A 72,089-nucleotide genomic window follows, 5' to 3' on the forward strand; every position below is an offset into this window, starting at 1 on the left:
TGCGAAAGGTAGTTTTTACTATGAAAACAACCATTCAAACATGAAACGTCTAAAACCTTTTTAAATGGGGATGCTCTTGATCTACTAAATTGGCCCACCTAATTAAATTCCTATCCTCTCATTTCATTTTAGACATTATCATCGTCATTATCATCACCAAAGTTTTATTCTAAAGATTTGGGGTCAACTAAATGAATCCATCCATGTCATCTGTTATTAAAAGTTTATCATATCTACTTTCACCATCTCTTGTGTTGATCATACATGCACCTCAAAAGAAAATTTTCAAACAAACGGTTGGAATGGGAAGATAAAGACATTTTTCAGCATTTTGTGAAAATTCAATGTCCAACATCGTTGGCCAATAAATTTTGTGTCAAATCCTGGAAACAACATGTTTAGTTTAACAAACTGTAATTAAATGCTATTAAATTGTTTGCTTTTATTGGACAAATTCAATAGAGGAAACAAATTGAGAAATAATCGAGCTAGGATTAGGGCTATGTAATCATTTCGATTAAATGATGCACCCATATTATATCATCAAATTTCATATTAAATTATAATAATAAATCACCCAAATCCATAGTGATATCATCCATACATATATTTTGTTTATGAATGTTTTCTTTTCATTTTACATATGTTGGTGTGATTATTACGTATGGTTTTATGTATGATGATACATGTTTTATTATATAATAGTTGTCATGTTTTTACATAGATATTATTTTTCATATGTCCAATATTTAGGGGAGGTTTTGTCTTTTTTTTTTTTAAGATAAGAATAAGTATATTTTGAGTTTAAAATTATGTTATAATGTTTTTATTTAATGAAAACAGTAATTGTTATCTTTTTTTAGTATAAGTTGTTGAGTTATAATGTTAAAAACACTAATTATTACATATAAGGGCATTCTGGTCATTTTAACAGAATCTAGAATAGTTTCAAAACACAAAACTCTGTGAGAAGTACTTCTGGCAGTATTTCTCAGATCCTGCATCCAAACGTACAACAAGTATCCAGCTATTTCAGACAGTACTTCAAAAAATACTTCTGAGAGTACTTATGTTTTAAGTACTTTTGACTCTTGTATCCACACGGGCCCTATATTATCATGATCTGCTTCATCTAAGTTACTTGTGTCGTAAAACGAGTTTTCTTAATAATTGTCCAACTGAATAACTTCATTGTTTGTTGTCATAATTTCTTCTTCAGAATCATCATTACTAATTACAATTGGAGATTTTATATCAAACATCGACGATAATGAGGCTTTCATCAACAACAAGACAAAATTGAGACGTGAGGTTTAGGTTTAAATTGAAAGGATTGTATTCCAAAGATTTATATACACCAATTAATATGAATGTAACCATTCAATGATGTTTAGACTGTGAATTATCATGTCATGAAACAACTAAAGTAGATATGACCATTGAATGGTATTTGAAGTACAATTGATTCAATGAAGCAATTGAAATAATCAAAGTGAATTGTCATGTCATGAAATAATTAAAGTAGATGTACAAAATCAACCAACCTTGCTTACAGGTGGAAAAAAATTAAATTGTCGAGGTTGACTCTACACAATAAAAAATAGTGCCGAACTCGACTCTACATTTAGTAAAAATTTGTCGATGTCAACAATTTATTTTTGAGTTTGACAATTTTATCTTCTATCAAAACCTTGACATAAACATGAATTTTGTGTTATTATCGAGGTCCACAATTTAATTCAATTATTGTCAAACTCAAAAATTTTATACAAAATTATAGAGGTCACCATTTTTATGTATATATTATTGTCGTGGTCACATTTTTTATATAAAATTATTAGTGATGTCGTGCTGTAAATCCAAAATGAATTTTTTTTCTTCGATTTTTTCACAAAAAACATGAAAAACAATTCATAAAAACATGATAAAACAACATTATTTGATGATTTTGAACAAAATAAACTTAATTTGAAGAATTTTCATCTAAAAACAAAGTGAAAAATTGAAAAATCCCTACCTAGAACATAACTTGTTAAAATACTTGAACCCACCCTAGAAAAATCAACTTTTTCTTCCTTCTTTCATGTTTTAGGTAGGAATGGAAGCTCCAAATTACATATTTGGGGCTGAAATGAAGGGATTTTTACGTATTTATTTATTTATTGTGGTAAAATGGCGAGGTTGAACGACTAGGGTAGTTTCAATAGTTTCCCTTAAAATTTTAACTAAAAGGGGTTTGAGGAACTGATTGTAAAATATGGATTTTGTAAATGTACAATTTAGCTTACATTGAAAAGTCAGGGACTAATAAAAAAGAAAGGTTAGTGACAAGGACCTTTAAAAGAGATGAAATTACTTAAAAGTCCCTATTGTAGTGATGTCTTTCTAAGCCTGAATTTTTGGGAATCTTGTAACAAAATATATATTTTTAATTGCCTCCCTATGGACTAAGCCAGTGAGATTGAATATGTTAAAAATAGGGTAAATTTGTATTACCCCATACAAAATAGGCGAAATTAGAGTCACCCCCTCCCCTGAAATGCAATATGTGGTCTACCCTTGGACTTCTGTTGACCCAATCAAGATGTTATCTAAATCGTTTCTCCATTAACAAAGATTGTTAAAAGTCCAAAAATACCCTCAAATATATGAAATGATAAAAATACTCCTACTTAAGGGTTCGATTAATTGGCTATCTCATTCATCTTCTTCCTTACTATTCTTTATTGTTGAAATGAACGGGTTACAAAACCCTAACTCCATTGATGTTTTTCTCTTTGGTATCAACTATAAATAGGTGGATTCTAAACATGTTTTCATCTTTTTCAATTCAAGAGTAGCCCAATGCTTGGATCTCCACATGCAAAACACTTAAGTTGTTTCTTAAACTAAGAAGAAATAGAAATCAGTAAAACTCTCCTTCTACAAATATATTTGTTAGTATTATCCCCCCCTGGTAGAACAACTATGTTATTTTCATCATTTTTTCAAACAAAATGAAGCTAATGGGTTAAAAAAATTGAAATAACTCATTTGAGCCTTCTCACCTTCACCCATTGTATCAAAAGTCATGTATTAAAGAAGATCAAATGAAAATATGATTCGTTAATGGTAACCCCTCTTCTTAAATGGTGGAACTTCCAAACAAAAATGGAAAACTCTATTTTCAATATCAAACTCATTTAATCATTAGATTAAGTAGGGTCAGATGATGGTAAACCCTAATTCATCTTCATTTTCTTAAAGAAGATGAACTTAGTGTTTTGGGTTTAATCCAATGGTTTATAAATGTTTAATTCAACAAAAAAAAATTCATTTTTTTAAAAGGAAAAGTGTAATGAATGACATTTTTGTAAAATCACAACTACAAGGTTATTTTTGGTATTTAAAAAAAATATGATTTCATTAAAATAAACGTTGTTAATGGACATAATGGGTCAACGAAAATCTAGAGTATACCTAATCTTGTATTTCACGGGGGTTGGGTAGCCCTAATTTGGCTTATTTTGTGGGAGGGTCTTACTAAAATACCCTTAAAATAAGAGTCGTGACTTGTGAAACAAGGTTAACGTGGCAAGTGCACAAAATCATAGATCTTTTTCTTCAGGATACACATGAAAAAAATCTACAGTTTTGTGCACTTATCACGTCAATCACATACAAACCTCATTCGTTTTAGTGCATTATTTTATCATTAGTCTCAAATAAATTACTAAAAAGATTTAAAAACTTGAAATCGGCAAGTCCTTAGGATAAGAACTGAGAGTTTTTTTGCTAGTATGAAGATGAGGATATTTAAGACATTTTACATTGCTTATAAAAGAAGTCCAAAGTCAAAAGGGCACATCATCGGTTTGGGAACATAAAGTTATCTCAAATATTCCCCAAAACGTGAAAATATATGTTTAAATCACCATTTTTCTAATACTAGTAAAATGTACGTGATTAGCATTATACTTTCAGAATAATAACATAAATTTATATAAGAATTAAAACTATAACAAATTTATAAATATTCTTTCTCACAATTATTGGATATGCTAGTTATGGATCTATATACAAGATTGATACTTATAAATAATATCTTATCAATGAATACCTTGGTTGGAATCATCCCAAAGGCAAAATCAGTTTGTGAACATTTAAACCTAAGAAACCATTAGAACTATGTAATAAGCTATCTAGAGATAAAAAAAAATGATATCAACTCATGATTTCATGTATCACAAATGCCAACTTCTTGTGATATTAACTCAAGATTCTATGTAACAAATTGCCTAGGTTCCCCAATTTGGTCTAAGATCATGTCTAAACGTAGTTCAAACCTACCCTCCCTTGGGTTGGTTGGTATGGTTTAGAAAGAAATGGCTGACTTTTCATGCGAGCTATGAGAACTAATAGTTGATAAATTTTGAAAATTGTCGTATTGAAAAAATAAACCGATAGAAGAAAGGCCTCCTTAGATGAGATATCGCTTAATCTGGTTGGGGTTGATTGATTGCTTTGCCTAGTAAGATCTCTTTGATGATAAACGATGTCATGCCCTAACCCACAACAGTGCCAATATTTTTTCTGAATTAACTGTCCTATGGGCTCAGGGTTTTGTTCTTGGACGTTTACCCTCCAAAGACTTTGATACTATGTAGGATCGGTTTGCTCTTTATGAATACTTCAAGCATTGCACTCTTGGGCGATGTAAGACTAAACCTCTCACCCCGTATCATACTACCTCCAAGGGCAAGTTATCACATTCACCCCCTAGCAAGGCACACGCCCATGTATGCACGAGGCGATTCTCCCACCACCCAGGCATCAGGCTCTAATACCATTTATCACACCCCGACCCACAACAATACCAATATGGTCCCTAAATTAACCATCCCATGAGCTCAGAATTTTGTTCTTGGGCTTTTACCCTCAAAAGGCTTCAGTACTATATATGATCGATTTGTCCCTTATGAATACTTCAAGCACCGCACTCCTGGGTGATGTAAGACTAAACCTTTCATCCCGTGTCATGCTACCTCCTGGGTTAAGTTACCACAAAAGATCTGTCCCAATTGGGTTCAAACTTTCCCTGATGGAACTCTACTTTCTTGGCAACTTCATCTCTTTGTGTAAACTCATGATTTTACTCTCACAATCGAGTGTTTGAGTTGGCTTTCACTGAAAGTATTGATCTTCACTTCTGATTCTTAGAAAGTTTTCTTCTAAATTTTTTTGCTCCATGTCATATATTTACATTTTCTCTTCTTAATGTCCATGTTGTGGTATTTCCTTTATTGATGTCTACGATGAGAGATCTCAAACAATGTGACTTGCATTTAAGATGAAGATTTTAAACATCGTACCCTACTAGAATGAATTTCCACATCTCGAAGTACTTGATGGTACAACTCTAGTGCTTGAACTCATTAGTGTCATTTTTTTTTATGTTTCATCCTTCTTAGTATAGTTGATACATTCTGATTTTTTGTCATTTGTTCATGGTCCAATCGAGGTCATTTGTCATGGATAAGGTGATTACTTTACTAAAAGCGCATCGACAACTATTTTATAAGAAAAAACTATAATTGAATTGAAAATTTTATGGGAATTGGGAGTCACCACCTAATTTAGGTCTAGGAACTAAATATAACTTCAAAATAGATCTAAGTAGTCCACGAATAAAAAATTAGGACAAGGGGTCAAGTTACGGATTTCAAAAAGTATTATGCACTAAACGCGCCTAATCGAGACAATCGATCTCTACTGCATTATAAGACTATCCTATGGCCGATGGGTAAAGATTAATGTCAAACTAAGGTCAAGATCATCCTATGGTCAAAGGTCTAAGGTCAATCATCATTATCACTTTATGTCAAATCGGCTAAACTAGTTTTCCCAAAATGAAATTCTAAAATTCTCCAAAAGTTGCACATGAAAATTTTAAATCAACATCATAAATTTTACGTGACAAAAATAAATGAATCAACTTAGAGTTTATTCCCATGAAACAAAATTGGCTAGTCAACTCATGTACCATTATAAAGTGAAAAACATTTTTAAATCTCATGCTAGTAAATAATCATTGAACCAACTCGAGTATATTTTTTATTATTATTTTTATACAAAATTATTTTTAATACCCCAAAATTCAGTGAGTTAGCTCAAAAATTTTTGTAAAAATCTTTTCATAAACTTAATTTCAAAATACTTAAGGTCAGTGAGTTGACTCGGCCAATTTGAAAAAGAACAATTCGAGTTTTTTTTTAACATTGTTAAATTGAAATTTTCTTTTGTTGCTCTAACTTTTTCTAAACCGTCCTTTTAGATTTTCAATCTAGCGAGCACACTCTAATTTTGTCCTAAATTACATCTAGAGAGTTTTTTTTTCTATACTTGTTCTAATTTTTGCCTAGAACATCTTTTTAGATTTTCAATCTATTCAAGTTTGCCCTAACTTTTGCCTAGGCCTCCCTTTTGGGTTTTTAACCAAGTAGGCATTTCTTTTTCTTCTTCGTATTTTCAGAGTTTTTGTCTGATTATGCTTTGCTTTTTTTTTTTTTACCTTTTCACAAGGTACTTAGGAGGACTTTCATAGGCGGGTTTAAGATGAGGCTTTAAAAGAAAAGGGAATTTGAGACTCAAAATTCCGAATAGCCCTTATGTGGTATTTATTTAAAAAAAAATTTTATTTTGATGCGGCATTTCTTTGCATTGTCTTCCCTAATTTCATATTTTCTTCTTTTATTATTTCTTTTTCATTTTGATGGGAAGAAATATATATTTTTTACTTTCTTTTTTATGTGATCGAACCTGAAGTAACATTTTATGTTGCTAACGTACCACAAATTTTTGAGATTAGACAAAAAAGTAGTTCAAGTACATTCCCTCCCCTAGGTTGGGTAGTTGGGCTAAAAAGAAAAAGGATAATATATTTTTTTATCTCTTTTTTAAAGGTTGTTAAGGATTAATGACGAAAATGTTGATTTTGGTAAAAGAAAATTAGCTCGATCGAAGATGGTCTCCTAAAATGTAGTACTACTTGATTTGGACAAGGTTAATCGATTATAACATTTAGACGCCATCATGTCTTGAAGACTGACAACTTTTCTAGGCTTTATTATCTTGATGATAAAATAGCTCCCCAATTGGGTTTGAACTTCCCTCTAGGGTTGATGATAGGTGCTCAATTTTCTTTGAAGGCTAACTCTTCAACTTTCATGTCCCGCACCTTAACTTTCTTACCAAAAGTAAGAGGGATTTTTTTTTTATAAACTTGTATATGGTAGATAGTTCTAAGTCGCTTTTCTTTTAGGGAACTGAGCCTTTTGTAACAACGACAAACTAAATCTATTTTTGATGATTAACTTTCCATTAATACTCTAAGAAACGAAATTTCTATTTCAACCGATAAAATTATTTCCATGCCACACACCAAAGAGTACTGAGTAGCTCCCGTAAAGGATTAAATCGAAGATTGACATGTCAATAGTTAAAAATATAATTTCTCAAACCAATATTGATGTGACTGTCACATCTTCATGATAACGGTTTCGAGATTCTTGTTAATTTCTTTAATTACTTTATTGGTGTGAGAATAGTAATCTATTGTGGGTGTTCTACAATTTTGAGAAGTTTGACATAGATGTGCTTCGTAATCTCTTCTCTAATCTTTTGATTTTATCTTGATTTCACACATCGATATTTTCACTTTATCAGGTGAGTATTTATACATTAGTTTATGATATCCAAACTTGCACCCAACATATTCTCATAGGATCACTTTAACAAGTTCTTTGAACTTTTTGAGTAAGTTCATCATATATTTGTGTTCTTCTAGGGATAGGCTATTTCCAATCTTGCTAGTAAGTTATACTCCTTTCTCATAATTTTACATGATCTATTTTCAAGATGTTACGGTTAGGTTTTCTTCCATCAAATACTAAGTACAATAAATTGGGTTTAATTTCTGGATACCTTTAATTTCATATGTTATTTTGAAACTTTTTTTTCTATAAAATATTTAAAGTAATTTGATCCCTATTTGATCAATTAAGTAATTTTTATTTAAGAAGGACCACTTAGCTTAGTGGCAAGACTTTATAGAGGTTGTTCCCAAGGTTTTATGTTTCTTATGTTGGTTTGGTCTGCCTTAACCCTGTCGACCTTTCAAAAAAAAAAGTTAAATTTTTCTTTTCAGGTTTCTATTTCCTAGATTTAGGATTTGCACAAGCTTAGGAATCTTGAGCTTGACTACTGACTTTACTAGTTATTTGTGTAAAAATTAGGATTATTGTATTAATAGCTAATCTTCGTATCTTGCTTCACAAATTTTCTTATTTTTAATAAGGAATTGTGTTGAAGTAAATGCCTGAAAGTCATTCCTAGGTTTGTATTTGGGAATCAAGTAAGATGGTTCCCTTTTTTTTATTTTTATAAGTAATAGTCAAATATATTTTCTCATTGGTGTTAGTCTATATAGTTCTAACTAAATCCCTTGACCACTTTTTTATTATTGACTTTTACTTACATGTTTTGTCTTGAAAATGTCCACAAAATATTTTGGTAACTAAATTAAGATGGTTTCTAGTGATTCAATACTAGACAAATGCAGCCAAAACAAGGTTCAAGTAGACATTTTGTGTAAGATATATATAGTTAAGCAAGTTTGTACAAATTTGAGAACCTCAAATGAATTTTTCTTGTACATTTTATAATCATGTGTTCTATTTTTTTTAATACGATTCTAAGTGTGGATATCCAAATTTCATTTGATATGATATTTAGCTTTGCTGCAATTCTAAATGTTAACATGCTACGTTAATGAATTTCTATTATTCCACTATGCTATCTTACTTGTGAAGAAAGTTTAGTAGATGTTTTAATTTGAAGCAAATAGAAAAGTTACTTTATCTCTCTTATAGGTTTTTTTATATTATTCACATAAAAAAATGAATAATGATAGGATTTTTGAACAAATAGAAAGAAATGATGGAAATGAGAAGTCTTATTTTTTAAATAAGAAAAATGACTTATGTGATGATTCTACTATTAATAAAAATGTTTAGAAAATGGATGTACCATATGTGGGAAATTTTTTTGATTTGATAGAGGAAGCAAAACAATGCTATGAAGAGTATGGTCGACAACAAGGTTACGCAATCTAAATTTGGTCTTCAAACAAAACTCGACATAATATAAATGATGTGACAAGAATTAAATTTGTATGCTCACGTGAAGCGCATCATAAGAAAAAGATTGGAAAAGATGTGATGGGAGAAACAAGAAGTTGTTCAACACATACGAATGGGTGTATGGCATGTATGAGTATTCTACGGTTTAAAGATAACAATAAGTGGAGAGTAACAGTTTTTTCAAATGATCACAATCACAAATTAGTTTCTCCCAATAAGAGGATGCGTACGAAGTCTAATAGACAAATGTTTAATGCACCTAAGGATTTGGTAGAAGCTTTTAATAGAGAGAATTTACAAGTGGGAAACGTTTCTTCAATATTTAGTGGGAGTAACATAAGATTTGATAATAGAGATTGTTGGAATCACTTGGTTTAATCAGATATAGAGACCTAGAAGTAGGAGATGCACAATCAGTACTAAATTTTTTTTAGAAGAGATAAATAGAGAATCTTCAATTTTTTTATGCCATCCAATTTGATGAAGATGGAACGATCACGTATGGAGTATCACCAATTTGGGGATGTTGTCACCTTTGATACTACATATAAGACCAATATATACAGAATGTCATTTGCCCCTTTTGCAAGGGTGAATCATCATTATCAAACTATACAATATGGATGTGCATTTTTACCAGATGAAATAGAGGTTACGTTTTTTTGGTTGTTTAATATATGGCTTGAGGTCATGGGAGGAAGGCATCCAGTATCTATCATAATTGATCAAGACATAGCTATAAGAGCAGCAAAAAATAAAAAAGGTTTTTCCTGCTACATAGTCATCGTTTATGCCTTTAGCATATAGAAAATAAATTTGGGGAGAAATTGTCACACATATATAAGTCTGATTTTAAGATTGACATGAGTCAATGCATTCATAATACATATAAAATTGAAGATTTTGAAGATAAATAGAATGTTATGATAGTGAAGTACGACTTGAAAAAAAATGAATGGCTTGAACATCTTTATAAGAATCGTGATTCTTAGGTACTGGTGTATAATCAAACTACTTGATTTGTCAGGATGAATACAACGGGCCGTAGTGAGGGTGTCAATGCCTTTTTTAATGACTTTGTCTCTTCTATAACAAACTTGAAGGAATTAGTGATGAAGTATGAGCATGCCTTAAAAAAGATAACTGATAAAGAAAATGAGCAGGATTATATATCAGAACATAAAGATCAAATTATTAGGGGTAATACTTTTCTTTCGAAGCATGCGGCTAAAATCTATACAAGAAAGATTTTTGAAAAGTTTCGTTGTGAATGGAAAAAAGTAATCTAATATAGAGTAAAAAGAACAAGAAAGCAATGGTTGATATTGTACTTACCTAGTTACGACTAAGGTTGGTATTTTAGAAAAATTCCTTGTGAAGTTAAAGTTAAAAACATATGAAGGTTATTGTGAATGTCAGTATTTCGAATTTACTGAAATGCTTTGTAAGTATTTATTAAAGATTTTTGCACGTCTTGATGTGGACGAGATTCCAAATCATTTTATTTTGAAAAGGTGAATGAAGGAAGTAAACAAGTTTAGAGTAATTGATACAAGTAATGAGTTAGTTACACAAGATAATCATGAATGTCAAAAAACATTGAGACTCTCCCATATTTATCGAAGAGGAATCCAAATGGTATGCATTGCTTCAACATCAAAACATTTATATAAAATTACAATAGAAGGCATTAAAGAGTTATTTACAAAGATTTTGGAAAAGCAAAGTAAAATGATTTCACATCATGATATCAATAATGGTCTAATAGATGGTTCAAGAAATGAAGAACAGATTGGTACCCGTACATCATGTGAAGTATTGCTTCAAGATCCACATATGTCACAAACAAAGGGAAGGCTGAAAGATGATAAAAGAAAAGAGAACTGTAAGGGAAATACTAGTAGTATAGGTAGGTTGAGAAGTTTTGTTGAGATGGCAATAGAAAAAAATGAAGATGTGCTTTATGCAAAATTCATGGCCATGACAAGCGAAATAATTTACAAAACTCGAAGAAACAAAAGATAGATTTGAGTGAATTGTGTAAGCAAACAAACCTTATATATTTATTGTGTTTCAAAATTTTATTATATTTTATTCAATTAAGGAAAATAACATTCTTAATAACATATACTATTTTTCATAGTTTTTGACAATGAGGCAACATGCTTAGAACGTGATGAGTCTGATGAGTACAAAGGATGAGGACAAGGAAATGCTTAACATTAATTTAGTAAAAAAAATTATTAAATTTCTTAACTATGACTTTTTATTCGAATTTTACATGAAAGATAAAATATGACAACACACTTAATCTGTATAAAAACTCGTGTTATTATTGAACATGCCCATATTTATATTATCGATTCATTAACATTGTAACTTTTAACATACTTTGTTTTTGTGCTTTGTAGATGATGCTAATAATGGAAAGCATTGTGATGAAGGTGTGCGAGGAGAAATCCCTGCATAGAGGGCCCAATTTTCTTGAGGGTGAAAGACTAATTGATCGAGAGTTTGAGTGTGTGAAAATAATAAGAGATCCATGCTTTTGTTCACCATTTATCAATAATTTTTTTTTTTTTTTTTTTACTATTTATATTTAGTTTATGACATTTAATTTCAAGTATGGTATTTTCTATATAGTTTAAGACATTGATTTAAAAGGATGTGAATAGTTGATATGAATATTAGAATTATCTCAGAGATCAATTGAATCTCGAGCTTGGCACTTTTCAAACACAATATGTTATTTTTATGTATTTGATCAAGAACATAAACACAATTTTCTTATGGAGAAAAATGTATGGTTTCATCTACTAGTTTGATTTAAATCGTTTAGTTGACAAACTATTTTTATTATTTTTTAGTTAAGTGACTAACACATTACAACTTCAAACTAATTTGATTTTCAGTTAATCTTTACACGACGAACACTTATATTAAATAATAATAGAAAAAACATTCAACTATGACTAACCTGACAATGTCCGTTGCATAACTATCGGCCTTACAACATGACTTACATGACATCGCTATTGAAGTACATTCAATATAAGTCCCCTCAACACATATACATTCAATGAGAACTTCGTTCTCACTATCAACTAATAAATCATATTTGAATAGTGTTCCTCACACTATCGATCATGTGAAATATCAAATTAGTTTAAACAATAAATCAAAAGGAGTGACAAGATAATTAATAATAGTTTTCGTACATTAAATTAGTTAGGTAATTATATAAATCTTAATTAACCCTAGAATATGCTTGATTAGCTTAAGATGTTATGTAATCAGTCATACTAGAATATAATTAAGTCTTTGTTTAGAAAACTTTTTTTAAAATACAAAATCTCAAAAAATTGTCATGTCTATTGATGGTCAAAATCCTTAAACTTTAAAAATAAAAATTTTAGCTAATAATTTTACAAGTAAGAAATTTGAGAAAATAAGGGAGTTATTCAAGTATTGCAACAATGTCCACTTGAAATGGACAGAAATGCCCCTCCAACTTGATCGATCTTGTTTTCTCCTATCTCTATTTCTCTATGAAAAGTTGAGATTATGTTGCTTTTATGGTCCCCTAAAATATATGTGTAAAAGTAACTAAAGAGTAAAGAGTCATTAAGAATGTCTTAAGAATACGTTCCTTTGTCAGTTGCCTTACTTGAAAAGGAAGAAGGAAAGAACTCTAAAATTTTGTTAGATAAAATTATCTTTGCTCAATGGGAAGTGTATGCGCCCTTTTTCCTGCTACAACTGAACCTTGATTTTTCTCCGGGATTAGTTTGGCGTTAGTGATGTCATCCATGCGGCGTTGCTCTTTTCGTTTGGCTTTTCCTGAAAAAGAAAAACCTTCGATGCCAAAGTTTGGATATATCAAAAGAACCTTTTATTTTTTCTCTTGCTTTTTGTGGATAGGATTTTCTTACCTCTAGTACGTGTGGTTTTTTCCTTTTTATAGAGCATTCTCCCTTATTTCTTTCCTCATATCTCTCTACTAACTTTCCTTCTTTGAAAAGTTCAATGATCAATCCCTTAAGACTAAGGATATCTCGGATATCTCGTACTTAAATCCCATGATCCCAGGGATCATCACGCCTTGTTCTCCGAAGTTGCCTATTATCCTTTTCTATATTTGATTCGACTTATAGTGGCTCGGGAATGGGGATAACCGAACCACAAGTATTCACATTCTTTCTCTATTAAGTATTTTTCTCCTCCACAATGCCCCCTCTCGGAAGATCATGAGTATCATGAATTTCCGAGACTCTCCTTCCATTGTTTGTGATTTCTCGGTGTTTGACTGTTGTTTTGCGAATTCAATTAATGTCGCGCGGAAGTCTTGTTTTTAAATGAAGCATGTGGACGAGCGTCATTGCATTAAATAGGTTTTATGGTTCCTAGACGATCATTTATTACCTTCCCTTCGCGTCATTTATTGACTGGGTTACAAATCTGCGCCGCCATCATGCTGTATTTATCATTTAATGCGCTCGTTTGATATCACTGGCAATTAGCTGACTTCTACGTGGCATTGATTTATAGGTTGGGCGCGGGCCGCACAACAATCGGTCGCCTCGTTTTTGGGGTACCAAGATGGCCACTACAGCTCATAATGAGTTTTTTTTTATCTAGGTGACCCTAGCCTTAGGATTGAGTGTGGATCTCGAGAATACCTCAGCTATAAAAAGTTTCCTTTTCTTCTTCATTTCTATTTTCTTATGATTTTTTCTATAGAGGTGTTGTTGGCTTCCCTTCGCTTTGATTTTATCAGTTCACACTCTTCTCTTTGTTTTTCTTTTTTGCTTAAGGTATTCCTCTTGCCGTCTTGCGGTTCTCTTCATTTCTCTTTTCCTTTTCTTGTTTCTGTATCTAGATCGCACAACCTTCCATGGGTAAAAAACCTTACATTCCTGCTAGACCTTCTATTGAGGACTTCCTGTGCTACATACTCCATTCCCGAGTTCGTAGCTACGGAGTGGTGTGAGCCCCCTGACCCCAATGAAACCTGGGAGAAGGACACAACCCTCGTTCTCTGGGGTTAGTTTAAGGCTGGTCTTAGGGTGCTTCTGTCCCCACTGACCAGATAAATTTTAAATTTCTACCTCAAAGCTCCTGGTCAGATGACTGGAACTTTTTTCGCTTGATCTTTATGATCGAGTTGATGAACTCTACATTTCCCGAAGGACAGAAACTTGATCTTATTGACATCCGAGCCCAGTATAAACTGTCGAATGCCCCCAACGACCCGGATTCTTTTACTTAATGAAGAGAAAAGGAAGGGAAGTTCTGTTCCAACTTCCCAAAATCGACAAAGAATGGTTCTTGTACCCAGTCAGACTGACAAGCTCCTGGGAATATGCCGAGGGATAGTCCACCCCTATCTTAAATAACCATTATTTCAACTGGGCAGGTAGGACCTTCATATGTACATTATTTTGCTAGCTATTAGTCTTCTTATTCTTCGGCTAACTGACTTCTCTTTTGTAGGCGTTAAGGACAGGCACCCTCTTTCAACACCCATTCTTGAAGCTATACTTGTCGACCAGGAGTTCAGAGAGAAATTGACCTCTCTTTCACCAACCCTTCCACTCACAACTATTCGTAAGCAGGAGAGGGAACATCTCGCCCCCTAACCCAGACAACTATTCTTTCGTCAACTACTTCATCTTCTTTTTCCCTTGGGATTCTGATCAAGGGTCAGAAGAAGAAGAAATTTCTTCCCAACTGATTACTTGAAAACCGTCGGCTGACAAACGCCTTGTACACGAAGTTCTGTCCACACCGATTTCTATTGCCCCACCTTTTGACCCTTCTCCCATTCTTCCTGAACTCCAAACAGAAACATTACCGGAAGCTACTGTTCCCATCAATCCCGTGGAGCATCCTTCCTCAGAGTAACGGGGTAAAAAATAAAAGAAAACTCCTCATGCCCCTAGTCAGGGGGCCCCTGTCGAGGGATCACATGTTCCAGATGCTCCTTCTAAGGAGAAAGTTTTAATGATCAAGGTTCCGCTCAATGCATCAGCTCTTTGTGATGCCAAGGTTGCTCGAGGGCTTGTTGAAGGGAGTCTTCTTCCTTCTGACAAGAAGGTAACCATTGATTTTTTGGACAGGGATCCGATTGGCTTCCTAGACGACCTTTGCAGCCATATAACTAAGGTAACTAATTTCTGCGTTCTTTTGTTTTATAATCGTGTTTTCATATATTTGACCAAATTACTTTCCCAGACCCAGCATGGCTTATTCACTCTTGCTAGGAGCAAGGTGGATGCGTAAAGAGTGCTCATTCTTCTCAGCATTCAATCGATCTCAAAGATAAAGAAATTCAAAGTCTGAAAGGTCAGATCCGAGATCTTAATGGTCAGGTTCAGAATCTCCAAGAAACGCTCGCAATTCTTCAAGAGAAGATGGCGGAGAGTTCTCTCTCTTTTGAAGGTCGTCTCGATCTCATGAAGAAGGAGGCTGAAGAGGAAAAAATCAAGGCTCTCGAGGAGCAAAGATCTGACCTTCAGAAGCAGTTGGACGAAAATGTGAAAGAATGGGAGGATGCGCTGGACGAGGAAATGAGGTTGACTTCAAAAGTAGAGGCCGACCTTGCTGAATTCCGTTCATCGTCCCGCACCTCAAGTGTTCCTCCTATCCATCCATCAACCTCTGCAGATCCTACCGTTTCCCCAAGCAACGTTGATCCTGTTGATTCTTAACTTTATTTTACTAGTGCTCTAGCATTTTTGATAGCCCTTTTGTATAAACTCATGTTATGTATCTTTTGTTGTTTAATGAAAGTTTCAATTTCCCTTATATATTTGTTTTAAAACGATTTCGTTTGGTTTTTGTGACACTCACGTCACATGGATCCATAGATGGATCCAATCCTCCTATCCTTAGTGTCTCTCACATTATAGAGTGACACACGGGTCCAAAGATGGACCTAACCTTCTCATGCTTTGTGTCATTCATCTTATAGAGTGACACATGGGTCCATGGATGGATCTGACCCTCTTACGCTTTGTGTCACTCACCTTATAGAATGACACACGGGTCCAAAGATCGATCCGACCTTCTTATACTTTGTGTTATTCACCTCATAGAGTGACACACGGGTCCAAGGATGGATCCGACCTTCTTATGCTTCATTTCATTCACCTCATAGAGTGACACACGTGGCTATTTTGTCGAGGAACAATATAAATGATCTACACACTTTTATTTAAGAAATAAAGAGATGGTCGGTCACATCTACTATAGAAAATATTTTTTAAGATTGAATGTGTTCCATGGTGAATTAGTTGAGTCTCCAGCCATCGTTTTTAAGTAGTACGCCCCTGCTTGCCCAGTCTTTTCAATTTGGTACGGGCCTTCCTAGCTTTCTCCGAGTTTCCCACTGTTGGTTGAGTGAGTATTCTGAAAGACTTTTCTTAGCACGAGATCTCCTAGTTCGAATGTTCTTTGTTGCAACTTTCGATCATATGACCTCTTTAGCTCCTGATGATATCTCCCGAGTATTTCTAATACCATCTCTCGTGTCTCGTCCATCCAGTCTAGGTTTCGAATCAGCAATTCCTCATTCACAAGGTTATTTACAATATGGGTCCGACTTGTTGGTACTTGGATTTTGGTGGGAATCACTGCTTCTGTGCCATAGGTCAGCGTAAATGGTGAAATCCATGTCCCTCTTCGTGTGGTAGTTCGATACGCCCAAAGCACGCTATGTAACTCGTTTGCCCACAAGCTCTTCTTCTCATCTAGCCTCTTCTTCAGGTTTTGTAATATAACTTTATTAGAGGCTTCTGCTTGGCCATTTCCTTGTGGATACCTTGGAGAAAAATTTAATCCACAAATCCCATATTCCTGGTAATAGGCGAGGACTCGCTTGCCCTTAAACTGTTTGCCATTATCTGTTACAATGGCGTAAGGAATCCCGAACCTAGTGATTATATGTTCCCAAAGGAATTTTATCACTTCTACTTCTCGGACTCTTACTAACGGGACAACTTCTATCCATTTTGTAAAGTAATCAGTTCCGACCAATAAGAATTCTCTCCTTCCTGAAGAACGGGGGAATGGCCCCATTATATCCAACCCCCACATGGCGAAAGGCCATGAGCTGCTGATCGGGTGGAGTTCTTCCGAGGCTCGTTGTATCATGAAGGCATGTTTCTGGCACTTGTCACACCTCTGCGCATATTTTTTCACATCTTCTTCCATGTAAGGCCAGTAGTATCCCTAGTTTAACCCTTTATGTGCTAGTGATCTTCCTCCTGAGTGGTTTCCACATGTCCCTTCATGTAATTCTACCAGGATCAGATGTGCTTCTTCTTGGTTTAGGCATCTCAGGTGCGATCCTCCATATGACATCCGGTAAAGCTCTCCTCTTATGAGCACAAATCATCCTGCATTCATTTTTAACTTCCAAGCTGATTTTTTTTTCTGTGGGTACTTCCCCTGTCTTTAGGAAATTCACAATCTCATCCATCCAACTTGGGTGTGAATTAATTTCCATACAATATTTTTCTTCTTTCGGATCGATACTTGCTCTTGCCTGGAATTCTATGGGAATTGTTCGGGCTTCCGAATCTTGGAGCATAGATGCAATGTACGCCAAGGAATCGACATGATGATTGTCATCCCTGAATATCCTGAAAATTTTTATCTTCTTGAATCCAGCTATTTCTCTTTTGACTAGTGCTACGTACTTTGCCATCCTATCGTCTTTCACTTGGAATGTTCCTCTGCATTGCTCAACTACGAGTTGGGAGTCTGAGTAGACCTGCAGCTCCTCAATATTTAGGTTCCGAGCCATCCTTAACCCGCCGAGAACTACCTCGTATTCTGCTTCGTTATTTGATGCTCTGAACCCTAGCTTTACTATTTTCTCCAGTCGATCATTACTGGGGGTTATCAGTACCATACCTACTCCTGACCCATGAAAATTTGCCGACCCATCCGTGAATAGCCTCTACCCCGTTTCTTTACTCATTGGGTCAGGTATATATTCTTTTGATGGATCCGCCTCTTCTTCTTCTTCCCAATACGGATCTTCCACGAGAAAATCTACAAGAAGATCAGCAACTACATGTCCCTTCTGTGCACTTCGTGGCTCGAAGATAAAGTCGAATTCTCCTAAAGTGACGGCCCACTTGGCTATCCTTATGGATTTTTCGGTCCTATGCAATACTTTTTTCGTATTGAGTAATCTGTGATGATTCTGACCTTATGAGCCTAGAAATATGGTCTGAGCTTCTATGCTGAGTATACTAATGCGAGGCCAATCTTCTTTGTTCGGCTATACTTTTCTTCTGAGGATCCTAGTGTCTTGCTCACAAAATATATCAGTAATTCTTTTTTGCCTTCCGTTCTGAAAAGTATGGAGCTTATTGCCGTTGGCGTCGCGACTAAATACATCCCCAAGATCTCGTCATCTTCTAGTTTGCTCAGAACAGGTGGCGATCCGAAGTATTCCTTTAAATTTTGGAATGCCTTCTCGCACTCCTCCAACCACACGAACCCTGCTCCCTTCTTAAGTAGTAAGAACAGAGGTTTACACTTATCTGAAGATCTTGACACAAATCTACTGAGTGCAGTTATCCTTCCTGCCAGTTTCTGTACCTGCTTTACGTTAGTTGGCGAGGCCATCTCCGTCAGCGCCTTTATCTGATCTGGGTTAGCTTCAATCCCCCTTCTGGTAACCATGTATCCTAAAAAATTCTCGGAAGATACTCCGAAAGTGCATTTCTTTGGGTTAAGGCGCATTTTATACTTTCTTAATCGGGCAAATGTGTCCTCTAGATAATACATATGATCCTCCGCTCGTTTGCTCTTCACTAGCATATCATCAATATAGACTTCTATAGTGTCCCCAAGTTTATCCTCAAACATCTGTGTGACCAGTCTTTGATATGTAGCCCCGGCATTTTTTAGTCCAAATGGCATTACTGTGTAACAGAACAAACCTTGCTCAGTGATGAAAGACGTTTTCTCTTGATCTTTAGAAGCTAATGAGATTTGATTATACCCAGAATATCCGTCCATAAATAAAAGTTTCTCATGTCCTGCTATTGCGTCTACCAATCGGTCGATCCTTGGGAGAGGAAATCCATCCTTCGGGCATGCTTGATTCAGTTTAGTAAAGTCAATGCATACTCTAACCTGGCCATCTTTCTCTGGAATCGCCACTATGTTCGCGATCCATAATGGAAATTGTACTTTCCTTATGAATCCGGCCTTCAGAAGCTTGGTTATCTCTTCGTTCACAGCTTGTCTCAGCTTTGGCGCCAATCTTCGTGGCTTTTGCTGTATAGGTCGGGCATTCGGGTTTACATGTAATTGGTGGCACGCTACCCGTAGATCCACCCCGGGCATATCTTCTAACGACCAGGCAAATACATCTTTATTTTTCCTCGAGAACTCAATCAGGTTATCTGCTTCCCCTTTCTTCATTTCCGTCCCTATGTAAGTCAAATGCGCCCCCTCTTCCTCCAAGTCGACCTCCGCTACTCGCTCTACTATGGATACCCGACTCGCAAGTAGTGGTTTCTATAATTGCTATTGTTCTTCAGGGTTGGTTGGACCGTTTTTTTACTTCTTCGATCTTCTTATGATGTTCCTTTCTCCTCCCGTCTCTTATTACGGAGGTAAAACACTGTCGAGCTGCTGTCTAATCTCCGCGTATCTCCATGGGCCCATGCGGGGTTGGGAAACGCAAGACTTGGTGGAATGTGGATGGTACAGCTTGCATTGAATGAATCCATTTCCATCCTAGGATGGCGTTATATGCCGAGTCAGAATTGACTACCACGAACCTGGTAATGATGACTTTTGGTCTGGCAGACACAGGCAAGGTAATCTCCCCTGCGGATTTCACGGGGCTTCCATTAAATCCGTAGATGTTGATTTCTGATCGCTCTATTCCTCCGAACACGTCCATACGTTCTGCAGTCGATAAGAATAAAATGTCGACTGCGTTTCCTGCATCTATAAGTATCCTCCTTAAGTCTAGTGATCCAACTTCTAGGGTAATAACCAGTGCATCATTGTGAGGATTCGACACCCCCTCCAAATCTTCGGAAGTGAACACCGTTGCCTTATCCCCCCATATCGACTCTGGTACCCGAGCTACCCTAGTTCCTTCTGCTACCTGGTATACTTCTTGGTCATGCTGTGCTTTCCTAATTTTTGAACGCGTCTGAACTCTCGACGATCTATCTATCGTCAATTCCACCACTATCATACTTACTGCCCTTCGAATTTTCTTATCTTGATTTTGGAGTTTTCGCGGGGGAGGGGGTGGAAAGCCTTGCTTCCTCAGTTCTTCTTCTGCCACATATCTCCTAAGCTTTCCTTGATCTATCATGTCTTGAATGACATGTTTTAGTTTCCAGCAACTATTGGTCGGATGATCTTCTACTTTGTGATACTTGTAATAGGGCATCCCCGGTCGTCCCCGGTAATTCTTAGGAGTTGGTTTAAAGCTCGGGTCTTCTCGAATATGCCTCAGTATCTCCGAGGGCCTTACCGTCAAACAGGTCAAGACTTGTTTTGAGTTCCACGTACTTCAACTTGAATGTTCCCGTATTTTCTTCTTTTCGGGTCCCATGTTCTCCTCGTTTCTTCTTCTCCCTTGACCTATACTTGTTGGTGATGCCATATTTGACAGTACCAGAGCCTCCCTGGACCTGGTTTTCAGAGTTTCCTCCAAGGTAATGAATTTCTAGGGTGTTTGTCACCAATTCTTCATGCAGCCTGGTCCCCAGTACGATTGCGTTCACATACACTTGAACAACCATTCCATCATCTAAGTTCTCCACCAAAAGAAGCTGACTCCTAAACCGAGCTATGAAATCACGAACACTTTCCTTCTCTTCCTGTCGCAAATAAAACAAGACGTTGACTTTGACTTTCCTTCTCCTATTATGGATATACTATGCCACAAACATTTCCTCTAGTTGCTGGAAATTTCCGATAGTACCGGACGGGAGGCCATAAAACCAGGAAAGTGCTTCCGATCTAAGTGTCGACGAGAATAATTTGCATATCAAAGCGTTGTCTCCTTCATGTAAGACCATCATATTCTTGTAGTGCATGACATGTTCACTATATCCTTCATCCCATCAAATGAATTGAATTTCGGCATGTGAAACTTCCTTGGTGGTACAACGTTCCTAATCATAACAGAGAAAGGGGAAGTCCTTAGATTTTTTACGATCGACTGGGCAAGTTTTCCAACCTGTCCTCTCTTCGCGGCATCTTCCTCTCTATGCTTGAGCATATTTTCTACTTCCTTTATGGTGAGTGGGTTTGGAAGTGCGTCTGGTTTTGTGAATGTATGATTCCTTTCGCTTCTTGCCTCATGATTGTAGTTGTGGTCCCCTGAGTACTGACCTCCTTCTCTGTTCAATCCTTCATGATTTCCTGATTCTTCTTCCCTTGGCTGCCTCAAGCGCTCATTCTCCCTTTTTAGCTCTCGTATCTCCTCAACTTGACGATCCAGATTTCGTTGTAAATCTCCTCTGATCTGCGCCAGCAACTGCTGGACATCTGGTGCTGGCAGGTTATCCTGACCTTCTTTCCCATGCCCCCTCTTCCGCTGCTCCTAACGCTGTGGTTTGCTCAGCATCCCCTACAACTCTTACAACGTTCTCTCTGGTCTACATTCTCTTTCCGGTATTCCTAGTGTTAGCCATGTGTTTGTTGTGTTTTCACTTCCGTATCCCACAGACGACGCCAATTGTATGCGCCCTTTTTCCTGCTACTGCCGAACCTTGATTTTTCTCCGGGATTAGTTTGGCGTTAGTGATGTCATCCACGCGGCGTTGTTTTTTTCGCTTGGCTTTTCCTGAAAAAGAAAAACCTCTGATGCCAAAGTTAGGATATATCGAAAGAACCTTTTATTTTTTCTCTTGCTTTTTGTGGATAGGATTTTCTTACCTCTAGTGCGTGTGGTTTTTCCCTTTTTATAGAGCATTCTCCCTTATTTCTTTCCTCATATCTCTCTACTAACTTTCCTTCTTTGAAAAGTTCAATGATCAATCTCTTAAGACTAGGGATATCTCAAATATCTCACACTTAAATCCCATGATCCCAGGGATCATCACACCTTGTTCTCCGGAGTTGCCTATTAGCCTTTTCTATATTTGATTCGACTTATAGTGGCTCGGCAATGGGATAACCGAACCACAAGTATTCGCATTCTCTCTATTAAGTATTTTTCTCCTCCACAAGAAGCATCAATAGAAATGGAAGAAGTTAAACTCTCGTACTGAATCATAGGTTCTAACTATTAGCTACAAATATTTGCAGGCTCACTTTATTTGTTGTACGTGGTTTGAAATTTTGAATTATGTTTAGTTCTTCATATGGGTGTTACGGTCCACAAGCTTCTAATGGGTGTTTGGTATGGAGTGGGTTAATTGAATTCCTAATGCTGAATATGTTTTTATTCTGGGGCCAAGCATAGTCACAAAGTTGGGGCTCAGGAACCAATTAGTTTAAGAGATTGAAATTTTTTTTTTCTAGAAATGTATATTTAATTTTACTTAGGCAGTGTTTGTTTGTGCTATTTTTCAGTGCTTATTGCTGAAAAAAAATTAAATTCAACACTTTTGTCAAAATAGCGCGTTTGTTTACTTTATATTTTCAGCGCTTATTGCTGAAAATAAGTGAAAAAAATTCAGCACTATTTTGATGCTGAAAAAAAGTGCTGAAGCGGTAAGCACTTCGTTTTTTTCAACACGGACAAATATGCCCTTTGTTTTTTTTTAGCATGGACAAGTATGCCCTTATTCTTAAAAAGATATTACCTCTTATATCCCATGGATAAGTATATAAACACCCCACAAATTAATAAACTCACACCATGACTAAATTATTTTGTCTTATATGGGTTAAAAGTTATGGTGTCAAATTTGAATTTGACTATCTAAACCTAATGGAGAAGTTCAAATTCAACCAATATCCTATTCCACCAACTGAAGAACATTTCATGACTCTTACCCTCCCCAAAGTATTTGTTCATCTTCAATATGGAGCCGTCAAACTCGCTTTAGTTTTTCTTCATGGTAAAAAAAAAACGGTCTTCCAATAGTCACCAGGATATATACCATGAAGATATTCCCAATAATCTCCCGTTTTTAAAAGGATGGTATGTACTACTATTAGGGAAAAGATGAATTTGGTAGGATGTATGTTCTTGTGATGCTTGCATGGATGGAATGCTAATGAGGAAATTAATTTTCCTAAGAGAATTTTGAGATGGGCCCAGCCAAAGAGATATCAGAAGATCAACCATCATTTCAATAGATTATTAGACAATAATATTACAAACCCCAATAAATAACCTCCTTACTAATTTGGGCGTTATTAAACAGAACAAGCATTGGCCTCTCACCATATTTTCATTTTTCCCTTTTTAAGTTTATTTATTTATACATCATCATCATGTATGTGATTTCTTGAGCGCCATATGACCAGAATCATCCTTATCAAATAGACGCTCAATCAATTCGTTCCAGCTCTCTTTATGCCTGCTTTTCTTAGATGACCCACTGCTTTCACCTGAGTTCTCCCTATCATCATCAAATGTTCCATATGGTACGGGTGGCATGTAAGCATCCGGGACGGCCAATGTGACTGCTCGCTGCATCGCTGCCTTGTACTCCTCTCTGTGTTCTTTGGCAAGAGTCTCCTGACGCTGCATTTTTTGTTTCACTGGAAGCTCCATAATTTTATCCTTCTCAACCATCAACTGCACTTTGGGGGAGGGAAAAGAAACATAAATGATGAATACTCTCTACTCTCAAATCTCAATAGAGTGAGGCAACATGTGGCACCCTAGTTTCATGACACCCAGTTGATTTTTTTTTTTTTTTTTTAATTGAGATTCTATTGCCACACCAACTTCTTCTATTGCCACCCCAATTCATATGTAAATCAGCACACATCTGTTTTGCTGAAATTTTTGAAAATGTGGGTGTGGGTGCTATGATAGGTCAATTGTTGAAAATGAGAGCTTTAGAGAAATTTCAGATCATAATCTAAGAAAATGGTAGGTTTTGGGAGTTGGCACACATTGGGTGTTGTAGCTCTGGAAATGTCCCGTCACTATTTCCACTATAATATTCGATAAGATTTGAGGGGGAAAAAAAGGTAGAAGTAGGGAACTTACTTCTAGAGCCCTTTGGGCTTCTCTTTCTATCCAAATAATGGCATGGTCTGATGTTGCATTGCAAGAGAGGACAATGTGTTCAAACCTCCCATCCACAGGCACTGCCGTTTTCACAACTGGGGGAAATCTTCCCATTCTGCAACCAAAACATGTACACATGACATATCTATTCATTATGGGACAACTGAATATATTTAATTGCACATCCCAAGTTCATCTCGTACATGCAGACCCATGCTTACATATCGTATTAAAGAGGAAATATGGCAAGGGGGTGGTACTATATTATGAACGGTGGGTTTCTCATGTTAGTGCACCAACCCAAACAAATAAATCCAATTATAAACCAAGAGGATCCTCAACATCTAATTTATTAATATACTCATGTGTGCTAACACATGTTAGTGACCATTCAAAACAAAATACAGGATATCCAGTTTGGAAGGCATTTGTGGTAGTTGATGCATGGAGATGAAAGGAAGTCATCAATAATGGTGGTGAAAGGCCCAAGGTTATGCAAATATTTATTTATTTATTTTAAATAAAAAATTATTTATTTGATTCAATTAAAAAAAAAAATCTTGGTTTTTTATTTTTATTTTTTATGTTATGGGTTAAAAGGTCTGTTTTGTAAGTAGAGGGGTATTTTTGTGTTATGTATTCTAAGAGAATGCTTTAGTTGGGAAATTATACCCTAAAAGATAGTCCTAACGTCAGAAAAAGAGGACTCTCCTTGAGGTTATATGGATCGAAAGGTTATATAGTATTTCTCACATATCTATTTTAGTTATTTATGTGAGGCTACACTTTTTTGCTAAGCAGCGGCTTGCCGCTGCCATGTTTGCTCACGCACATGTAATGCGCTTTGAGCCGCACTATGGCTCGTCACGAAGAGCTTGAGGAAGCCTTTTCGTCCATTCTCCATTGGATGATCGAAGTGGGCGTAGGACTATGATGAATGATTTGGATGCGCTTGACCGTCATTATACATGTTGGTCAAGGGAGTAGGACCATTAAATGCCTGTTGAACTATATATGACCACTTTTCAAAGTATGTTTTGTTCGCTCATGAAGAGTTGCAACTCCCCAAAACTCAGAAATTGATGTGTCTCTTCACCTATTGTCCATTAGATTAGATCTAATGTGATCCAGACTATTCCATTGTGACTGTTGATTCAAACAGTCACATTGGATCTATATAAAGAGATCTATAAGCACATATCCATATATATATATAGATTTAGCATTTCTCCAGCATACAAAAATATTTAATCCCTTCTTATTACTATTTCTGGTATCTAACTGTTTGACATCTTTAGGCATTTCTCCATCATTGAAAGATGACGAATTGTGATCAAGAGATTTGGCTGGTGTGTTCCAGAAACATTTTGCTGGAACCCTTGTGCAAAGATATGAGCATCTGACATAGGGAGGAAGTTCATAAAGAAGACAACATATTTTAAGATTGTGATAATATTTATTACTATTATAATTATTTTTGGGCCAGTCTACGCAACCCTTGAATATTTTGGATCTATGTGTGTTGGTGGCCCACACAATGATTATACAAAGTGCATAAGATATAAAAGGGACTCTGAAGTAGTGGAACTACATGTTAACTGACCAACTACTCCAAAAGACCAATCTGTTGGAAAGGGGGAGAACTATGAATATAAGAGGGTCACAGGGCTTAACAGGGGTATGATACACTTGAGAGTGGAGGAAAATATACACTCAACACTACCCCTCACCCATAAGGGTGGAAAGAATCAAACCCGTGACCTACACGAACCTAGTGCTCTGATACCATGTTAACCAACCAAGTATTCCAAAAGACCAATCTGTTGGAGAGGTAGAGAACTATTAATATAAGAGGGTAAGGGTTTGACTGGGGTATGACACACCTCAGAGTGGAGGAAAATATACACTCAACACTACATATCAACAACATAGCCAATGTAAATAATAATCAAAAGAAGGTAGTGTTTCCCATTTAGTCAGTGTGTCCCCAACACATTTTTAGGGCATTTTTGCAGCACTTCCAATAAACAATAGTAATGAGTACTACTCCTTACATTTTTGAAATTTAAGAAGTACTACTTATAAAGGTAATAGACACATATGAGTGCACACATGCCATCCTGAGAAGAACTCCCATATTCGTGGACAACACAAATAAAGGATTCTCCTAGCCCTGAAGTTTGGAAGATGAACTTGCCACCAAGAAAGATCACAAACACATAGTGTAGAAGGGACCATTGACAGAGGGAGAAACAGGTGGAAAGAATTCCTGATATGACAAAAAATGTAGAAATGGATTGTGAAAGATCCCTAGAATCACATAAACTACAATAGTGACAACCAAACCCATACCATAGTAGTTGAAGAATGGCTTTGAGTGGATGGGAGTCTGGTGGCCACAGCATGGATCCTAGACAAGATGGCTGCAGCTGACAACTCATTTGCCACTCCAAAATGGCTATAAAAGAGGTAGAATGAATTCACAGGCACGCAACCTAGGATTGAAGCTTAAAACCTATAGAATTGAAATCTTACTTGGGCGTAAGAATTGAATTTGCATATGTAACACCCCCCCCCCCCCCCCCCCCAAAAAAAAAAAAAAAAAAAAAACCGCAGGCTCCCTGCAGAGAGTTTAGTTTAGAGATCGGTGAGAGATCTCATTATTCGTATTACATATCTCAAGGTGTTAGAGGTGATTTTAATCTCCCATACTTCCTTTGACCATCAGTGACTTAGATTAAAATGTGATATAGGTCACTTATTATTTTTTAATGTTGGAGAGTATAGGGATCATTAATAATCATTTTTGTTGATTAGAATGGTGCTGCAAAATACCCAAAATTTCACCTTTCCTGTATTCTGAAGCATTTCTGATGCAAGACGATGAGGGGAGAAAAAAAAAATGGAATTTGGTTTAGGATTTTGGGTAAAGATTAAGGATTTGAGCAACAATTGCAAAACGTTTCCAATTAAAACATTTTGAAATTACAAGGTTGAGGGTATTTGGATTAGGGGAAGGTTTAGGTTATAGGGTAGATTTGAGATTGGGTTAGGATAGGTAAATCCAAAAGTAAATTCTTTTTTCCGCAATTACACAATTTCAATAGGATAGATGAAAAAGGGTCAAAGAATGGTTAAAGGTTAAGAGAAAGGATAAAGGATTTAAGAATAAAGGGGTTTCAAGAATCAAGAATCAAGAAAATCAAGAACAATGAATTAAAATAAAATCAAGAAAGATAAAAGAATAAAAATAAATAAATAAAAAGATTAGAAGAAAATAATGTTATATTGGACTCACTCCAAAATGACCTCACACCACACCATTGATGGGAATATCAAATGACCTTACACCACACCATTAATGGGAATATCAAAGCTTCAATCTCAATTTTATTCATCATTGAAGAAAATTACAACAAAAAGCAAGTACGTATAATGTTCTCTAAACCCTAAATCTAATCACAAACATCCAACTAAAATAAGGAGATCCAATGGTTGTAAATAAACTTAAAACAACTTAAATAAAACAAAAGCAGAAATACCATCTATGTCCCAATCCTGTAAATTTATTTCCCTTAGAATTTTCAACCTATGAAAACTCATTAAAAAATCAATATAAAGTTACCAAATTGCCCCCTAACACCTATACTAACATCATAAGTTAATAAACTATCAAAATAAGCTCAAAAAAATTCAAAATTAAAGTCCTAAAATAGAGAACTAAATAAAAATTAAAATCTACTCTTCAATATTTGATGTACCCATCAATTCTCCTTGACTGGGAAGATTTTGCCGTTGGCAAAACAAAATTGTAGTAATCATCATCTGTTGCGTTCTGCATTAATTTCTCAAATAGTTGAAACATATTTCCAAAATTTAGAATAATTTAGTTATTCTAGTCAGTAAGCAGCCAATTATACCTGAAAGGATATCTTATGTCAGCAAAAGTGCAAAACTACAATATAATTTGTATCATCCATTTGATTATATACCTGAAAGGCTTTCTCTCAACAATGTGATATAGGCGACCAGGAGCATATAGCCGTCTGGGATCTTTGAACATCTTCTCCTCGGGTATGCATGTATCCCTCATGCACCGTAGGCATAGTAAGCATGGTAAACTGTCCAAAAGAAGACCCACCAGTCACTTTAATAAGTATAAGGATACTCAAGAGTCAAAAATACAAAATATATTTGAATATTTGTTGATAAATGTTAGCATCTCAATAGTCAGAAATCAAAGCAACCATTTTCTAAAAAAATCATTAGAGCATTGCTAAAAAAAACCTCCCATTATTAGGCTATAAATGTGTGCTTTTGTAGAAGTGAATAGAGAAAATGAAGTGGTTACTTCGCTTTAGTTGAAAATGAGCTATATAAGTGAGTTATATAGAAAGAATAGGGTGGTTGACATTTCAACTTATATGTAAAGCTAGCATGCTATACATAGAGAATGGATGTTGCGTAGCACCTACAAATTAATAATTTCAAACATAACAAAGATTTAAAGGGTAATGAAAACAAATATTTTGTTACCAGTTTAGTCTTCTTCTTTTTTTTTTCACAATTGGATTTTTCAGGTTGAACAACATCAACAATTGATCTGTTTGCTCGACGAACAGATGGTTCCCTTCGCCTCAAATCAGCTAACTGGAGACGTTATAACATGGTATAGTTGGATGACTTGTTCAATTGGTTTAATTTCATGGGACCAATTTACTCGGGCCTTATGCTAGCTCTCGAGAATTCGCAGATCCGGGTGCGGCATTATCTAAACTCAAACAAACTGATACAGTCTGCGAATTTCAAGGCCTATTTGGAAAGCTTGCCAATGGGGTTGCCAATTTACCAGAATCATTTTTAATTAGTTGTTTTATCTTGGGTTTACGTGACAACATACATGCTGGAGTTTAGTTACTTAGGCCTGGCTCACTAACCGAAGCATTTGATTTGGCTATTTTCCAAGAAAAAATTATTAAGGTAACCCAAGAAATTTCTTTGTGCCAAACAACACCTCTTGAACCTAAGGCACCTCTTGGGCTTCCTTCTATTCATTGAATTTCCCCAGCAGAGCAAACGGAACAACTATCAAAAGGTCTTTGTTTTAATTGTGACGAACTATTCAAACTGGGACATCCTTATAAGAAACCTTGACTACTTTTGGAGGCCGATGCAAACACCCTTCAAGGACGAAGTCGTTTTTGAAAAAAATATTGACTTTAAGGACAAGTCATTTTGAATGGGGGATTGGATTTAGGATACGTTATCAATTAGTTTATTTTGGTATATTAGGATACGTACACCTATTTTAGTAATTTTATTATTTTAGAAGTCTAGTTGTTAGTTAGAGTTTTATTGTTTTAGGATTCTTTCTATTTATCGATTTAGAAAGTTTAATTAATTTAGGAGTTTATCTTCCCTAATTCATTGGAATCAAAGTCCTTATATATTGGAGAATGTAATACGATTTTCTCAAGGAATAAAAATAAATAAATAAGGAAGAGGTTCAGAAACATTGAGTATCTATATAACACATAAGAATGAAGCATATGATTACAGATCCATTGACTAAGGGGCTGGCACCAAAGACATTCAAGGAACATGTTGGAATAATGGGTCTTGTTAACAGCTCAGGATGATGTATGGTCATAGGATTAGTGATTTATTATGTAACATTTTGTTCTCATTTGACATCTCATAATAAGATGTTATTACCATTTCCTGTATTCCAATTATGTGTGCACAGATTATGTTTGGATGTATGTTGACAGGAAGGCCTTAACAAGAAATTATCATAGGTCTGTTGTATTGGTAGGTGTTAACCTACATATTTCCCAACTACAAAACCCGATTTAAGTATAAGTACTAAATTTGTGGTACATGGAAGGGACTATGTCAAATTTTGATGCATGACTGCCATGATTCGTTGGTAATCTTATTTAACTTAGGTATTATGATGGTTAACTTGGATACGATTGGGGTCCGCCTAACCCCCTCTTAATTTCCAAAACCAGAAAAAGAAAAAAAATTGGATACGATTTATTGTTATATATTTTGAAAAATCATGATCACGTATATGGTCTGTTTTAAATGTCGAATCCAATAAGAATCGTTTTGAAAAGTTTTTCAAAAATAAAATGGCATAGGCTAAGGGGGAGAATGTTAGACTATTTATTATAATAATCATGTGGCCCACATGCCTTTTCAATTGTTTTAAGGTTTCTAAACGTATTGGATTCAATGAAAATAATAACAATCAAGAAGGTTTCCTAAATGAAGTCAATATGGGAGAGCTTGAATTAATATGAAAAAAGGAGTTTCCTCAATGTGTCAGGAAACATAATGGCATTCAAAGCTCGTGGCTCTCATTTTTTTTGTCTATAAAAAGGGAGACTTACTCCATCAAACAACACAAAAAAAAAAAAAAAGCATCTCCATAAAGAAAAGATAAAGAGACATAAGTGAATCAAAAGAGGATGTGCGTTTTGAACTTCCAACCCTGAGGCGGTTAAACATTTCGGTCAATAGAAATTGTAGGATTCCTTCTTCAGCTAAGAATGGCTAAGGTATGCTATTATTTTTATTATTGATGAGATGACTGTTAATGATCATATGATACCCACGATCATGATACTAAACAATTCATTAAACATTTATTGGGAAAACTTTGGAAAATAGGAAAGAAATGAGGAAAAGGGAAAAAAACGATGAATTAAAAAATATATTAGAAATTTTAAAAGTAATATACACACACGCACACTAAGTTTCCAATTATTTTTTATCGAAAAAAAAAAAAGCATTGAATAAGTATGCATGATAACATGTTTCCACACATGATTACACACATTATGATGTTGAAAAAACCACCCACGTATCTTTTGAGCAAAATAACACACTATTAAAAAAAAAATCATAACATCAAGACATTATCATTAAATCCCACATTAAACACCAGTTATGAACCAAATCCCAAACAACCATAAAAACACAAAAATTAACCGTAGGCCTACAAAAAAAATTGATTTATTTTTATTTTTATTTATTTTGAAAAAGGCATGTTTAAAATATAAAAGACACGTTTAAAACATAAAAATGTGTTCTTTTAAAAAAAGTTGTGGTTTTTTATCGTTTTAATCATTAGAGTCATAAAAGGTGTTTTAAGAGAGAGAGAGAGAGTTTTGTGACGAAATTTACCAGAAAAGTGACTTGAAAATGTCTTCCAAAGGGGTGGCCGTCCGAGGTAAGAAATCATCCTGTTCCAATATAGTGCATCATTACTACGACTTGTATAATCATCATAATTACAAACATAGAACGTGTAAGGAAGCAAAGATGAAGAGGAAACAAGTCACTACATTAGAGGGAGTAAAGGGACAAAACCTTCAGTTTTTTTTTAAATCTAATCAGAAAACACCCCATTTTTATCTATGCAAAGTGAAATATGAGAAGCCATTTTGAGATTAGAAAAGTTCACATTCATGGAGCGATTGCCTCTGCTGCTCCTCTTTAAGTTTCATTGAGGTTGGAGATATCAGCACAACAAAATATTCTCAAATTGGAAATCCAAACCAATATTTTATTGTAGGGGCAGCCCTCCTCATCATTACCATCTAGTAGCAAATTACATAGCCCATGTAACAGGGGTACTTAACTATTTCTCTGTTGAAAATGAGATAAATACATTATAAAAAGTATTTTCACTTATTAAACATAAATTGAAAATTTGTACTAATCAGTTTTTTTATTTTTAAATATTTTCACCCATAGGATGGCTTTACATTTGAACACTATCTATCTGCTCAATCTAATAGTCTCTCTTTGATGATGATTTTATTCATTCTAGGCATAATTCCAAAACATATATACGAGGCTTTAATCAAGTTCGAAGGCTTCAGTCCATGACTGCAATGGAATAGAACACAAGAGTCAGACAAAACAGCTGGGTACATGTGTCCAATATGTAACACTAATACTAGGATACATCAACCTCAAAAAACGAGGATTTGCAAGCACAGCACCATGTAATAATTTTCTACGAAGACTTGAACATGATTCAAAATATATGGAAGAGTTAAAATGGTTTGGTGGCAAGAAACAATCTACAAATACACAATAATTTCGGTGTAAAAGATATGAAAATCCAATTCGTTATCTTGATTCCTCTTGATGCTATGAACCTCCTGACTAGTCGTCAGAATTTGTTCTGAACAGTTTCCTTCCTTATCCTCCTCCATTCTGCTCGTTAATAGATCTTTCTCTTCACCCTCCTTATCTTTCATATCCCATACGGCCACCTGAATAATTAAAGAAGCTTCCTTATCCTCCAACTCTGAAACAATACCAAAAGATTCTGCTAAACTCAGAGCTTGGCTCATTAACCAATTAACAGTCTCAATATTTGTTCTAGCCAGCCAATTTCCCACCTCTTTCCAACTGGGGGCTCACTTCCTCTGTCATCACAATACCCAATATCGAGCTCCTCTAAATGATCCATTTTCTGAGACTCAGAGGTTTGATTTGGATTGTAAAACCTGATTCTCGATTCAGCTTTGGATTTTCAAAATCAGATTATAGAAAGTGATTTTCAAAATCCAAAATCTCGTTTGGCTAACACTATTTCTGAAAACTGATCTTGTGGAAAAAGTTACCCAATTACACTTCTTGAGATTGAAAATAAGAGTAAAAATACATGTCCCCGAGATTGAGGATAATGGATTTTTGAAGAAAAAAATCAAAGATTTTTGGAAATAGGTGAAAAAGTTGACATTTATGTCATTTTCTATTAGTTTTCAAATTAATTATATATTAAGAAGCATAGTAAGATTTACCCAAAAAATTATGTTGATTCTGTATTTCCATTTAAAAACTATTATTATTATTATTATTGTTGTTGTTGTTGTTGTTATATTGATATTATTATTAGTTACATTATTAATATCATCATCATCATTATTATTATTATTATTGTTGTTGTTGTTGTTGCAAGATGTATTACAAGATTGTCATAAGTGGATAAGTCTATGAGAATCTGGAGAAACAACCTGAGAACTATTTTTGATTCTGCATGATTTTGGTTCCTGATTATGAAAAAATCAGGTCAATAATCCGAACCAAACGATACCTCAGATTTTAGAATCTAATTATGACCCAAATCAGATACTAGAATCCGAACCCAATGCCTCCAACGTTAGCTATTAAAGGAATTGATGTAATAACCAACCAATCAGAAGATAATAAAGAGGAATCTTTTCTAATCTCTATCGTTCCCACCTCTTCTTCATGGAAATCACGGATCAAAGCGGATTGAGCCAAAGGTTGAGAATTTTGAGGCTGCAATTAAAGAGACTACCAAAAACCAAAGGAAAAATAGAGAAATCCCAGAATAAACTGAAAGTAGCTAGCACAAAATCAATTTGGATAGCAAAGAACAAGGATCTAGATGAGGAAAAGGAAATGAAACCCCTAAGGGGTAAAGAGTGAGCAATCATACCTCCTTCCTCTAAGACACCTTCGTTTACATTAGTTGAATTGAGAGGATTTTAAATTGATGATTAATTAATTAGCCCTATTTAAACTTTAAAGGGATTACATAGTCTAATAAGTGGAAAAGACTAAAAAGAACAAAAAGACTAAAAACCCTAATAAAAACAGAATTATTCAACACTCCTCCTCAAGTTAGTGCGTGGATATCAACAACGCCTAACTTGGACAAGACACCTTCAAAGAAGGTTTTGCTAACACCTTTAGTAAGAATATCAATGAATTGTTGAGATGTACGAACAAAGAGAATACAAACTACCCAAAAATAATCTTTTCTCTAATAAAATGTCGATTAACTTCGATATGCTTCATTCTATCATGCTGAACTAGATTTGCTGCTATGTTAATAGCTGATTTATTATCACAATATAATGAAAAATGAACTATCATGGAAAGACCCAAATCAGCTAGTAAGGTCTTGAGTCACAACAACTCAAACTCCAAGTATCATAGCTTTGTATTCTGACTCAGCACTAGACCGAGAAACCACATCCTACTTCTTACAACGCCAAGTTACCAACTTGCCACCAACTTTAGGACAATATGTAAAAGTGGACCGTATATCAGTTACTGAACCAGTATAATCTCCATTTGTTCATGCCTCAACGCGAAGATGACCAGAATTATTGAACAAAATACCTCGATCAGGACATCCCTTAAGATATTTAAGAATACGATAGACAGTAGTAAGATGAGATGTTCGAGGTGAGCCCATAAACTGACTTACAACACTAATAGCATAGGCAATGTTGAGCAAGTCATAGACAAGTAGATAAATTTTCCCATAAGACGTTGATACTGACCAATATCCGACAAACAATCCCCTTCAGAATCAGCCAACCTGTGATTCTGGTCAATAGGAGTATCGGCAGGACGAGAATCAAGATGACCGGAGTCATCGAGTAAATCAATGACATATTTACACTAAGAGATAAATATATCGGAATAGGACCGTGCAATCTCAATACCCAAAAAATAGCAAAGATGCCCAAGGTCCTTAATCTCAAATTAGCATCCTAAGTAAGATTTTACCTCGGTAATGCCAACACTATCATCTCCAGTAAGGACAATATCATCTACAAACAATTAGAGCAACAATTTTGCCCTGGGAGTGACCCAAGAAAAGGGTGTGATTAGCAGAACTCTGATAGAAACCAAACTGATGCATTGCCCTAGTAAAGCACTTAGACCATATGCGAAGAAACTACTTCAATCCATAGAGAGAACGGCGAAGACGACAGACATGTACAAGAAAAACAGATGTGAGAAAACCAGGAGGTTGGACCAAATAGACTTCTACATGAAGATCAACATTAAGAAATGTATTCTTGACACCTTACTGAAAGAGAGGCCACCCTCTGATAGCAGCAACAAAAAAGAGAACTCGAATGGTAGTCATCTTGGTAACCAAAGCAAATGTCTTCTGATAATCAATCCCATAAGTCTGAGCATAAGTCTTTGCCACCAGACGTGCTTTATAATGAGCAATAGAATTATCAGGATTATGCTTAAGGGTGAAAACCGAGCGACATCCCACTGCCTTCCTTCCAGGTGGAAGAGGAACAAGTTCTCAAGTCTAAGTCTTTTCAAAAGCACTTAACTCATTAATCATAGTTGCTCACTATTCCAGATGGGTAATAGCATCTGCAACAGTATTAGAAAGAAAAACAACGGAAACAAAAGCAAGAAAACTCTGATAAGAGGGTGAGAGGGCAGAATCATATATAAAATTAGAAATTAGATAAGTACAAGTGCGTTTACCCTTGTGAGAGGCAATAGAACGACCATCATAAGTGACAAAAGGAGGCTGAGCTAAAGGCGAGGATGCAAACTGGTCCAGCTAGGAGTGATGGTAGTATTGCGAGGCCGCCGAGAGAAAACCTGCATTGGAGGTGACAAATTGATAGGGGATGGAAAATGAGGAACAGGCATAACAAAGGGGAGGGATAATCATCAAGGGAATGTAAGGAAAACCACTCAAACTGAATGCCAACGAACCCATTGTAGTATGGGGTATGCTTAAAAAAGGTAAGATCCCGAGAAATGAAACGCCTTCGACAAGGAGGATGGTAACAACGGTACCCTTTCTAAGTAGAGGAATAACTCAAAATGATACATTTTACGACCTTAGGGTCAAGTTTAGTACGAGTTTGGTCAAGAATTTGAATAAAGCATACGCACTCAAATAGACGTGGAGGAAGTAAAAACAAGGGACGATTCGGATAGAGCTAAGAGAGGAGCGTGATAAACTGAAGAACCCGGGAGGGGTCCGATTAATAAGATAAACAGCAGTAAGAACTGCATTGGCCCAATAGGATTGTGGCACGTTCATGTCAATAGAAAGCGCACAGGCTAACTCCCGGATATGACGATTTTTCCATTCTGATCAACCATTCTGTGAGGGGTCTTAACATTGGACATTTGATGTTCAATGTCAGACTCTAAACAAATTTCAATACCTCACTATAAATGTACTCAGTACCATGATCAGAATGGAAAGTCTTGACGATACGACCAAACTGGGTATGAATCATAACGATAAATTCCTTGAAGATCCCTTATATTTTACTCTTGTGTTTCATAAGATAGACCCAAGTGATACGATTGTGGTCATCAATGAACAAGACAAAATAGCAAAAACCAATAGTGGATGTGACAAGAGAAGGACCTCATACATCAGAGTAAATTAAGTCAAACATAGCAGGTGCAGCAATATTCATACTAATAGAATAAAGAGAATGCACATGTTTAGCTAATTGGCAAGTTTCACAAGAAAAATCAAGCAAATTGTTATTATTAAATAAAGCAAAGAACATGTGTTTCAAATATCCAAAAGAAATATGACCTAAGCGTAAATGCCAACACATTACAAGTGCCTTATTAGATTGACTACTACTACTAAGCTAAGAAGTAGAATGGGTGCTAGATGAAATGGGTACGTCCAAAAGATACAAGTCATTCACTTTACATCCAATGCTAATCGTCATCTTCAACCCCAAATCCTAAAAGACACAATGAGAAGGATAAAAAATTACACTGCAATTCAAATTTCTGGTAATGCTACCAATAAATAGAAGGTTAGTAGTAAGTTGAGGAATATGCAATGTATTAGTTGAGAATAAAGGTGTAATAGGAAAATGACTTTAACCAGCTATAGAAGACAAAGAATCATCAGCCAGGCGAACTTTGCAATGACCAGAACAAACACTATAGGTTTTGAATAAGGAGGACGTACTGGTCATGTTATTTGAGGCACCAAAATCAATGATCCAAGGTGAGGAAGTGGTGGAAACACCGTGTGCAGATGCAAAGGTACCGGAGTGAGCGAAAGTAAAGATCGGTTGAAATGAAGTTTCCATCTGATTGAAGAATTTTTTGAACTTGTCAAGCTCAGTCTGGGATAGAGATACCGAATTCGATGAGGTAGCAGCTGAAGGAAGTGTTGGATCAGTTGTCAACTAAAAAACTACATGAATTGAAGATCGTTGAGATTGTTGACACTACTAATTAGGACAACCATGAAGCGCATAACAAGTATTCACGTGACCCAACTTTCCACAGTGATCACACTTATGTCGCTGACGGGTAGGTAAAGACCCACTGGGAGGTAGTGGAGAAGGTAGAAGAACAAGCATAGCAGAGATGTCTCCTGAAGAATAAGGTAGGACAGTTGCGCGAAGACTTTCATCAGCCAAGACATAAGAATATGCAATCTGTTAGGGACGGAAAAGGATCCATACCCAATAAATGAACTCTCGAATAATACTCAAACTCATCCTGAAAATCAGCTAGAAACTGAAAAACTCGATTCATATATAGAATCGACGCATATAAAGCCTCATCAAAAAGGTTCTTCCAGGCGTAGGACAAAGAATAGAAGGTCAACTCTTCCCACGAGCACATAGCTGTGATATATAAGTGGTGACTGAAAAGTCACCTTGCGAAAGGCTGGAAATCTCACGCTCTAAGGTCAACTCTTCCCACGAGCACATAGCTTTTATTAATTACTTTTTTATATTTTTTAATCCACCAAGTATAATGTTGTAGGAATCTTTCATTTTATTACCAAGCCTAAGCCTTTATCATTCAACGATAAAAACTATTTCAATTTTATAATTCAAATATTGAAATTAACTTCAAAGGTACTCACTTCATGACATTATTTCTTTTCATAAATGTATTCGGGACTGGGCCCAATTATTAATTTAGTAATGAAAGTTTGTATTCCTTTTATAAATATACCAAGGGGCAGAACCCCATTGTTAACTTATTGATGAAATGTTGTATCCTTTTATGAATACATAGGGGGCTGAGACCCATAGTTAATTTAGTAATATAAACATTGATATGCATTGAAATTATTGATTATGATTGACTAGATTAGTTCTTGTTATCTTTCCTTTACATATATAGAGCTATTTTTCAAAGTTTGGATTGCATAACTTTATAAGATAGAATAATGAGTATCATTAATATATAGAAATATGTTAAAACTCTTGATGTCTAACTAAATTAATTAATTTTTTGAATTAGATATGCATAAATTTCTTATAAGAGAGCCTAATTTGGAACAACCATCCATTATTCAAAAAAGGAATGATCCTAGTGATGATGACATGCGACAATGTTCAAAGCATAGTCGTATTGAAACTAACTTGGAAGATTTTTCTTTGGATCTTGATTGCGAGTTAAAATTTTGGATTATAATTCTAATGACCACGTTGAAATTCAAAGAGTGTACTTACAAAAAGACCCATGTCAACCTGGTGAACATAATTTTCCACAAAGGAAATTTGGTAAGGTGTCACGTCGTTTTAATTCAACTTAGTTTGATACTTTTGGAAATTGGTTAAAGTATAATATTGCGAAAGATTCCACATTTTGCTTCTGTTGTCAGCTGATGAGAGTTGATTTCGTAAAGTCAATGGCGATTCTTTCATTATTGTGGGATTCACAAATTGGAAAAAAAAAATTACAAATTCATGTTGAAGGCCCAAATAACGCCCATAACAAAGCTTGGAAGAAATGTCAAGATTTAATTGATCAAAATCAATACATTGAAGTTGCTTATTCTCGACAATCTGATCAGGCTAGAAAGGAGTGTTGGATTTGTTTGACTGCAACAATCGACTGTATCCAATTTCTGTTACGACAAGTGTTAACCATTCGGGGTCATGATGAATCAGCAGATTCAAGAAATTGTGGAAACATTCTTGAGCTTCTACAATTTCTTTCCAATTATAATGAAATTGTTAACAATGTTGTCTTAAAAAACACTTCCAAGAATCTTAAGATAGTATCTCATGATATACAAAAAGGCATCGTGCGTTATATTACAAGTGAAACTACTAATGCAATAGTCGATGATCTTAGAGATAATTTATTTTCTATTTTGGTTGACGAATCCCATGACGTATCAATCAAATAGCAAATGGCAGTTCTAGTTCACTATGTGAATAAAAAAAGATATGTTATTGAGCGATTTCTCGGCATTGTCCATGTTATTAACACAACAACTTTATCATTGAAAGCAGTAATTGAAGCATTGTTCTCAAGACATAGATTAAATATGTCAAGATTACGTGGGCAAGATTACGATGGGACTAATAATATGAGAGGAGAATTTAATGGTTTCAAACTTCTCATCATGAAAGAAAATCAATCTACTTTTTATGTTCACTTATTTGCTCATCAACTTCAACTGGCACTTGTAGCTATTGCAAAAATACAATCAAATCGATAATCTTTCCAATATTCTTGTTAATTTGTTGAATGTTGTGGTAGCTTCGTGCAAAGGCCGAGATATTTTAAGAGAAATGAGCACTAGTAATATTATTCAAGCACTAAACAATGGTGAAATTTCAAGTAGGCGTAGTGTGAATAAAGAAACTAGCCTCCAACAAACTAATGATACACGTTGGGGCTCGTATCATGGTACTTTGATGAGCTTGATTTCTATGTTTTCTTTTGTTATTTACGTGCTTGTGATTGTTGAAAAGGATGACACAAATTCTAAACAAAGAGGTGAAGCAAGTACTTTATTAAATTCAATTCAATCTTTTGACTTAGTATTCATCATGCACTTAATGAAAACTGTTTTGGGGATGTCAAATGAATTGTCACAAGCATTACAGAGGAAAGACCAAGATATTGTAAATGCCCTGGCCCTAATTAAAATAGCTAAGAAACGGTTACAAACGACGAGGGATATTGAAAAAGAATGTCAAGTCCCATAATGAGAACTTGGTAAGAATTTATATTAACTGATAAGTGAATAGACATAAATGCCCTTACATAGAATTAAAAGAAAACTAATTCTAATAAACTACATTATTTTCAATACTCCCCCTCAAGCTAAGGCAAATATATCAACTGAACCCAGCTTGACAAGATGAGATTGAGTAACAGAAGGACCAACAGACTTCGTAAGTATGTCGACAAGTTGATTTGAAGAAGATACAATTATTGTTTGAAGGACACCAGATCAAACTCTCCTTGAGAAAATAAACATCAACCTTTATATGTTTGGTTCTTTCGTGAAGAAGAGAGTCTGAAGCAAGCATGATAGCAGACTTGTTGTCACAAAACAGTGTGGAGAAACCAGAGGCATGGAGTCCTGACGGAGAGGACTATAGCACGATACTCAGCTTCAGCAGAAGAACAGGAAACCATACTCTATTTCTTATTTTTCCACGAGATTAGGTTACTACCATAGAAAATACATAAATTAGAGGTAGATCTCTTAGCAATAAGAGAACCAGCATAATCAGTGTCAGTGAAGCAGAACAAATGAGGTTGAGCAATGAACAAATAGAAAAACCCAAGACCAGGCACGACTTTAAGTAGCAAAGAATACGATAAACAACGTCAAGATAAAAAGTGCACGAAACATGCATGAACTGGCTAACTACACTGACCACAAAAGTCAAATCTGGTTTAGTGTTAGTCCTTAAAGAAGGCAGAAAACAATATTTATCAAGTAACGGTTCTTGCATTTCGCCATCCCGTACTGCTCAAGAATGTAAGGATAAGTCAACTGGTGAAGCATACCATGCTCATGGAGGTAAGAATGAATTCCATCAGAAATATATTCTCCACTATTATCAGGCCTAAGAGATTTAACAGTGATGTTATTATGAATTTGAATCATTTTAAGAAAATTAACAAAAATAGGAAGCACCTCAGAACAAGAAAGCATCGAATAAACTCAAGTATAACGAGAAGAGTCATCTATAAACATAATTAATATCGATGACCAGTAAAAGCAGTAATAAGGGAAGGCCCCCACATATCAGAGTGAACTAAATCAAACATTGCATTAAGTCGATGCATACGAAGAATATATGAAACACGTGTATGTTTAAAAAGTTCACACACAAAATATTGAAATTTGTGTTCACAACGAGAATTTTTTTAAACTGGAAATAAAAAAAATAAGTGCTAAAAATTAGCATGTCCTAAGCGAGTATGCCACAAATCTAAAGACTGAGAAGAAAAAGTATGGCTCCCAAATAGTGAAAGCATAAAAGTCAGAGTAACGGTAAGCTGAGATCCAAACAAGTACAGCTCATCTCTCTCATACCCTTTTTCCAAAAATCCTCCTCAAAGTCAAGTCTTGAAAAATACAATGAGTAAGAAAAAAAAGTTATGGAGCAATTTAGAGATTTAGTAATACTACTCACAAATAACAGATTAAGAAATAGGTAAGGAACATGAAACACAGAATCAACGGAAAAACAAAAGGATAAAGGGATGGCACTCTTGTTGTGGATAGGTGTAAGAGACCCGTCAATAAGGTGACCCTCCTTATAAGTAGCAGGAAAAGCAAATGTAAAATGGCTAGACTCACCGATTATGTGATTAAAGGCACTAGGGTCAATTATCCATGTTAGGGGAGTAGAACTTGACTGAGTGACATGAAATGTAGAAGATGTACCTGGAAGTTTGGTAATTGAAGCCACAATCGAAGATGAGCAAGTATGAGCATGAATGTGATCCCGTACAATAGTAGTAATTTAGGTCTGAAGCTGTTGCAAATCAATAGTGCCAAGGAAAGTAGGAGAATAAGTGGGAGGAACTGGTGATGAATACACAGCGACAGCACGAGAAGCAGAATGCCCCAAAGTAGGAATGGTACGAGATCGCAACAAATGGGGATAGAACTGAAAACATTGGACCTTCTCATGGCCAATCTTCGCACAATGACTGCAAATAAGACCACGATACTAGAGTCATCTGATCTATCGCTGGAGCAAAAAAAAATAGGGTGCTTAAGTCTGAGAAGGAACTATACGATAACGACGCTCATCACCATCAACAATGGCAAAGGTCTCAAATATGGATAGTAAAGGAGAGGTATTAAGAATCTAGGTCCATAGTACCTCAAAATCAGGACATAAACCCATGAGAAACCGATAAGTCTAATGATGAGCAATCCTCTTAACTACATACTCGACGACTTCTGTTGATAACTCGGCCATAAACTAATAATAAGGGAGCTCCTCACATTGAGACTGAAGAAACTCACAATAATCAACCACACTCTGAGTCCCCTGAGTAGCCTAAGCAATATCTCGATAGAGCTCATATATCCTCAAATCGTTCCTAGCATGAGCGTAAGTCTGAGTGAGAGTTGAGCACAAAAATGAAAGTCTCATGGTACATAAACATAGCATAGATGGGTCGCTCCATGGAATTAAACAACCATCCAAGAAGAAAGAATTATCGATCTCCCATTGTTCAAATTTGAAATTAGTCGTGGGAGGCTTATTAATAGTGCCCAAATGTCATCCAAACTTGCCGCGACTGCCCAAGTAGAGTCTCATAGACCGAAACCAAGACTGGAAATTGCGACTATCCACGAAAGCACTCGTAATACGTTGAGCTAAAGAGTTGTCCCCAAAAGAAGTATGAGATTCCTTATTCTCTTGATTCGATGCCATAACTGTCAAGGCAAAGAGATAAAAAGAAAGGTAGAATAAGAATCAAAGGTAAAAAAGCTCTATGAGACTATGAGAATTCGAGAAAAAAAAGAGAAAAATAAGAGATCGAAGCACTTACAACAGCCTCATAGAAAGAGGTTTTTCATAAACTCGAAGAACAAAATGTAAGGCTAGATATTTGGTTTGAAGGGAGGTCTTGCACAAACTAAATCCAATGTGCAATCATCGAGAGGGGGGCAAACAACATTATTCCAATCACAAAACAATACCACAGATCAGCCCACCACATTCCATTGTAACTAGTAGCCTAATGGCAACAGCAACCAATTCGCAACCCTACATAGCACAACCAAGTCGCAACCCTACACAACAGTCTAAGACAGACTGTTGCAGCAACCCCATAACAATCTTATATCGCAACATGTGATTAGGGATCTAGGGCCAAAAAAGTAAAATAAAAAACACGAAGGGGAAACACCCACACGAGAACCTAATGTTAGGTTTGGTCGTAAGATCTAAAGAATGAGAGAGAGGAGAAAAGAAAATGGGTAACGATGGAAGTGGAGATTCAAGAGCCCAAAAACAAAAGGAGAAAAAAAAATCGACGGGTTCTCTTTTCCGCTCTAATACCAATAAGAATTGCAAAAAAAGAATGTCAAGTCCCATAAAGAGAGCTTGGCAAGAATTTATATTAATTGATAAGTGAATGGACATAAATACCCATACATAGAAACATAGAAATAAAAGAAAATTAATACTAATAAACGACATAATTTCCAATAATTGGATGGCAATCATTACTCGACGAAGTTTATTCTTTTTGTGGAAGACATGATATTGTTATGCCGAGTATGTATGACATATATGTAGTTCGAGGACGACCACGTCGTAATACTGAATAAGTCACTAATTTACACAATTATCGTATTAGATTATTTTGTACAGTGTTAGATTTGCAACTTCAAGAACTTAATGATCGTTTTACAAAAGAAAACACTAAGCTACTTCTTTGTGTGGCATGCTTGGATCCAAGTGATTCATTCGATGCTTTTAATAAGAATAAGTTGATTCGTCTTGCCCAATTTTAACCATCAAAATTTTTCAACGTGGAACTAATAGCACTTGATTATCAACTTGAAACTTACATACTTGGTGATCTAGCAAAGAAGTTAATTGAGACAAAAAAGAATGTTATATATCAATTGGTGTATTTGATCGTGAAATTAGCTTTGATATTACCAGTGGCAATTGCAACCGTTAAAAAATCTTCTTCAGCAATGAACATAGTAATAAATTGATTGCGTAACCGAATAGGAGATCAATGGATGAATGATTGTTTGGTTACCTATATTGAGAAGGATATGTTTGATACCATTGATAATGAGATGATCATTCAATGCTTTTAGAATATGAAAACTCGACGGGAACAATTGTGAAGATTGATGTATATGGATCAATGATTTTTTTTTTTTTTTTTTTTTGAAACAATCTGAAAATTGTGTAAATGTTACGAGTTTATACTTTTTGTAAGTGTCAAATTATTGAAAATACATGCAGTAAAAGTTACTTTTTGTACATTTTAAAAATCAAAATTTAATATTATTAATGAGTTCATAATTGCCCCCACGAAGACAAAATCCTAGCTCCCCCCCTGCATAATGCCGAAGACATAAGTTGTAAAACTACACTTACACTACCTTCATGTGCACTCATGGTGCCGAAGATTCATGGTACAGAAAACATAAGTTGTGAAGTTACACTTACATTAACTTCATGTGCACTCACAGTGCCAAAAACATAAGTTGTGAAGCAACCTTTCCATTACCTTCATGTGCACTCAAGGTGCCGAAGGTTCATAATACCAAAAACATAAGCAGTCAAGCCACATTTACACTACCTTTAGGCATGCTCACAATACTGAAGGGTTACGTGGCATCATTGACACAAGCCATCGGGCCACACTGCATTACCTCCATGTTCGATTACAGTGCCAAAAGGTACGCTGAAGCGTCACATATGCAACATCAACACAAAAGGCGAAACATATGCAATGAAAGAGGAAGGTGTCACAGACTGCGGTAAATCTGCCCCTGACTGTGAGACTTGAGAGAGGCAGCAAGATTTTCAAATTGAATGGGAGAGCATGAACCTACCACCTTTCCTTTTCATCCCTTCAAAGCAACGAAAGAGGAAGGTGTCACAAACTGCTTGGATGTCAAGACCATTTTCCCTTACATTTTCCTTGAACTGGAAGCCATTGGGGTGAAGAAGAGGATCCCTCAACATATGCCTTCTTTGTCATCCTCTTAGACTGGGTGAAAGATCAATCACATGAGTTGAGTGCATCGCTCTTACAACTTGTATAACTTCGCCACCAACAACGAGAGAACACCCGAACAAGCCTTAATGACAATGTCTCTAGCAACATGACCGTACATATTGTATATTTCCCTATAAAAGTCGGCATCTCAAGACACCACTTAAAAACCATAACTTCTACCCACATTGGTAAAGATAACGTCACCGAGCAAATCTTCGGAGCCGAATCTTCGTCTCTTGAAAGGAAAGGACTTACATACATTTGGGCTTAATCAACTGAAGCCAAGAACGAAGGTTCCTCACCTCGCTCCCCCTCAATAATAGCATCATCAATGGTTGTGTCAAAAGGACCCCCCAAACTAGCTGCAACAACATCAAGGCCCCATGGCATGGAGAATCGCTGAACGTGCCAAATGCAATACAAGTGGCAATCAGCTCAACTTGAGCACACTCGACATCATGCTGACCTTCTGGCTCACGACTCGTTTCAAGGGGCATATCTCATTCATCATCCACTGAATGAATTAAGTGCAGTTTGAGCCACACCAACACCTTGAGCAACCTCCGTCAAATCATCATCTGGAATGGACAAACCATCGTTGTTACCACCATCAACACGGCCAACCATGTTCCCACCAAAGCCTTCGATATCCCGATCTAGCACTATCTTATGAGTAATGAAAGGAAGATGATCAGTTTTATAAGTACTTGAGAAGGGATACCTTGCACCAAAAGGTCTCCAAGAATTTGATGGGTAGTTTCTAACAAAAGTGAAAGCAACATCACACTCTCAATGGAAAATTTGGACAAAAATAACGAATGGCAAAGAATACAACAATCAGATAGGGAATACCTAAAGGAATACATGCGATATTTCCGTAATATCCCCATGGATTGTCACGAATCCATAATGGAAGTCCATCTAGTCAAAATGTACATCAACAATATCCTCACGACTCCGATGTCGTGCTCATGGCTTCCACACCATCCTCATTGATCTAATGTCAGTCTTGCAGGCTCTCATGCAGTCCTTTTGAGACCTCCATTACCTTTATGGCTCTTATGACATGCTCATGGCTTTCTTGCCATCCTCACAGCTATCACGTCATCTTTACGACTCCGATGTCGTGCTTTTGGCCCTCATGTCATCCTTACGACTCTGATGTCGTGTTTGTGGCTCTCACGTCATCCTTACAACTCCAATGTCATGCTTGTGGCTCTCATGTCATCCTTACGAATCTGATGTCGTGTTTGCAGCTCTCATGCCATCCTTATGACTCCAATGTCGTGTTTATGGCTCTCCCGTCATCTTCGCAACTCAGATGTTGCGTTTATGGCTCTTATGCCATCCTCACAGTTCCAACACTATCTTCGCGATGCTAGCACCACCCTCACGACACTTAAGGCATCCTAACAACATGAATTGTCAGATCCCATGTCGTCTTTGTAGCATCTAAACCATCTTTGCGAAGCCCACGCCATCCCTTTGGTACCATAAGCTACCATTGCAACTTTCATGTTATCCTCACAACACTCATATCAACCATACGATGCTAAAGTCATTCTTATACTACGCATCCATTACCATGGTGTTTACCATCCTCATAGTGCTTATGATATCATCATGGTGTCCAAACCATCATTGTAATGCTTATAATTCTTCACAATGCTCTTGACATTGTCACAACGCTTTTGTTTTCATCACGACATTCAAGCCATGCTTACGACGACAACATCTTCGTCACGGCACCCATACCCTCATTGTAGTGCTTATGCCATCAATACGGTGTTCAAGTCATATTCATGCCACACAACACTTATCGTCTCTAGGGCACTCAAGTCAAGAGACTCTTGTCGATTCTCACAGAGTTCATGTGTTCCTTTATGAAGCTTATGTCATCTTTGCAGTACTCATTGTGTCTCTGGAAAATGATGCTTTCAAATCTTCTCTCTATTTTATCATAATTTGCACCGAAGAATGCCTAATGCATAGCTTGTCAAAACCTTTGCGTCGTGCAGTAGGCTAAATGTAGATGATGCAAATTAAATGGGTCCACATATATGCCACGCGGACTGGTCATAAGCAAGGTTGAACAACGCAATCAATGGGGAGCCCAAACAAGATGAGGGTTCAGAAGTCATTTCACCTTCCTTTTCTCCTATAAATAAGACAAGATAGTCACATTTGAAGGGGTCCTCCCTTTCTAAGGATTATCACCACTTCTCTCTTACTTAGCTCTCATATTTCTAATCATATTCCATTTCTCTCACAAGGGGGCTTTCTATCTCACAAGGGGGTTTTCTATCTCTCTCCCTCTCTTATATAATGTAGATATTGTAATAGCTTCAAGAATAGTAGAACAGCTCTTCAAAGCCCGAGGATGTAGTCCAAATTTTGAACGAACCCTGTGAACAAATCTTATGTATTATGCTCTCTCTCTTTTCTCCTTCTTAGCACTTACAAAATGTTATGACCATAAGACATCGCCAAAAGCGGCATGCCACATTCAGAGCACATCGAACCTCAAGCAATATTCTTAATCACTCGAGAAGAAAACGTACGAAAATAATCAGAAAACAATGTAATACCATAACCGAACTTCCATGAAACATGGTTTAGGCGGTGGTAGGAATACCCGAAGTGTTACTTAGCACATGACTAGTGTAAAGACCTTATCCTCCTTGTACATAACAAAAACTAGTCATCAATAGATGCCCAATTGGAAGATTTCAAATAACGATAACTTCTCTATCCATTTTTCTTCCTTTCTCAGGACCACTATCAGCTTTGTTACCAGTTCTTACTATTTCCAACCACATTTTTATTCACTCTGAAATCAATTCCCGTGGCCTAAGTTCCTCCGTTCTTTCTTCCGGTTTGAAAAATAACTTCAAAGCTATACGTACTTCTCTACACCCATTTTTGTGTTTGCCTTCTGGAAAAACTACTAATTGGGCTTTGAAGACCTCATTGCACACCTACACCTATTCAGTTTTAAAATTTTGCCACCCTTCTTCAAATTTGGAGTTAAAAGGAAAATTCTATCATCTTTAGATAAGTTTTCTTGAATCAATTTTCCAGAATAAGCCACTACTTCTAACTTTTTATGCAGCCAAGAACACTCTTTCTTCAAGCAGAGTTAATCATGAGACTCACGTTCTTCCTAACTCTTTGATCTCCACACCTCCTATGCTCCTCACCCAACACAACCAAAGTTTGAACCTTTTTGCTTCAACTTGATTCTTACGCAATTTCTCCAGAGCGCTCTTCTCTTTTGCCGCCATGCTAACCCCAAATATTCATGGAGCTCGATTATTCTTGGCTTCGCATGTTTTTATATCCACAATATGAATTGTGACTGTCATGGTATGTTGACACCCCATGACCACGGAAGTGGTTGATGTTAAAGTCCATCCACTTGATTCCCCTTATGATTCACTATCATTCCTTGGTACTTCTATGCATAACATGACGCATAAGTAGATCTAACTGGTTGTGAGATAAATTCGGTTTTCCATGGTATCCAACCTCGCATATTCTATGCCACAAGTGTTACTCTTGAGGGCAATGCGCATCATCAAACAGATCACTAACAAAACTCAAGCTCCTACACCAATTTGATGCAATCTTGGGTACATAAATCCCAAGGTTACACCCAAATGATTAAAGCCCATTGCACACACAAGTAAAAAATCTAACGTAAAAGAAAAGGAGAAGAAATATAACCTTTTAAGTATTAAATAACAAATAATGGAGCTCGATTCAACCCATGTAATAAAAGTCCACTTTTCAAAAAAAAAATGTTATCCACATAAAAATTACTCCATCCCTCTTTTATGTCTCCAACAACTAGAAAGTAGTCTCCTTTTCCTGATAAACTACTTAAAAAACCAAAGATGAGAAACAAGTCAAGCATGAAACATAGCTAGAAAAAATTGCTTAAGCAATTGAATCTCTACCTGATGGATGTGACATTGGCATTAGTGCATGGCAAACTAAAAGAATAAATTTCATGTTGCGACCCACCACTGATTCATATTCAGATCTGCACAAACTAGAAAGCCTTATGCCCTAAAAAAATCCAATTATTCATATCCAGAGAACATTCTCTTCTGTTAAACAAACTAATGCGAAAAAGTTGGTTTTTCCAAGAAATGTAATAACTTGATCATAGCAAGAGAAATCCAAACATCAAAAGAAGGCCATGAACTTGCCTGTAACACGACAGAATTGATGATATCTGCATATCTCACTGCCAAATTCAATGACATACACCTTGCGGGCGCAATTGCATAGCACCTAACTCTCTTCCTGTCTATATTCCCCAATCTGTCCGGATGCTGCACCACCAACATCGCTAACAATGCTGCCACACCTGACCCTAGTGAATGACCCGTGAATGTCAAGGTATAATTAGGATACTTGGCCACTAATTCCCTCAAAACCTTACATTCTGCATCTAAAACCCACACTGCCGCCTTCAAGAGACCATTGTGGACATACCCACCATCAAATTTCCTTTGCCCAAGCTTATTATCCAATAGAACAGCATAATCACTCTCCTTCGCCAAATTAAGACCTCTAATTGCGAGAACTATATCAGCATTGTCATGATCAAGGTAGATTATGTAAGGAGGGGCCCTGCCTTGTGTGTCTTTGTAGGTCTTTCGCATGATCAACCAATCAGGATTCATTTTATACCCACCGGGCGGAGCCCAAAGAGGGTTTCGGAGATCATCTTCATAGACCGAGAGGATTAAGCGGCAAAGATGGGGGACAGGTTGGAATTCCTCACCGGTTGCAATGCCCCAATTCTCGCTGTCGTGGCCAGCAGTGAGGAGGCATCGTTTCCACACCCAGCGAGCACAGGCAAGGCAGTAAACACATTCAAGGATGGGAAGGCCACAGATTATCGACATCTAAGTCTAGGAATCGAGCATACTAAGTGTAGATTATTGAAAGTGAAGATGGCCGAGTTGTAGAGTTTGTCTAAAAGAAGTAATTGAAGATTTGATATTTGAAGATGGAGGAAAGAAAAATGGAATTCCAGATATGGGTTCTTGAGTTGGATTCAATCTTATAGCTTGAATCTACAGTTGAAGATGTGAGTGAATATAGACTTACTTGAGCTGATCTTGGATTAAGAAGATGAAATCGATAACACGAGTAGTTGAAGAAAAATTTCAAAAACCAACCAACAATGCAAACTTGTGGGCTGTGTTTTCCAGATATATGAGATCTTATGAACAAAAACAGAGAATGTAGAGTGAAAATCTGCTTGAGGGGACTAATATTAATGGAATCAAAAGGTGGGTTTTTGTGGAAATTAGGGAGGATTTGGGATGAAATAATGGTTGGATTCAACTGTTATTTAAGCTTGTTTTATCTGTGAAGCTCAGAGATTAGACTTGGCGAAAACTTGATATATAAATAAATAAATAAATAAAAACAAAGACAGCTATGTGTTTTGTAGTGAGTGTGGGACCATGACAGACTGAGAAATGAAGACAAGACGAAGTCATCATCATTTTCATGCTCTTTTTTCCTTTTTAAAAGGGCTTTCTTTGACTTTCAGTCCAACAAACCAAAGGCTAGGAATATATCCCCAAAATTCTCTGAATTTTCGGAGTAATAATTGACAACTCCTTTATCGATTAATTATAAAATAGTGTAATATCTTTTCTTTACCTTGAAAATTTTATTGTTTTTTCAACATTTAAAATTTTAAGAATAAGGTAAGAATTGTAAGCAGAATGTGAGTTTTGGTAACAAATCCCAAAATATCTTTTATATATTTTCTTTATTTTTTTTATTTTTTTTATTTTTTGAATTTATCTGATGTAATCAAATTGAATCTTCTTTGACAAATTTCCGAATCTGAATTTTGTTACTATAGCTGGGAAGATAAAAACAAGTTTTTATAGCAACCATTTTATCACCCCCAAGAATAATTTAAATATTAGAACGACTTTATACACTTTTTCTTATGATCCAAGGTCATTGATTGATTCCTGAGACCCGACCAAACTCATTGTTGGTTTGATGTATATGTAAAAACACTTCAGTAAATTTAGAATTGTGTTGGGTGACATTGGGATTTATTACGATTCTCACATTTCTAACGTAGATGTATTTCTTCGAGATACATGTAAAAATATATATACGGTTATGTGTGCACCTCCACGTCAGAAATGTGAGAATCACAATAAATCCAATGTTACCCCAACATTAGTGGAAAATTTATGCATTTAAAAGACGTTTTGATATTTTACTTTTAAGGCCGACTCAAGTGTAAGGCCACTGAGGCAATCACCTAAGGCCCTATGATTTGAGTAGGCCCTGCAAAAAATCTTTAATGATTATCAAATTTGAAAAGAAAAATAATTTTTTGTTATTACACCCCCTCATACATTAGAATTGGGAGGGTTTTCCACATAAAAATAAAGGGTTGGGTTCGGAAGACACACATAGCAACTCACATCTCTGCGAACTGTAGGGATCGTCCGATTAACATTAGATATGCGGATGAGATCGTTTGTAACTTTAAAAATAACGAACTTTTCGAATTTACAACTACCTCCCCGTAAACAAACAAAAACAAATCGAAGTTGAGAAACTTCGTCTTCTTCACTCAGAACTCTCTGCCCTCTGCTTTCAAAGACACACATACCAACATATATGATATCAGAGATCAAATATCAAATCTCTTCGCCTTCTTTTTCACATCTTCCTCTTCGATAGAAATCTGACCTCGTTTCTCTACAATCGATCTTCTTTGTTGTAAATGACCTTCGCGGTCTTTCTCTCTCTAACTCGTTGCAAATAAACGAAGAGCTCGACAGAACTTCCTCTGCTAGAAACGAAGGTCACAAACCCGTTGCAAAGAAACTCGACAGAACCTCATCCATCCCTCCCTCTCCTTCTCTCTAACTCGTTGCAAAGAAACCCTAAGGTAACAAATTACATTCCTTCTTAGTTTTTTTTTTTTTTTTCAATTTCATGTTCTGCTAAGTTTTATGTATGGATTATGTACATACAGTGTTGTAAGCCTTTATATATCAACACTTTGAATAAGTTTTGCGAAGAGTTTTTGTTGTTGGATATTTTTTATTTTATACAAGATGACCATTACCCTGTTTGTAGCTCAAATTTCAGCTAAGAAGTGGCATTTGACTAGTGTCATGAATTTCTTAAAACATTTCTAACCATTACCCTGTTTATAGCTCAAATTTCAGTCAAGATCATACTTTCATAGGTATTTAGACACATTCTTTCAAGATTGAAAAACATTCCTTTCATTCAGCATGCTTAGTTTTTTTTTTTTTTTTTTTTTAATTTCATGTTCTGCTGAGTTTTATGTATGAATTATGGACATATAGTGTTGTAAGCCTTTATGTATCGACACTTTGAATAGGTTTTGCGAAGAGTTTTTGTTGTTGGATATTTTTTCTTTTATACAACATGACCATTACCCTGTTTATAGCTCAAATTTCAGCCAAGATCATACCTTCATAGTATTTAGACACATTCTTTCAAGATTGAAAAACATTCCTTTCATTCAGCATGCTTGGCATGCCTCCTTTTTGACCATTAAACCAAATATTTAAGATCACCAATACTGTTTATTTTAAGTTTTTTCATTTCCGTCTAATTAATTCTTTTGCCGAGGCAAGCAAATTATTATTTGAAAGAATCTTATATTACTCTTTTTTGGGATAAGTTAACTAGCTATCTGACACACATGCCACCGATCCTCTTGAGGATTCTAGAAATGGCTTTCCATTTATTCTTTCAGATAGCTTTGAGTATCATTGATTTGAATGTAAGAAATATTAGTTGACAACTCATTTTGTATTATTATTTAGATGTTTAATAAATAGAAACTTTAATATCTTTAAGTTAACCACAACTCCTGAACTGGGATTTCATTAAATTATTTTTATTTAGAAAAGAAATAAATTCGTGGATTTTTATGACAAATCATCGAAAACAATTAATTTTTTAATTTGTTTTAGATAATTCTTCATGGGTATGATTGACGTTGATAAGTATGGAAGTGTACCTATGAATGAAAATGTGGGATCATTTTCAATTATGAAAGTAGATAGTGGGGAATGTGTTGATTGTCTTAGTCCTAACAAAGATGTTTGAAAATTAAATCCATCATATGTTTGGATGATTTTTTTATTCAAATGAGAGAGCAAAAAAAAATACTAAGAAGAATACGGACGTTAGGAAAGGTTTTGCATTTCGTGTATGAAATAGTTCAAGGACAATACGAGATTCAAATGTGATGACTGAGAAAACATATGTTTGCATACATAAAGGCAAACATCTATCGAGGACAAAAGAAGATGCAATGACAGATTAGAATGAAAGGGGCAAAAAAAGAGTTGCAAGAAGTTGCTCTACTTTTAAATGTGGATGTGAAGCATACATGTGCATTGTATTCGACCAATATGCAGTAAAATGGAAAGTGTTGTTTTTCAACGATGATCATAATCACAATGTTGTCATTCCATCAAGGAGAATAAAAATAAAGTCGAATCGAAATATGTCGAGCGTAACGAAGGATCTAACAGAAACATTTCATAATCAAAACCTTCAAATTAATCAAGTTTCATAAATTCTTCATGGAGATATGATCAATTTAAAAATAAAATGAAAATCCACAATTTTTCTATGGGATACAATGTGATGAAGATGAGAAAGCAATTAATTTTTTTTGGTAGATGCGAGATCAAGATTGTCATATGAATATTTCGATGATGTGGAGACATTTGACACAACTTATAGAATAAATAAGTATAAGATGTCGTTCGTCTCATTTATTGGAGTCAATCATCATTTTCAGTCTATCCAATTTGAATGCTCTCTTCTAGGAGATGAGACAGAAACTACTTTTGTATGGTTGTTCGAGATGTGGCTTAAAGCTATGAGAATAAAACATCCAATTTCAATAATCACAGATCAGGATTTTACAATGAGGAATGGAATTATCAAAGTTTTTCCCAACACCTATCATCGTCTATGCATTTGGCACATTCGGAACAAGTTTGCAGAAAAGTTGTACCATAAATACTTTGAAAATTCTACTTTTAAAAGTAATATAGAAAAATGTATTTGGTCAACATACACTGGGGGAAGAGTTCGAAAAACAGTGGCAGAATGTGATTCTGAAAAATGGATTAGAAGAAAATGAATGGCTTCAACACTTATTTGAAATACGAGAATCTTGGGTGCTTACGTATAATCAAACAACTTTTTTTGCTAGTATGAATACCATTAGGCGTAGCGAAAGCATCAATGCATTCTTTGATGAATTTGTTAATTCGACAACAAATCTCAGAGAATTTATTGTGAAGTATGAGGAAGCATTGAAAAATATTTTGAAAAAAGAGTGTGGTGAAGATTATAAGACAAAACACAAGTTTCAATGTGTCAATGACAACGACTTACTTTTGAAACATGCAGCAAAAGATTATACGAGAAGTATATTTAAAAAATTAAAGAAGAATGGGTCCAAGTTTTCCGAATATAAAGTTGAAAAAAGGGAGATGGAAGAAGAAATTCATACGTTTTTAGTGAAAATTAAGTTTGGTGAGCCTGATGACTTTATTTTAAAAATAAATGTGGATACCTACGAAGGTACATGCAAGTGCAAAAAATTTGAGTTTCTTGGAATTATTTGTCAGCATTTTTTAAAAGTGTTCACACACCTTGACATTGGTGTTATACCATTACATTTTATTATTGAGAGATGGAGACAATGGGGTAATAAATTTAGGGTGATGGATATACAAGTAACAATCGATGGGAAAGAACCGTCAGAAGCATTGAGATATGACAATATCTGTAAACAGGCTAATACATTGGTCAGTTATGCATCATCTTCAATGAAAGCATACACATTTTTCACGAATGCCGTAAATGATTTATCGAAAAAAATTTATACAATTCAAATGGAAGAAATGGTAGAAATTATTGTTCAACCGAATGAAGATGCACATGAAAAAGAAAAATGTAACCCATCTTAGTTATTTTTGAACCCAAATATCATGCAAACAAAGGGTAGAAAGAAGGATGAGAAGGGAAAAGAAAATGTTGATACTATGGATAGGCTGAAAAGCAGTATTGAGTTGAGCCAACAAAAGAAGAAAAGAAAATGTGCATTATATCATAAACTTGGACACGATAAGTGAATACGTCCTATGAATCCAAATAGAAAGAAAAAAGATTGTACTCAAGGTAATTATAATTATTTTTATAAACTAATGGCTTAATTTAATGCATTTAATTGAATAAATTATAATTAATGTCTTATTTATTTATTTATTTATTTATGAATTTTTTCTCAGAAATTGATGATATAAAATAATTGGGTAAAGACATGGAGAGCGATCACGAGGCCTTTCCTTTGGAATGAGGGTATGTTATATTTTCTTTTGGAATGAGCGATCATGTCTGTGTTTATTGAACACCTCATGCATATGCATAGTTTATCTTTCTGCTAGTGGTCAAGGAACCTTGATGTTCATGTGTTATTTTTAGCTGTTGAAATTAGTATTTTTGAGGCTTTAGCTTTGTACTTGGGATCTGGATTGTTTTTAAATACGATGGGAATATCATCAGTAAGTTATTGATATTATGAGTTTTGATTCACTTTTAAATGCGAAGGGCATATCATCAGTAAGTTATTATCTTCGATTTTTCATGTCCATTATCTTCGATTATAGGGGAGGATGTTCTAAACTTCATTTTCTGAATAGGTTTTATCCATGCGGGTTCCAACTCAACAATTTCTTTCACTACGAGCCCTTGGTGCTCCTGTTTTGGAGTGCATCTATGTCAGTGTGGTGTATATCAGTCAGTGAAGCTCTATGGTATTATAACAGGGCTTTTTGATGGTGATCAGTGTAGACACCCAAATTTGATCGGGCCCTCGAAGCAAAATGCCCCAAAAATTGCAAAAATCAGAATGGGCTCCGAAGCCTAAACCTACAAAAATCCAATAAATTTTGTCATCTTAATTTCAATAAACGGCCCAAGGCTTCCCACGTGGCCCACGGACCAAAAAATCCATACTACCCTCTCAACCCAATACAAACCCAAACTCATTCTTATTCTACACTTCCCAACCCAAACTAAACCCATCACCTAAGCCCATTTAAATTAACCTTACCCATCAAAACACCAAAGCCCAACCTACAACCTAAAACCCAACCATTCTTTAATCCAATCCATTACCAAAGCCCAAAGTCCAACTCATTACCCAAACCCAACTCAACCAAATCCAACATCACAACCAATCACCACAATCATCAAGGTGTGACACATGTCATCACCCCATCTCACCTCCATCATCCAACCACCAACTCCCATCACCTTTCTCTAAACAATTAAATTCTCCATTAACTTCTCTCTAAATATCATCTACCCACACCTCCAACCTACACCTCTCCCCTAACCTATTCTATCCATTCTCTCAAATCAAACACTTATAACCTACATCTCCCCCTAATCTACCCTCATCATTCCCTACAAAACCTACATCTACAATCTAAACCTATACCCCTTCTTTCAAATCAAACACTCATCATTTCCCATCAACTCATCCCAACCCTTCATTTTCACCCACTTTGACACATGGCATCATCTCCCTCACCCTCCCAAAATATCATCAACCACTTCATTAAATCATCTATTCTCTTAAATCAAACACCATTTAATCACAACCACCATCTTAAACTCACCTCACCAAACACTCCACCCAAATGGGTTGGGTAGGATCCAAACCATTTGGGTCAAAACTCACCCATTTAACCTCCCTTCCCTAAATACCTTCCAATCTCCTCTAAATTACACTCACTTCTTTCTCAAACTCATAACCATTCTATCATTTTTCTTCATTTCACCCAACTTTACCCCTAAAATAACTCCCCAACTTCTATAAAAATCCATCCATTCTCCCCTTACAACAACTAATGAGAATTTGACAAAAAACCTCTAAAAAATTACAACTCACCTCAACTCTCTACTCTCAACACTCAACTCCCTAACCACTATCAACTCTTAACTCATCTCAACCTTCAATCCTCAACTTCCATCTTCTACAACCTCAAGCAAGTCAAGGTCAACTCAAAGGGGTACATCCTTGAAAATCAAGATTGGGACAAGGTGGGTTTGAACAAAAAGGCACACCCCCCAACTTCCCTCTTCTACTCTCCCTTTCTCTACACATTTACACACACCACTATGGTCTAAATCACCAAAGGGCCCCTTCTTCATAAGGGTGCCCTCAATGATTTGAACCGAAATCAAAAGCCCCTCACACTTGAGGGCACACATCGAATTGATTTTTTATTTATTTTAAAAAAAATCGAATCCGAGGTTACCACATTACGTGGATGGAGTAGGGTGCCTAACACCTTCCCTACTCCATAAATGGACCCCCTTACCTTGAATCAAAGGTTGGACTATGCACCTTATCCTACGAGAGTCATCAAAAATGTCAAAATGACATGTTTTCTTCAAAAATACAAATTTAGGTGACCATTCACACCCATTTTCGAAAATGAATGGTGGCGACTCCAAAACACCCCAAAGTGGAAGGATGCTTCAATATGATGCAAATCCCATGTCCACAATCAGATTGATAGTGTTGATTGCATTTGGAGTTCTATTCTAAATCAGCCAATTTCCATTGGACCAAGAAAAGTTTCTAACGGGTGAGTCACGAGTGGTGAGGAAATAGTGTAAAGGTGAGAGGATATTTCCTTTTCTTTGATATTTGTCTTTTGAATTCTATTTTTGGTCATAGAAGAGGAATTCTGATTTTGGTTTTGATGCATATTTTCTTTTGTTAATAACATTTTAGGATATATTTGTTGTGAAGTTGTTCCCAAATTGTACATGTTGTGGAGGGGCAAAATGAGTCATCCATCATATTGACTTGTTAGATATTTGATATAAATAGTGCAATCCTTGAAAATCTTGTTCTAATCAATTGGTTTTAACTATTTGACTCGACCTCCTCTATGATATTATAACATGCTAGCTGCATTTCTTCTTGGTCACTATGCCTCATGAGTTCCTTAAGTGTGTGTGTGTGTGTGTGTGTGTTCTACAAGCTTATTTGCAGATTTGTTATGTACAATGTGGTTTCTACACCACTATTCTGTTGGTAAATGTTTTTTTCTAATCCACTTTGCGAAAGAGAATAATTGTTGTTTAAATTTAAAATACAAAGTTATAAGAATTAACTTGTGTTTAACTATTTGACTCAACCTCCTCTATGGTATTATAACATGCTAGCGGCATTTCTTCTTAGTCACTATGCCTCATGAGATAAACCATTGCTAATTTAGGAATTGTATTAACTGATGTTTCCTGGATTGGCCATGATGAAACATGGAAGAAATAAAAATTTGTATGGCTTTACTGGCTGTGAGTAACATCACTTATTCTGTTTGATGCAACTGCTATGACAGCAATGAATCTCTTTAGTCACATGCTAGAAGCAACAAACAGGGAGAAGGAACTGATGAAAGCGTGTACGGACCCAGAGTTGGTGGCTGCAATTATTTGCAATGTGAAAATCACTGTTGCTGGTCTTACTCAATTGAAACAAAAGCAAAAAAAAAAAAGGAAAGAAGACCACCAAAAGATAAAGCTAGGCAGTTAATATAGCTAACCTATATAATATGAACCTCGTATCTTTTGGGGCTCCTCATTACATGGGAATGTGACAATTTTTATGTAGTCTTATCATTTTAATTTGGTATGGTTGTAAAAAGGATAATATCCTTCTTTTTGTATTTAAATGGAGCTTGAATTGGTATATAATTTTGATCGATTTGGGTAACGAAAGCGAGTAATTTTTTTATTAATATCTGTATGAAGCAGGAACGACTAGGTGGTTACAAGAATCTGATTTGGTCAATTTGTGCTTAAGTGATGCACATAAGTTGGATCCATTTTAATGGAATGGTATGAGCTACTTTTTTTGCTCGAGCAGGTGACAACTCAACATCTTCAACCACAAATGAAAATGCATATGTAATTCAAAGCTTACTTGGCAATTCTACCAGTTCGTTAATTCCTCAAGAAGAGGCATAGATCTGGAAACCTTGCCATCAACTGAAACATCAAATATGCAATAGCAGAATGACAATTTTCATCCTCAAGTATATGTATGGGGCACTATTTATTTTCTTATTGTAGACGTCCCATTATTGCATCTGCCCAATTCGACAATTCGTCAGCCAGCTGTTGTGGATTCCTAATGATGAGCATAAAAGAACTCGAAGGCTTGTGAGTACTACTTGATTCCTTCTATTTCTAGTCTTTTCATCATCCCTACTCGTCACGACTCGACATAAAAATTTACGCACGCTTAGGAACGCTACACCTTACACCCGATTTAGTAAGCACGTATGCTTAGGTTCGCTACACAGTTCGACATCTTAGAGACTTCGTTACACTAGGAAAATATAACTTTGAAACTTAGAAATACTCACACAGTGACTGAAAGAAACCTTATACTAAAATTCGAAAAAATCCATAAAAAATATCAAAATAACGAAAATACCCTTCATCAATTTTAGATCTCCGAAAAATCTCGAAAGTATCTCCATTGTACTCAGAAGGTGATTTCGAGTCTAACAGGATCCAAATTGATGAAAACAGATAAATTCATAAAAATATTTAAAAAATCATCAAAATGACGAAAATACTCCTCATAAATTTTGGACCCCCGAAAAATCTCGAAAGTATTTTTATTACACTTAGAATGTGATTTCTCGTCTAAGGAGACCCAAATCGACGAAAACAGATATATTCAAGAAAAATCTATAAAAAAAAATCATCAAAATGATCAAAATGCCCCTCAATATCCAACTCTAACATAGAGACCCTGATCTCTATAAAAATAAAATTCAAATCGAAAATCAAACTAAAATTCAACTAAGAAACCAATTTAAAATTCAAATCAAATTTAAATAAAAAATCAAAATAAAGATCAAATTGAAAATTAAACTAAACCAAGATCAAATTAAAATTCAAAATTTAACAAAAATTAAAAATCAGAAATCAAAATAAATTTCAATTAAAATAAAAAATAAAAATTAAGTTTAAATTAAAAATCAAGAAATCAATTAAAATACAAAATCAAAATCAAGTTAAAAATCATTCAACCAATTAAAAAGTAAAATTAAATCGAATTGATCAACCAATCAAAATTAAATTAAAATTAAATCAACCAAATCAAATTTTAAAATCAAATTGAAATACAAAATCAAAATCAAAATTTAAACATCAAACTTAAATATCAAATTAAAGTATCGAAAAAAATCAATCGAAATTCAATTCAAAATCAAATTGAAAATTAAGTTGAAAATCATTCGAATCAATCAAATCGATCAACCAATCAAAATCAAATTAAAATTGAATCAACCAAATCAAATTGAAATTCAAAATCAAATCATAATCAAACAAAAGTTAAATTCAAATTTAATCGATTAAGCAAAGTGAAAATTAAAATCTATCAAATTTTTAAATCAAAATTCAATCCATCGATTAACCTTGAATTAAAATCCAATCGACCAATTAAAATTGATCAACCAAATTCAAAACTAAAATCGATCAATTGAATTCAAAATTAAATCAATCAACGAAAAATAAAATCTACTCGATCAAATTGAAATCCAAATCAGATTGAATTAAAATCGAATTCCAACCGATCAATCAATTTAATGATCTATGAGAGATCATTAAGGCGAGTAGCGTGCGATCACCATCCCCCATTCTCCAAAAATAAATAAATAAAAAAAGAGAAAGAAAATACGTGAACACACATTTTCTTCTCCAACTCTCTCTTCCCCATGTCCTCCATCTCCCTCTCTCCAACTTCTCATAACTACCCATGTCCTCCACCATTACTTTCATTTCTTCTTCTCACATGTTTGATGGTAGAACCATCATAAAAGAGGATCGAAGGAACCATAAAAAAAAAACATTTTTGAGGCTATCCTTTAAAACAAACAGCAACATTTTTTTCACCATTAAACCTACAATCTTCTTCTTCCTTTTTTTTAAAAAAAAGTCACACCTTCTTCTCTATTAACGTCCTCAACTCCTCTCTCTTTACCATCGGAAAAAAAAACCAGTCATAGCATCACCTCCATTAACGTCTTCTTCGTTATCTTTTGAAGAAAAAAATTTGATTTTGGAGAAAGATTCACACATCAAACTCGTAAGATCACGGCACTACTCATAAGCTATTTCGAGTCTTTGTTGAAAGAATCCAAGTATCTGAAATCATTCGACAAAGGTAATTCTTTTTTTTTTTCATTTATTTATTCTTAACTTCATAATTTTTTATGTACCCGAATGGATTCGTCGATTTTTGAGGTGTACGTGGTACTAATGGCAAATTTTAAATTTTCTGAATATTGATAGATCAACCAATTGATTATTAATATTACCGGATCGATTTTCTCATTTTGTTATATTAATGGATCAATTCGTCGATTTTGTGAAATGTATGGGCAAATTCATTAAGTTTTGTGCACGTGGCGATTTTGAAAAATCAAGATTTTCTTGATCAAAATTATTAAATTGACTCACTGATTTTGTGTACATTAGAAATTTAAATCGATTTTTTTCTATAAAATGGATATGTGAATTAATTCAATGATTTTGGCACACGTGGTAACTTTGAAAAATCAAATATTTCTCGATCAAAATTGTGAGTTGACTCACTGATTTTGGGTATATTAGAAATTTGAATCGATTTATTTTCATAAAATGGATATGTGAGTTAAATCAATTATTTTGGCACACGTGACGATTTTGAAAAATCAAGATTTTCTTAATCAAAATTGTTGAGTCCACTCACTGATTTTGGATACATTAGAAATTTGAATCGATTTTTTCTATAAAATGGATATGTGAGTTAATTCAATGATTTTGGCACACATGGCAATTTTGAAAAATCAAATTTTCCTTAATCAAAATTGTGAGTTGACTCACTGATTTTGAGTACATTAGAAATTTGAATCGATTCTTTTTCTATAAAATGGATATGTGAATTAATTCAATGATTTTTGGCGCATGTGATGATTTTAAAAATCAAATTCCTTTGATCAAAATTATTGAGTTGATTCACTGATTTTGGTTACATTAGAAATTTGAATCGATTTTTTTTCTCTATAAAATAGATAGATGAGTCAACTCACTGATTTTGTATACATTAAAAATTTAAAATTGATGTTTTCTATGAAATTGATGCATGAGTCAACTCACTGATTTTTTCGTATGCATTGGAAATTCCAAATTGAGTTTTCTACAAAATCAGGTATGTGAGTCGACTCAACGATTTTAATACACGTGGCATTTCAAAAATCAAAATTTTCTTAATAAAAAATTTATGAGTCGATTCACTGATTTTAATATGCATGGCATTTCAAAAAATCAATATTTCTTTAATTAAAAAATTTGTGAGTCGATTCACTAATTTTAATGTAAGTGGCATTTCAAAAAATCAAGATTTCTTTGATTAAAAAACATGTGAGTCGACTCACTGATTTTAATGCACATAACGATTCAAAATCGAATTTTTTTAATAAAAAATGTGTAGGTCAACTCACTAATTTAGTGCACGTGACGGTTCAAAAATCGAATTTTTTTAATAAAACGTCGTCAATGAGCCAATTCATTAATTTTATATACGTAGCATTGAAAATTGATTTCATATTATTGAAAATATGATCAAATTGATGCATTAATTTTTAGTGCCATGTAAACCTTATTAAATCGTGAGATTCATTTATACAAAATTCGAGAATCTATGTAATTATCTTAACCGTAAGATTCGTTTGGCAAATCTGACATAAATCAACGATAATGATTGGATCATAGTCTTATCCCGTTGACCATAGGTTAGTTTTAGATCGTAGTAGATATCGATCATCTCGATCGGGTGGGTTCGATGCTTAACACCTTCCAAAATCCGTAACCTGACCCCTTACCCATCTCTCTGATTTGTGGATCAACTGATATCCCTTTGGAGTTAATTTTGGTTCCTAGACCTAAACTAGGTGGCGACTCCCTATTTTTTTTAAAATTCTTGAGATACGTAGATCGGATCCCTATCTACTATTTAGCGGATGGCCGGGGGTCGAGGTGATTTTAGTGGCGACTCCACTGGGGACATTTAGTGTCAAACTTAACCCGGTCCAAGACTATCATTAGGTCGACTCTTTTCTCGAGTCAACCTAGTTGACTCAATGAGACTCTTAGATTAGGCTAGATTTGGTCATTTCTTTCATTGGCATGTGATTAGATATATTCAATTATTTATCTCTGTTGATTGGTTTGATGATTTGATGTATTTAATTTGAATGGTTGGATATTTGCGAAAAACGCCCCAAGCGCACTTTGTCCCTTTGTACACACTCACAAGCATACATACTCATATTTGCATCATGTCATGTCCTTATAAAACCAGTAGTCGGATCTAAGCTAACCTGGTTCTTCGGGACACGGGGGACGCCTGTGAACGCTACAACTTCAGCACAGCACCTTTGATTATATCAAACTGGAGCACCACGTACTGCTTGACCAAGTAAAACTGGAATAGTATATCGGTATTTCGGACTGAAGTGACCTAAGCTTTGTCCTAACCTAGTCTTAATCATATAGAAAGCCAATAACTTAGGTGCGGTCCTACTAGGCTACGACTCGAATTGACCATAAGTGCTCCCGGGTTGCCTTTCTTTAATCTAACCAAAAGGTAAGTAGGTAGACCGGTCCACACATCTCAAATTTAACCCGCAATACCGATCCAACCCAATAACATAACTGATGAGACATACCGATCAAGGTCTATTTAAACCAGTTAGCCCAATTGGTAAATAGATCTCATGGATCAAAACATGGACCGATTAGACTAATTAGCTTAAAAATAGTAGCTGAAGTGATTCAAGTAGAATATTCAGATCCATTGGGTTGAATTGGCCCAAACTCAAATGGGTACACAGTCCCAAATTTTTACTTGCCAATTTAATTCAATGGACAGAATATTTTATAATTAACAAGGTTGGGATTAATAGAAAATATATTAAGGGCTGTATTGACTAGCACAACCTAGATCTTACTCTTAAAAGGTCGTACAACCCTTAATCATGGTTAAAATTTCTAAGATTCCTAATCAATTAACAAATCATCTTCATGTCGTTTCTTGCTCAGAATGTTTCATCGGTTAGAAACTTTGAATTTAGGGGGTTAGTTTAATAAACACTATCAAGAAGGACTTTTAGTTCTAATTTGATAAAAAAATAACTTATTCTCGGGTCTGCAACAAATACTTCACTTTTGATATCATTGCTCATAAGCTTAAGCATCCACTATCTAGTGGGAGTTGTAAGTCCAATCAATTGGAACGTACGTCAATACCAAGCCAACAATCAGAAATGGCTTCAGAATTTCTCAACATTACCTAGTTGTTCTCTGAATATCACAGTGCTTCAGTTCTACCGGTTGAAAGTGATGTCCTGAGTTCTTAGTCTGTAGTCAAACCTGTTGTAAGTACTTGTCTTTAATTTTTCACGAGTCATGTGATTCAGTTTGAGCCTAGTTTTTTTTTTTTTTTCATTTCTGCTGAGTCGAGTCAGTTTGTCAAGTCTACAATGGTGTTTGTCGTCCCATCTGAATTTAATTGAATAAAAGAATATTTTGAATACCTCGAACGCAATAACGAATTAACTAATAATCTTACTTTAGGAGAAGATCCTCTAACAAGAAATCCACTCCCGAATCAATAAATTATTTGAACAAGAAGACAAAGGTCAGGTCATTAACCTCAAAGCAAAAAAATAATTCCTAAGAAATTCAGATTGGAACTAACTTATCCTCAAAGGAACACGAAGAGATGATGAATCTATTCAAAAAATTCAAAAGACTTGTTCGCATCGTCTTATGAGGATATATAGGGTAAGCTTGGGTGTTGTCCAACACAAGATGGATATTTGCCCTTTATAAAGCCAGAACGGAATCACATAATTAGAGGACAAGTTATGAAATATATCAACATTGGATTTCTCAAAATAGTTAGACACCCAAAATGGATTACTATTGAGGCATCCATCGTCATGAAAATGTATGAGACACATCGAGATCGGTTCGAGAAATTATCATCCACACCCTCGACATGTCAAACTTCGACTCAATTTTCTTGTGGACTACTCAGACTTCTATGTTATGTGGCGTGAAAGGAAGTTTTTGAAATGGAAAGTTCATCCCTTAAAGTGTGAATAAAAAAAAATCAATCGTCAGAAGCAAGTTTGATTTATCGTCATAAATCATTTGTGTTTTGATAAGAAAGTGAAGATGCGGGATATGCAAGTCGAAGATTTAGCCTTCAAAGAAAATCGAGCAGTATTTCAAATCTAAAGAAAGAAAATTGTAAATCCAACAGGGAAGGTTACCCGTCTTAATATCTCCTTCTTCAGCCCTTTGCAGTCTTTTTTTTTTATAAAAAAATTACCTTTTTCTTTCTCAGCCTGATTATCCAACCTAAGGGAGGGAATGTGTTCGAACTACTTTTTGGTCTGATCCCAAAATTCTGGGGTACGTAGGCAACCTGAGAAATTACTTCAGGCCCAACCACATCAAAAAATATATATTTTTTAGAAAAAGATTCAAAAAGAAAAAAAATCAAAAATATTGTCAAAATAGGGAAGAAAATCCAAAGAAAATAAGTAAAATAAATGCCACACAAGAGGCATTTGGGTTTTGAGCCTCAAGTCTCTTTTCTTTCTTAGCCAACTCCTAAGCCCACCTATGGAAGTCTTCCTAAGTATCGCATGAAAAAGTTGAGAAAAATAGTAAACAAAATCAAGCAATCGCTTCAGAAGTTCAGAAAGAAAGAAAAATAAAAAAAGCCTGTTAAGTTGAAAATCCGAAAGGACGACTTAGGCAAAAATTAAGGCAAGCTCGCAAGGTTGAAAATATGAAAGGAGGGTTTTGGCAACAATTAGAGTAAAAAAAAAATGATAAGCTTGCTAGATCAAAAATCTAAAAAAGTGATATAGGCAAAAGTTAGAGCACGCTCGCTATATTGAAAACCTAAAAGAGTGATTTAAGCAAAAATCAGAGCAATTAAAAGGAAATCTCAATCAAGTTGAGAATCTAAAAGGCGGTTCGAAACAAAATATTGAAAATCCGAATGGCTAAGTTGCATCGACTTTGGGGCAAACAATACCCAGTTTGAACCAACTATAGACTCAGTGGATACAAGTATCTCGTCTATGATTAATATGAATAGCTTTACGTCTCTAAGTGAACCGACGGGGAGAAAGAATAGATTCTATGATGAATTTTAAAAGGAAATATTGTATTCCAATTTCTTTGTGCCTGACTCAAAATTTTCAATAAAAAAAAGTCAAATTAAAAGTTAAATGCTTATTGCGATTGCGGTAATCAAAGATTTCAAAACTTCATAACAGGGGCACTTCCCTTTTTTTAAAGAGTACAGTTTCCCCCCTTACACTAAGGGCATTCTTTTTCAAACGTGTTCAATTATGCCCAATGCGATGTTCCCTATCAAACTAGGGGCATTTTGTTTAGAAGCTTGGTCAATTTCAACCCTAAAGGATAAGGTTAACTCTGAATCAAAGATTACCCTCTTGATAGCAATTTTTGAAAAACCCCCCGAGGCTCAAAGAAAATTAGAATGTTGACTTGACCTTCATAAATAAATAAAAAATGATTTCTGTGGAATGAGATTTTACTCCAATATTTTACTCAGACCTGTCGAGATTCTTTCTCGGATTTTGCTCAGACCTACCGAGATTCTTTCTCGGATTTTGCTCAGACATCGTTGAGGGTTATCTCGGATTTTACTTAGACTTTGCTTAGATTTTACTCAGACCCACTGAGATTCATCTTGAATTATTCTCAGACTTACTCAGACCTGTCGAAATTCTTCTCGGATTTTGCTCAGACACCGCTGAGGGTTTTCTCAAATTTTGCTCAAATATCGCCAAGGATTTTCTCAGATTTTACTCAGACTCTGCTTAGATTTTATTCAGACCCGTCGAGATTCGTCTCGGATTATTCTCAGACTTACTCAGACCTGCCGAGATTCTTTCTTGGATTTTGCTCAGATGCCGCTGATAGCTTTCTCGGATTTTGCTCAGACACCGTCAAGGGCTTTATCAAATTTTGCTCAGACACCGCCAAGTGTTTTCTTGGATTTTACTCAGACTATACTCAGATTTTACTCAGACCCACTGAGATTCTTTCTCAGATTTTACTCAGACCTACCGAGATTCTTTCTCGGATTTCGCTCAGATACCGCCGAGGGATTTCTCGAATTTTACTCAGACTCTGCTCAAATTTCACTCAGACCCACCGAGATTCTTTCTTGAATTTTACTCAGACCTGCGGAGATTCTTTCTCGGATTTTGCTCAGACCCGTTGAGATTCGTCTCGGATTATCCTCAGATTTACTCACACCTGCCGAGATTCTTTCTCGGATTTAACTCAGATGCCGCCGAGGACTTTCTCGAATTTTACTTAGATACCGCCGAGGATTTTCTCAGATTTTACTCAGACTCTGCTTAGATTTTACTCAGACCTGCCGAGATTCTTTCTCGGATTTTGATTAAAAAAAACATGTGAGTCGACTCATTGATTTTAATGCACGTGGCAATTCAAAATCGAATTTTTTTAATAAAAAATGTATAGGTCAACTCACTAATTTAGTGCACGTGGCGGTTCAAAAATCGAATTTATTTGATAAAACGTCGTCAATGAGCCAATTCGCTAATTTTATATACGTGGCATTGAAAATTGATTTCATATTATTCAAAATATGATCGAATTGATCCATTAATTTTTGGTGCCATGTAAACCTTATTAAATCGTGGGATTCATTTATGCAAAATTCAAGAATCTATGTAATTATCTTAACCGTAAGATTCGTTTGGCAAATCTGACATAAATCGACGATGATGATTGGACCATAGTCTTATCCCGTTGACCATAGGTTAGTTTTGGATCGTAGTAGAGATCGATCATCTCGATCGGGTGGGTTCGGTGCCTAACACCTTCTAAAACCCGTAACCTACCCCTTACCCATCTTTCTGATTTGTGGACCGACCCATATCCCTTTGGAGTTAATTTTGGTTCTTAGACCTAAACTAGGTGGCGACTCCCTATTCTTTTAAAATTCTCGAGATACGTAGATCGGACCCCTATCTGCTATTTAGCAGATGGCCGGGGGTTGAGACGATTTCACTTATTTGATTTCCTTCCCAAGGTAAACTTGTTTCCGGGCATTGTCAAAGCTAAGTCCATAATATTCTATCTCAACTAAGCAACAAAAACTGTAGAGATAAGGTTGACAAATCAAGAATATAATTTGAAAACCAAGGCAAATCCTTCATTCTTTTTCTTCATTTTGTGAACTATGGATCCCACATCTTTATTATAACCCACCCAAAATTGTGATGTTACAATTGTTATTTTTTTGGATTGAGCTTACAACATCAAAGTTGCATTGTAGAAAAATCCCGAGGCACAAGAAGAGAATATGTAGGTCCTCTAATATAAGACACTAAACTTATTAACAGAATATATAAGTAGATCTGCTAGGATAGGGGCCTACGACGCATATTTCACTAGTCAGGGTTTGGCTTACAGTATTGGGGGAGAATCACAACACCATACGTTAATAAACATTATAGATTTCACCTAGGCTGGAGCATTAGATGTCACTGCCAAGTTGTAAGGGTATCAGTCTCAATTAAAAAGAAAAATCATCAAATACAACACTAACAAGAACAACAACAAAAAAATGAAGAGTAAAAAAAGGCACAAGAAAAAACACAAGTAGAAAACCATGAAACAAGAATTGGGTCAACCAAACTAGAACAAGCGTAAGTTTCCTGTTAATTGAAAGAAGTCTATGTACATTAAGATATTCAAAGGGTAATAAATATCAATCAGTAATTACAGAGGTCATGCTGAAACCGTTCTCCATTCTGCTTACATCAACCACAAACTGCAAGCACAAATCATACACTGTTGTACAAGGAATTAAATCATAACTTGATGCTTGGATTTTCTTGATATTGGACATGGATATTCTATGATGAGTTTGTCTCTAGAGAAGACACCACACAAGCTAAGGAGTCGCATGTTTATTTTCCAATCTTAACATCTGGAAAACTTTTACCTTTTCAATATTTTATATCCATTTCTTGACAAGATCAAGATAAGCTACCATCCATTCATCTCTAGTTTCATAGACTCCGCTGATGTGTTTCACAACTAGCTGTGAGTCATTGTTAACTGTTAGCTCTGTGAAATTGAGGTGAGATGATAGCCTTTTACTCCGCTTCGTTGTTTGAAGTTTTAAATCCGAAGTGGATTACCTTCTCTAACTTCGAACCTTTAGGTGTTATAAGAACAACACCTGCTTCTACGTCTCTATCATTAGAAGCTCCATCTACTAATAGTTTCCACCCCTTTTTGGTAGTCCAAGGCTCTGTAATTTCTACATCTTCTATTTGTGGTAGTACTTGAAAGCGCCCTCGATCCGCGGGGTGCGCGGATTCGCTTTTGACCCTTAAGGTTTGGGAGTCGCCACCTAGTTATTATAGTCTAGGAATCGAACATTGACTCTAAAAGGCAAAAGAAACTAATCTACGAAAAATAAGAAACTAAGTCCGGAGATCATGTTACGGAGTTGGAAGGTCTTAGGCACCTAACCCGCCCGGCAAACACCGGTCTCTACTAATTTCAAAGTAGAACTACATTGCTAAAAAGACCTAATCAATAAAAAAATAAAAATACTTACCTTTTTCGAACGCAACAATTTTCTTTTCCCTCAGATCTGATAGAACAACTTCTTGTACAGTATTCCTCGCTTCGTTCTTTCACCGGATCTGATTTCTAATCTCTAAGTTAAGGTATCTCTTTCTTAGATTTGAATTCTTCGGATTTGTTTATGGGTTTCTATGTGTTTTTGAAGGACTTCTAGGTGTTTTTTGAGCTAAAATCAAAGTATGGATGTTAGGTAAGGAGTTGGGGCTTCAAAATTAGGGTTTATGGGAGGCTAGGGAGATATTTTGACCTACTTCTCTTAGGATTTATGATTTTATCCGAAAATAAGGTGTGAGGACCTCTATTTATTGATTTTTTTAAGGGTTGATTTAGATAGAATTAGTGTTTAATTAGAATTCTTTTGGTTAGAGTTGTATTTTAGTTAGAATTATTTTAGGTAGAGTTGTATTTTAATTAGAATTGTTTTAGGTAGAATTATATTTTAGTTAGAACTCTATTAAATAGAGTTATTATTTAATTAGAACTCTATTAGGATTTTGACTTTTGGTCTTATTTGATTGACTTTAAAATTTTGACTTTAGTCTTAATTGATTGACTTTAATATCTTGACTTTAGTCTTATTTAATTGACTTTAATTTTGACCTTAGTCTTATTTAATTGACTTTAATATCTTGACTTTAGTCTTGCTTGGTTGACTTTGATTTTTTGGAGAACCCCCCTCTATTATATCTTTAATTCTTTGGACCCCCAAATGGAGGGGTCCTTAAAGAAATATCTTGCGAACCCTCAACAATTTTGCCTGAGAGCCTGATTGATCGATTTCTTTGGTTCAAATTTTTAAATTAATTTCATTAATGTTTCACTTTAATTATTTAAAATTTATTTATTAATTTAGAAAATTTTAATTATAAAAATTGTGAAATTACCGTTTTACCCCCGGGGAGGACTTTTCGCGTTTTAAGTCAGTTTTTTATGTTCCAGGATGTTTTAGAATCGATTTTTCGTAAGGAATTCAATGGAAATATTGGTTTGTGTCATTTATGAAGTTTTTTGTGTGAAATGATCGTGAACTTTATGAGGGGTATTTTCATAATTTTGTTAAATTCTGTTAAAATTGGCGAAATAATTTATTTGGTTTCGATTTGTTGTTTTATGTGTTTGAATGAGTTTTCCTAATCGTAACGTAGGCTCTAGGGTTGTTTTGATTTTAGGGGTATTTTGATAATTTGATCATTTTTAGTGATTTTTATCGTGAAGCTTCTTTTTGGTCTGCAAGATGATGATTTCTATGTTTTTGGGGTCGTATTTTCCTAGCGTAGCGTGGTTTCTAAAGTTTTGTCAGTTCGAGATACCTCATCCGGATTTCTGAAACATATCCAGTAACAAAATAAAGCATTGGAATAAACATCCATCATTGGGAACCGTTGCGATCGGGTTTACGAGTTGATTAATCAGGCGAGTGCAAAAATGGGGTGTCTACAGTTCTGTTATTGCCTTTTCTTTATCTATAGTTGGACATTTTGCGAGGAAATTTACAAGGAATTTGTTTATTGCTTGTCCCTTCATCAAGGTCCTTAGATTAAAGGTGACCTCAAATACATTGAGCTCAACAACCCATTTCACCATTTAGCCTGAGAGGTCAAACTTACTGAGGATTGCTCGAAGTAGATATTCAATTAGGACTTCGATTGCCTTTGCTTGAAAGTATGGTCTCAGTATTATTGCGGTGGATACCAATGCCAGTGACACCTGCTCCATTTTAGAATATCTAATCTCTACATCAAGAAAGGTCTTACTAGGGAAGTATACTGACTTTCAGTACTTTCTTCTATCCTGACTAAGATTGAAGTGATTGTTTCTATTGAAGTTGCCAAGTATAAATACAGTCTCTTTCCAAACTATGGCTTAGAAAGAATTGAGGGTTGACCAAGTTATCATTTTAGCTTTTGGAAAGCTTCTTCACATTCTTGCCCCCAATCTAGATGTTTGTTATTTCAAAGTAATTAGAAGAGGGGTAGGTACTTATCTAGTGTTTTTACGAAACAAAATGGTTGAGGATGTGATCT

General features: G+C 35.3%; 1 protein-coding gene across 1 annotated transcript; it reads right to left on the reverse strand.

Moving 5' to 3' along the window:
- Positions 1-23,452: 23,452 nt before the first annotated feature.
- LOC147391204 (uncharacterized) lies at positions 23,453-50,598 on the reverse strand. The gene is made up of 5 exons (XM_086457373.1): positions 49,386-50,598; positions 31,564-31,622; positions 28,362-28,490; positions 24,349-24,484; positions 23,453-23,928 (listed from the first exon to the last, which is right to left on the reverse strand). The coding sequence occupies exons 1-5, from the start codon at positions 50,088-50,090 to the stop codon at positions 23,620-23,622; spliced, it is 1,338 nt and encodes a 445-aa protein (XP_086313499.1). The 5' UTR covers positions 50,091-50,598; the 3' UTR covers positions 23,453-23,619.
- Between the last annotated feature and the right edge of the window lie 21,491 nt (positions 50,599-72,089).

Source organism: Akebia trifoliata, chromosome 11 (genome assembly GCF_017979445.1).
Source record: "Akebia trifoliata isolate Shusen 1 chromosome 11, ASM1797944v1, whole genome shotgun sequence".
Lineage (NCBI taxonomy): Eukaryota > Viridiplantae > Streptophyta > Magnoliopsida > Ranunculales > Lardizabalaceae > Akebia > Akebia trifoliata.

Excerpts from the sequence above, each read along its gene's own strand:
- LOC147391204 (XM_086457373.1), bottom strand. The coding sequence starts at position 50,090 with ATGTCGATAATCTGTGGCCTTCCCATCCTTGAATGTGTTTACTGCCTT. Across the intron at positions 28,491-31,563 it reads ATTTTCAAGTCACTTTTCTG|TTTACCATGCTTACTATGCC; the intron begins GTAAATTTCGTC and ends TCTTTTGGACAG. Across the intron at positions 23,929-24,348 it reads AAGCCCAAAGGGCTCTAGAA|TTGATGGTTGAGAAGGATAA; the intron begins GTAAGTTCCCTA and ends CCCAAAGTGCAG.